Source organism: Alligator mississippiensis, chromosome 2 (assembly GCF_030867095.1).
Source record: "Alligator mississippiensis isolate rAllMis1 chromosome 2, rAllMis1, whole genome shotgun sequence".
Lineage (NCBI taxonomy): Eukaryota > Metazoa > Chordata > Crocodylia > Alligatoridae > Alligator > Alligator mississippiensis.
The window spans coordinates 89,731,525-89,803,613 of NC_081825.1; positions in this window are offsets into that span (position 1 = coordinate 89,731,525).

Consider the following 72,089-nt stretch of genomic DNA (forward strand, 5'->3'; position numbering starts at 1 on the left):
CAAATTGATTTGAAGCTCTCCAAATTCATTCAGAAGAGATTTGGAGAGCTTCAATGATTCAGGTAGTCCCTGCCTGCTGCAGCAGGGAGCTGGAGCTGGACTCGGAGCTGGTAAGTGGGGGGCGGGGAAGGGGAGGCTAGAAGAAGGGGGAGGGGAATATGGGGGGACCCCTGCCAGGCCCCATCCCCTGCCTGCTCCCACAGCCCCCCTGACCCCTGCCCAGTCCCTCAGCCCCTCCCCCCATGCCCACTGGTGCTATAAAAAAAGCCCCACTCACTGGGTGCTCCCGGGCAGAGGGGCAATCCCCACTGTCCTCCACTGTCCCCCACTGCCCCACACTGCAAAGGGAGCTCTGTCACAAGCCCCCCCAACCCCCCTGCTCCCCCAGCCCCTCCATGGCTGCCCCACCCGCCCCAGCTCCAGCCTGTTAAGAAAAAAACCCTGAAAAACCCTGGACTCACCAGCTCCTGAAGTGGCCTTGGGGCTTCAGGGGGCTTGTGGAAGAGACCCTCACGTCGTGTGGAGCAGTGGGGGGCAGCGGTGATCACTCCCTGCTAGCAGAAGTGCTGAGTCTGGGGGTTTGGGTTCTTTTTTTTCCCTAGAAGGGCCAGAGCTGGGGCCCAAATCACCAAATCAAATCACTGTCCCCCAAATCAGCCAAATCCAAATCCAAAGTGAATACGAGCTGCTTTGCACAGGCCTAGCTGGAAACTCACGAAGACTTCTAATCTAGCCCTTGCTCAAGACGGGACCGTCCCTGACTAAACCATCCCAGCCAAGTGTCTGTCTAACCTACTTTTTCCAGAAATGGAAGGTACTTGTACATATGCAGGAAGGCTGCTCTGATGCAGTGTAATTACATCATGTTGGAGGAGACTTAATTAATCACTGGCACGCCAGCCATCCTCTGACTATTGAATATCAGCATCCCCACACTTCAAAATGGTGTTGGGGATGCTTTAACTAAAGCTTGTTGATTAGCTTTAGTTCAAGTGACCCCACCAGCATTTTGAAATGTGGAGACACTGAAGCACAAAATTCTGTGGCTCTTGGAGCTGTTCTAATTAAAGTGCTGCCCCCTTACCCCCCATCCCTGCTGGAGCACATGTAAAAATACCCAAAGATTTAACAGCTTCTCTAGCTATCCTTTTCTAGTGCCTAACTGCCCTCATAGCAAAAATTCTTCCTAATCTCCAACCTACATTTCCTTTGCTGAGGTTTGAGGCCATTGCTTCTAGTCCTATCCTCTAGAGCAGAGGTTCTCAAACTGTGGTCCATGGACCACCACTGGTCCACGAGCTCCATTCAGGTGGTCTGCAGAAAGGCTTCAGAACAAGTGAGAATATCTGTACTTGTAAGGTAAGACTACTGAAATTAAAATATGAGTTGTGTGCTTTGATCTGTAGGAAAAAAAAAGTGTATTAAGTGTTCCACCGAGACCCTCAGCAATTTTCAAGTTGTCCACGAAAAAAAAAGTTTGAGAACCACTGCTCTAGAGCCACGGCATAAAGCCTATTTCCATCCACTTCATAATCACCCCTCAGGTTTTTTTAGACTTTTATCAAATCCCCACTCCGTCTTCTCTTCTCCACAATAAATAACCCTATTGCTTTCAGCCTAGTCTCATAAATCATGTTTCCCAGTCTTCTAATTATTTTTGGTTAGTCTCAAATAGACTTTTTTTCCAATGTGTCCACACATTTTTCTTGAAGTGCTGGGACCCATACTTGACACAGTACTCCATATAAGGCCTCACAAATGCTGAAAAGAACAGAAGAATCAGCTATCTTGATTTGCAAATGACACACCTATTGATACAACCCAGTATGCTGCTGGGGGTTTTTTTGGCAATTAGAGCACACTGTTGGATTATATTCATTTTATGGTTCCCCTAAACTCCAGGTCCTTCTGGGCAGTACTGCAGCCTAACCAGTCATTCCCCAGTCTTTATTTGCACATGCAGCTATTCTGCCCAAAGTGCACTTGTCCTTATTGAGTTTTATTTTGGGTCATTTATTTAGTCTATCCATGGCATTCAGGATAATAGCCTTACCCTTCAGAGTGTCAACAACTCGACCTACACTGGTGTCACCTACAAATTTCCTATGTATACACTCAATTTTCCTAATAATGTAGAAGATATTAAAAAATACTCACACCAAGACAGACTCCTGGGGCACCCCCCTTGATACGGTATATCCTCCCAACTAGACATTGAGCCATTAATGACAACTCTTTAAGCATGGTGATCCTCCCAGTTATGAATCTGCCTTAAAGTAGCTTTGTCTAACCCCATGGTACACGATCTTTTGGCCCCATAGGTCAGATGGGTGGTGTGGGAGCCGTCTGTGGGATAGATCAATCCTAGGGCCTGGCACCACCCCCATTTCTCTCCCTTCACACTGTAATTGGGTTCTGGGGCCTGTCACCACTCTTCAACTCCCGACCCCCCCTTCACATTGCCCCTGCCTGGCCCAACATTGTCCTTGCCTGGTCCTGCACATTAGGATTGGGCACTAAATCCAGTGTACAGGTCCTGGAGCTCCCTATGGGTGCAGAGATTAAGTAAAAGGGCACCACCAAATTTCCAGAAACATAGATAGCCACGTGGGCTGGATGACATGGTCACTTAGGCTGGAATTTAAGCACCTCTGGTCTAGTCTATCCAAATATCGTAGGCTTGGGTCAACATCAAGAGTCTTGCTAAAGTCAGAGTATATCATATCAACCCCACCTACAAAGCTTTCACCTTATCATAGAAGAAAATCAAGGTGGTCGGGCATGACTTGCTCTTGGTGAATCCATGCTGGGTGTTCCTGATCACCTTGTTCTCTTTTGGGTGCTTCACAACAAATTCCTTGAGGACTGTCATGGGATGGGGTCCCTAAGGATGGCCGTGTTCTCCTAAGGCCCCTTGACTGTGCCAGTTTGGGCCCGATGGGCACCCTCGGTTATCACCCACCACGTCTTTGATGAAAAATATAAAAATAGGGAGGCTGCCTTTAAGTTCTCTTGGACACAGTTTGTTGGACTTACTGGACCTTGTGGTTTCCCAGACCCCTTGTGGGTCTCATCTCACAATGGGTGTTTCAGGGGCACCCTAGCCTTATGGGCTATATGCATGGCTCCAACCACTCCTTTACCATGCCCCAAGCCTTGCAGATGGTACCGATGTTGTCCGGTCTAGGCCTTGTTGCAATTTGGCCCCCTTGTCCTCCCTGGGCTCTCTGTAGCCCTGGTCTTGCTCTGCGCCTCCCTGGCACCTGGGCTCTCTGCAGCCCTAGTCTCACTCTGCACCTCCCTGGTGCCTGGGCTCTCTGCAGCCCTGGTCTTGCTCTGTGCCTCCCTGGCACCTGGGCTCTCTGCAGCCGTGGTCTCACTCTGCGTCTCCCTGGCACCTAGGCTCTCTGCAGCCCTGGTCTCGCTCTGCACCTCCCTGGTGCCTAGGTTCTCTGCATCCCTGGTCTCGCTCTGCGCCTCCCTGGTGCCTGGGCTCTCCGCAGCCCTGATCTCACTCTGCGCTTCCCTGGTGCCTGGGCTCTCCACAGCCCTGGTCTCACTCTTTGCCTTCCTGGAGCCTGGGCTCTCTGCAGCCCCAAATGCCATGTCCTCTCTGGTGCCGGGGTCCCCATACTGTAGTGGGCCCCACAATGAGGCCTCCTCCTTCCCTAATAGCCTCTCCCAAACTGCCAGTCTTATAAAATGGCAAAGAAAACATAAGCCTTTGGGCTATAACATAACACAAGCCATCCGGCTATAACATAATTCGAGCCCCACAGGGTGTCCTCTGTCCCTTAACAGTCCCGGAAGCTGCACCTGCAGTCAGGCCTCTCCCCTTTGCTTCCTCTGGGAGAGCTCCTTCCCCCTTGGCTGCTGGCACAGAACTGCCTTTCTGGCCTCAGCCCTAGGGTTTATATATGAGCCAGGCCCTGCCCCTTCCAGTCAGCTGACCGCTGGCAGGTATGGGCCAACTAGCTCATTCTGGCTGCCCTGGTAACCAGCAGCTGGGGCTCCCCACTCATTGCTAGGGCTCTCTCCCTAGCAGTTTCAGCTCTTTGAAGGAGCAGGGCACCTAAGTGCTCTGCGACAAGGACATATTCCTAGATCTTTCCAGATATGAAGATCAAACTGGCCTGTCATTCCTCAGATATTTCTTCCCTTCCTTGAAGATGAACATGCCATTTTACTAGGACTAAACAACTTAGCAAAATTAACAGGAATGCTGTCTTCAAGTCACAGGGCATGTCTACATTTGCATTTATGTTAGTTTTAATTTACTGGGAATAGGCCGCCATCTATACTTGCAGGCACTAAGGTGCATTAACACTGTGTGTGGACTGACTTGGAACTAAAGTTAGACCCAAGTCAGTCCACACACACAGTGTTACTGCGCAGTAAGGTGTCTACATGTGTGTTACTGTCCAGTAACTAATCAGGCATAAATTTAATGCCTGTATGATCAAATTTATGCTCAAGTCAGTGTAAGTAGCCATATTTACTGCACAGTATGGGAGTGCAAATGTAAACATGCACTCATACTGCGCAATAATTTCACTTACTGCACAGTAAATGTGCATGTGTAATGTTGACCCTGGACTTAATTGGTGTCTAATTATTAGCACTCAATCAGTGGCTGTCTCCAAGCCCGGATCAATGTGGGGGTAGTTTTTGGCCTTAGGCCCAATTAACAGATTGACCAGGGTGTATCTATCACCATCCAATCAGCCCGGGCAATGTATTGGGAGGTGACTAATAAAAACCAATCACATATAGTGAAACAAATTAATGGTTTATTATAATATAACAACAAACAAGCAATTAGGTAAGTTAGTTGAATGGAGGAGTTCAGTCCAACAGAGAATAGGATTATAAAAAATAATCCTATTCCTATACTATCTAATTCATTCTTATCCTATATTCCTAAATAATCCTATGTCTCTATACCTGTACTTATCCTAATACTACAATATCAACAACCAAAAGGGGAAGGGTGTAACTATTAAAGGAGAGAGAGAGAGATTTTATTAGACCAGCTTCTACTCTGGACTTGGCCTGCACCTTAGGCAGCTGTTCCTGGCACAGTCTTCCAGTGACAGGAACCCTGGTCTGAGGAAGGGAGGAAGGCGAGGAAGGAGCCCACTTGGGACAGAGGGCTACTACTTGTATGCAAGCACACCCAGGGAGAATACCAGGAAGCCAACCCTTTCTTTCTGGGAGGGATGACACAGAAGATCCTCAGTGGTGGACATCCTTGGGAAACCTGTTGCGACTCCACTCCATGGTCCTCAGAACCACACACTCAGACTCCAAATCACCAATTCTGTCTCTCACCAACCAACCGATTCTCTCTCACTCTCAAACAACCTGAGTCACCCCACATGTACCAAGTACCAGACAAACACAGTCACATCAAACAAACCCAGTCATGCTCACCCACTTATGCATCCTCACTCACATACAAGTTCTGCCCATGCACACCCTTATATACAGGGTGTGCACACAGCACTCTTTCTGGCTCTGCATTCAGCTCACAATGGTGCACATGGTACTTTAATACAGGCAGGTGACATCATTCTTCATGGATAGTTCACCAAAAGGTCACGAGCTGACCTACTTACAGTTTTTCAGGTACAAGACATGACTGTAGGCTTGAACCTTCTCTTTCCCTGACAGTCCCCTCCCTGATACCTTTCATAGATAAACACAGAAGGTATCTTTACATTAACATGATGGGCTGAGTCATGGATTTTACATCTTTCATTGAAACTACCATGCCCAGACATTAGGCAATCTCACATTACGCTGTGAGTGGGAAAAAAACAAATGGGGAGGTGGATATTTGATACTTCTTACCTCCAGATTGATGAATGTAACACAAATATGAACAGCCAGAACCAAACATTTCAATAGTAATCAATACACATTCAAACGGTATCATATTCAGTTTTTACCTCCTCATTCACATCTTCATACAAATTCTCAAACTTCCTACCAACAAATTCACCATCCAGCAACTCTGCAAGTTATAACTTTGGTTGTGCTCACTTGATCACTTGATACACATACATGACCTTCTTTCACAAGCAACATATCCAGACAAGTCTTGCTATGCTAACTACACTCAAACAGATATGACCAATCAAAACAGCCACTACCAGGTGGAGGGTGAGGTTAAAGACCTCAGTTGCTACAGGACCCCAACCAAGAAGAGTTTCCCACCACTGGTGGTCTGCAGTTTTTGCAACAGTATCTAAAATCTTGACGATCTCTATATTATTATGTAGCACCATCACATACATCTTCTCAGCTCAATCTTCATTACCTTGTAACAATTCCCTAATTCCATCATGTAAAAGTAATTGTTTTATCATGGCTAAACTCATCCCAATATGGATTGGTTGAATTTGATCATATATATTAACTACCAGAACATAGTTTAACTTGTAGGTAGTCGATACACTTACATCAATATCACACCCTTTTACATCTGTCATTGAAAATGCACAGAATGTTCCATTATGTTCAGATATCCATGCTTCAAACCAGCTATTGAGAACCATTTGTTGCACCATGAGCTCATGCAAACACATTGATCGTTCACTACATACACTGTGGTTTTTGAGTCACTATCTGTATGTATGTTGAATTTACATTCCTTAGATCCACTGATTGGATGTAAACATGGATCTTTAGTGGGGATATGCTTTCCCTCACACACATATCCTATCCCTTTCCAGTTATTGCAGAGACTTGCATCTATGGGGTCCATTTCTATTTGACTAGAGTTATTACTGTTTATAGAGTTATGCGGTTTCTTACTCCACTTAATTTTTAAGTCAGGAACAAATAGTGATTGGTCTATTCTTTGCTTATATCAGGATAAAAATCCCCTATATTAGCCTCAATAATGGTATGTACTATAGCCAGTAATATTCCTCTTTTCTAATTATATTAAAAGTGTTTTAATTCCCCCAAATTCCTAAGCATCAACTCTTTTTCTGTCGCACTACTATCAATTAACTGGCATATCTCTATCGGTATGACCCCTGAATATCTGTGGTGCACCATCTCACTGATTAAGGTTTGTAGCCAGGATTGCACCTGTATACATGAAAGGGCTAGACCCGTATCATTTTGGGATTTCTCAGTTGCTAGTAGGATTAACAACTGTTCTAGTTGGTTAACCTGATGCCATGATGGCAAAACTTTGGAATTCTTTACAGTTTGATGAGCAATCTCAAATATAGTAGTGGTCAATGGTCTTTTCATCTCCCTTAATTTCTTAGTGGCATGGGATAATTTATTCATGACAGCTTCTGTATTTGCTGCATTTAGGATTCCCATACCTGTCCCTAGACCTCCTAAGACACTTCCGATATCTCTTTTTCTTCATTGAGGTCTCTAGGGAATGCCCAATGGAGCCATCCATCTAAAAGACTTGGTATGAAGGGCTTACAATCTTTCCTTATAGTCACAATATTGGCAAAGTCTAATCTTATCTCTCAATTTGTACTTGGATCTCTTTGATTGTTTTCAACATGGACTCTATCCATTGATGTTTACAAACTACAGGATTGAATTCTGTGGGCGAGTCATTGACTAAAAACCACACCTTGGGCATTCTCATCTCTCTGCTCTGACTACCCACCTGTCTGGGTCACTCCAGAAGCCATCTGGGTTGATTTAATCAACCTAGCACACCCTTCAGTGGTGGATGCCAGCTCTAAAGTAAAAGGTCTAGATACATCTTGTCAGATAGTCACCAGGTATGGACATGTACCCCGACGTCCAGTTGACATTCACTTGCCCTTCAGGATGACTGTGACCCTAATGGTCGATCTGGGTGGGGTCTGGTGCCCTTTCTTTTCCCGCCTGCCATGACTTTGATGATTAGAAGAGATTTCATGAAAAGGGAGGTGGTGATTACCTGTCCCACACCCAGATCGATCATCTGGGCTGCCCCAGTGTCCGGAGTCCCAAAAATTGATGCGTGGGAAAAACCCACATAAGCTAGTGTTTTTACTTTTGTTCACTTTATTTCTTTTGAGTTTACTGGATTTTGATGACCTTCATCCTGCTCATCTTCTGGGCCTCATCAGGGTCAGGTTCCTGCCCTTGGGGTCAGTTGCCCTCCTTCCAAGGGTCTTCAGTGACTCACTTTCCCTGCTCTGAACTGCTCTCAGATACTTTATATCAGAGCCAAGCCAGCTAAATTGATGACACGTCGGGATTAATTGACGGCATGCACCGCTTAACGAGGCAGGGAATCCCTGCTGGGCTGATCAGCTGTGCAGGGCACGGTGCTCACAGCTTGGGTTTTCTGCCTGCTCCTGATCCCACCATGGGGATCCTTTGGATGTCCGTTCCCCTTCTTTTCGTGAGGGAATGTCCAGCCCTGATTTGGACTCCTTAGCCAGCAGGGGAGGCAGCAAGGAGTATGGGAGAGAGAAAAGAGAGAGAAGAAAAAGAAGAAAAAAAAACCTCTGCAGGGGACGGTTCAGGTGGATCTGCCAACGGTGCCGCTCCTGAGGTCTTTCTGGGTCAGCCTTCTGCTGCCTTGCCTCTTCCCCCCTCCTTTTCACTCCTGCGGTGAGGGTGCCACTGCGTCTTCGGGGTCCAACCATGGGCTTACCCAGTCTTCCCTGTCTTTGCTCCGCTGGTCCTGCTCTTCAGCCTTTCCCTCCTGTTCTTCCGTCATCCTTCTGTGCCTCATCTGGGCTCCGCCCCCGGCCTCTGGATATTGCCCTCGCTGTGGATTGGCACCAATCCGCTTCACCTGGTGAGGGGGTAAAGCCAAGCAGGTGTGGATGGGGAGCTCCCGTTGCAGCATGGACATCATAACATGTCGTGGTCCACACACCTGGTTGGGGATCCACCTTAGGTGAGTGCCCTCCGGACTCTCACACATCTGGAAACAGTAACACTGGAGCTCTGGTCAAACTACCTTTCAAATAGGTAATGGCTTCCATTTTTGTGGAGGACCATTTCCACGGTACATCTTTCTTCAATAATTTATACAGTAAACTCTCTGGTAACTGGCACCTTACAAGCCAGCATGCTCTGTTAACTAGCATGACGGCTTGTAAGGAAAAGTGAAACCGGACTTTCTCCAAGCCCCCACAGCCCAGAGCAAAGCAGCCTGCTCTGCCAAGCCCCTATGGCCTGGGGGCATAACAGGCTGCACAGAGCTGTGTGGGGCCCACCTCCCTGTCCCACAGGGTCTGCAGGAGGGGCGGCAATGCCACAGGAGGGGTGGAGGGATGCCCCAGATGCAGCAGGAGAAGTGGCAGCTGGGGACACTAAATTACCCCACATATTTTGTTATCCAGCATCCCCCATTCCCAGGGGATGCCAGATAACAGAGCTTTTACTGTATAGAGGTGCAGCTTTTGTTGCCAAGTCCTCTATAAAATCATGGAGGAAACCTACTAAACTGAGGAAGGATCGCAGAGTAGTGACATCTCTCGGCATTGGTAACTTCTTGATCAGATTTACATGATTAGAATTGGGGCACCTGCCCTTCCAGCTCAATTCCAGACCGAGGTATTGTACGGTAGTTTTACATAATTGAGCCTTTACTGGATTAACTATAAAACCTATATCTTGAATTAGTTTAAACACCATTTCCGTCCGCTTCAAACATTGTTCCTTATCATTGGCCATAATCAGTACATCATCTACATAGGAAATCACAGGCACTTGATCTTTTTTCTCGTTGGGCTTCCCACATCTTTGAGACATATTTGTGACATAATGCCGGTGAGTTATGGAAGCCCTGGGGCAATCTTCTAAACATGTACTCTGTTGTTTTGATTATACTGAATGGAATTCTCACCCTTTTCATCTCAATTGTACACCCCTTTTAACTTCATCAGTCAGTTTTACCCAGTCTTTGTTATTATTATTTTCAAAATGAACTTCCTAACATCTAGAAATGATCATTCAAAAAAGTTACTTTTTTCCAGTTTAACCACTTTATCTAGCTGCAAACAGACCAAGACATTCTGAACTCTTTTAAAATTTCCACAGTGAATAATTTTTGTCTTCAGTTTCTTCAAACAACTGCAAGTATGAAATATGCATAACAAACTTGGTTAATTATGTATGTCAGTTGACTGTGTTTTTGCCCTCTGACCAAATGCTTTACAGCCTAGCCACCAGTGCAACATTTTTACAGTTAAATATACAATTCGATATTTGATAACTGATTTTTTTCAAGCACATAAAATTTAATTATGCTTTTCATGAATTTTAACACTTAAACCTTCAATACTCAAATGTGAATGGATCCAGATATTTTACTGGTAGTAGAATACCTGTTAGCCACTTTTATCTATGTATAATAGTGACCACTTTTGCTAACTGGAAGAGATCATTTAAGAGAGTGATATATTTTTTTAATGTATGCATGTGTGGTTGTGTCAACAATATTGAACTAGATTGCATTAGGTTAGGGTAAGCAGTAGGCCTGTGCAAAGTGGCTAGTATTCACTTCAAATTCAGATTCAACTGATTTGGGGCACAGTGATCTGATTCGGTGATTTGAATCACTCTCCTGAATCAATTTGGCCTAATCTGATTTGGAGATTCGGACACTGCCAAATTGGCCGAATCTCTGAATTGAACAGGCCCCATCCCCCGCCCACTCTCCCAGCCCCATCAATGGCTGCCCCACCTGGCCCCAGTGTCCCAGCACTTAAAAAAAACAAAAACAAAACCACACTCACTGGCTCCTGCCAGGTGGAGGGGCAATCCCCACTGCCCCATGCTGCGTGGGGGCGGGGCTCTGCCATGACACCCCAGAGGCCCTGACAGCTGCCGCACCAGCCAGTGAGTGCAGGGCTTTTTTTTAATTTTATTTTTTGCACCAGGATGCTGGGGCCAGGCGGGGCAGCCATTGACAGGGCTGGGAGAGTGGGCAGAGTGGGTGCCACTCAAGGGGGTTGTGGGAGCAGGCAGGGGATAGGGCCTGGCCCAGGTCCCCTCATGGTCCTCTCCCCCCTCATCCAGCTCCTTCCTCCCACCCCTTACTTACCAGCATGGAGTCCGTGTCCAACTTCCTGCAGTGGTAAGTGGGGACTACACAAATCTCCAAATCTTTTCTGAAACAAATCAGAGGCTTTGGATCAATTCAGATGTTTTTATTGGTCTCCCAATTCAATTCAGATTTGGAAATTTGGACACCGTATTGGGCCGAATCTCCTCTGAATCGAATCAGGGACTGAAGCTTCGCACAGCCCTAGTAAGCAGTATTTCCAGAAATCACCTTAACACGCCAAATTTCACAAGAAAATGAATGTGCTACCTAGAGATTACTGGATCTGTTCTGTTCACTGATATAAACTACAGCTGGATCAATAATCCATCTACTATGTCACAGATGATGCTAAGAAAGGCAAATAAATAAATAAATGAAAGACAGGGGCAGTGGTTAAGAATCCTCTTTGGAATCTCTTCTGGGAGATACTTTCTAGTAAATGATGCTAATATGTAAGATTTAAGCCAAAACATAAGAGTTTAATCTATTTTTCATAGCACAGTGCCATTTATCTGATCGCATATTGTACCCAGGCAATGTAAAGTAAATATATATTGTAATTGGATTATATTTTTTCTATGTAAGAAATATTAAAGAGCCAATATTGTTTTCAGTGTTAACTGAAGTTAAGATCTAACAACAATTTTTAGCTTTAATTTTCTGTTTCACTGAGAGAGACTGCATCTCTTAAGAGGAAAAATTCACTTCCAAATAAATGTATAGGAGTGAGGGAAGGAGAAGAACCAACATGTCATATGTATGTGGAGTTTCCAGCACTTTAATAATACCTTGGGGATTGTTTGTTCCAGCTGTACCAGAGAAGGTCTGCAAATTTAGAGGAGAGAAATCATTTTCAACATCTGTATCTGCTTAGAATTCTTAGTAGTTTAGAATGATGTGCCCTTTTCTAGTACTGAGGCTTGGCCTTGCTCCCATTGAAACCAGTGACAAAACTCCATTTCAGAAACACTTCCCTGTTTAGGAAATAACAACAGGCCATAATTTAATCTCCTTACATTGTTGCACATACAGGTAACACTTCTGAAGTCAACAGTGGATTTACACAAGTATAACTGAGTTCCGAGTCTGAGCCAATGTCTAGTATTAACCTAGTAGAAATGCACATGGCATATTTTGACTTGGGCAGCAAAGGGTGAAGTCTTGAAATCAGTAGACTGTACAAGTCTGCAAAGTCTTTCTAGGGAGTTGTTGAATAAAGGGAGAATGGATGATATGCAGTGTGAATTGCTATTAAAATTTTCATTCCCTATTGCACGCAGTGAGGAAAAGCTGTTACAAGTATACCAACTATGTACACAGATTGCTTAGGGATGGGGAAGTCGCTTTACTATCAAAGCATGATTAGGATTGTTTGATCAAGTTCTGCAATTTGCTGCAGACAAAGAACAACTAAAAATAACACACAATCCGTTTCTAATGCAAACAAATTTTCCAGATTAAAGAGAGACAGAAACGGACTGGTTTGAATGAATTAGATTTTCCTGAATCACTAGCACCTTACCTACTACAATTTGAATATCTGTGAATGAGACCAGAATTATAAGGCCAAAGGCCTTCATCCAAGGAGAACATTGAAGTACATGCTAAAATGTAATGAGAATTTAGATAAAAGTTAAAAATATGCTTTTATGCTTTGCTGAACTGGGACTTATATAAAGGATGTTCTTGCTGTTTTGAATGTGAGGGAATGGACTCAGTGGCCCACGAGGCTTGTTCCAGTCCTGTATTCCTAAAGGTGGCAAGCCTCAAAGAGAGAGTTGAAGAAGAAAACTTGGTTGGACATGATATGAGGAAATGAGAGAGATAGAATATAGCTTCAACAAAGGTACAATACTGAGAGAGGGAGAAGGAGAATGCAGAAACTATAAAGAAAGGGCAAGCAGACTAAATGGAATTTGAAAGGATGCGAGCTCTGAAGATGTGTAGGTACACATGGGGCTGTGTGAAGCTCTGACGGGCAGGTCATGGATTCAGAACCAAGTGCAAAAGCTCAGTGCCACAAAATTAATAAATGGAACTGGCGGTGATTATTGTGCTGAGGATGTAATAGAGCAGCAGAAGAAATGGAGTGCCATGGGGGCAGCCATGGTCCATATGGGGAGGCAGACCGCACTTGCACCTGCACTGTCGAGGCAAGCTCTGCTGCATATACATCCTGCCCCACACACATGAACACACCAATGCCTCCCATCCCCCCATCCCCCTAATCCTGTCCTTACACATATTCATACACACCCCAACACCAACCTGCTACACACCTGCTCACAGACACACCACCCTGCTACACCCCCATGCACACCTCCCACAGTCTCCCACAAACACACCCCACCCCAATACACCCCCATACACACAGATGCATATCTAACCCCCCAACACACAGTATACAAGAGTAAGACTTTATTTTGAGCAATCACCTCTATATATACTACTCAAAAACACGTAAATCAGGACAAAAATTATTTTTTATATAAAATATGTTATAATAGATGTTTGATTTTTAATATATGATTTGTTTTTTATCTACAATTTGTCAAAATGATATCTTCTAATAAATTTTATGTTTGGCCCTCCACAGCTCACCAAATGTTATTTTGAGCCAAAATAATTGCCTATCCCTGGTCTATAAGGGCATGTGTAGATGAAAAGGGGGCCCTAAATTGAAGCAGTGGGTTTTTAAAAACACCACTTTAATTTAGGGCCGATTAAACCCCAATGTTGTGCACACACCTGACTTACCTGCCTCTCTGACAGTGGGGAGGGGAGGATGAGCTGCCAGCAGGTGAAGAGGTCTCTGGGCTGTGAGGGGGTGGGGGGGCTGGTACTTCCCTCTGCAGCAATGGCAGTCCCTCCCCAGGCAGCATCTGCCTGCAGGCACCCGGCTCAGGAGGTCCTGGGGAGCACCACAGCTGCGGAGAGAAGCACCAGACGCCTACGCAGCTCAGGCAGGCAGACAGGTTCCATGGGGAGAGGTGGGGGAGAGGGGGGAGATCGGCCTCGCCACTTTTGTTGGGCGTAGTCTGCCTTTCCAGGCTGCCAGGCTGCCTGCAGAGCCCCTGAGCAGCACAGAGCCTGGTGCTTCATTCCATGGTTGTAGGGGCAGGAAAGTAAAACTTCTCCTTAGAGTTTTAGTTGGCTGCACCCCAAGTCATTTAAGGTGCATTACGCCACCGAATTTCCTACGATGGCTGTAATTAATGTGCAGTACGCCGCTGAGGCGTGCAAACACTGACACCATTGAAGTAGTGCAAAAACATTTATCCCACTTTAAAATGTTGTGCACTAGGGCTGTGTGAGGCTTTGGACAGAGCTTCAGAACTGGAGAAGCTTCGGACACTTCGGGGTCTGAAGCAGCACATTGGGGCCGAAGCGCTGGCCTCATTCGGCTTCCTGAAGAGATTCGGAGCCTCCTTGGGGATCTGGCCATAGGGTATAATGGGGAAACAATAAAATATCTATAATTTTGTTGTTTTTTGTCTGATTTGGATGAAATTTTCAGGGATGTAGGCTCTACAGAGAGCATAAAGCCTGCCAAGTTTCAAGATGATTGGTGCAGGGACTTGGGGGGAACGGCACCCCAAATTCTTGAAAGCAAAACTCATGTCATGTCTATGTGTTACAAAATATCAGGGTAAAAACTATAGAACTTGTAGCTCTTACTGAGACCAGAAGGCCTGCCAAGTTTCAAGAAGATCAGTGCAGGGGTTTGGGGGCAATTGTACCCCAAATTGTTGAAAGCAAAACTCCTGTCACATCTATGTATTACAACACAGGGAGGTCAAAACCACTAAGGTGGTAGCTCTTGCTAAGGCCACAAAGCCTGCCAAGTTTCAAGAAGATTGGTGCAGGGGTTTTGGGGGAACTGTCTCTCAAGCTGCGGACAAGCAAAACTCGTGCCATGGGTGCTGTGGGACTAACTGTGTCTGTCTTGGGGCGTGGAGGGGAGACACTGTTGCAGGCCTGGCTGCTAAGCTGCTGTGTTCCCAGTTACTAATCAATCAATTAATCATGATTCACTCAGGGACCAGGGACTCAGGGACCAGCTCAATACACAGGACCTGGCTACTACATAACGACTTAACGACCACCAATTAGCACCTACAAAACCAGGCTAAGGAGAGGAAAGAATCAATACAGACAATCAACTGTCCCAAGACAGACAGAGTCTAGGCACAAGTTTTGCCTGTCAGCAGCTAGGGGTGCAGGGACCCAGAAAGCCCCTGTATCTATCTTGTCGACAGCTGGCAGGCGTCTCAGCAGGGGCCACCATCCCTGCAGCTGTCACCTCGCTGCGCCTTAACACACGCAGTGTCACCCATGGCACGAGTTTTGCTTGTCCGCAGCTTGAGGTGCAGTTCCCCCCAAACCCTTACACCAATCTCCTTGAAACTTGGCAGGCTTTGTGGCCTCAGTAAGAGCTACCACCTCTGAAGTTTTGACCCCCCTGTGATATAACACACAACCGTGACATGAGTTTGGCTTTCAAGAATTTGGGGTACAGTTCCTCCCAAATCCCTGCACTGGTCTCCTTGAAACTTGGCAAGCTTTATGCTCTCAGCAGGGACTACCATCTCTACAAGTTTCACCCAAATTATACAAAAAACAACAAAGTTATAGATATTTAATTGATTCCCCATTATACCCTATGGATGGATCTCTGAGACAGCTCCGAAGCTTCAAAGCTGCTTCAGCCGGATTGAGGCGGAAACCCAGTCCGGAGCTCTGGATCAGATCATGGCCATCTGAAGCAACTGGATCTGAAGCCGGATCAGATCGCAGCTGACTCTCACAGGCCTATTGTGCACATACACCCCTTATTTCGTCTATGCACAGCCTAAGGTGCAAATCTATGCTGCCTTTCGCCTGACTTCAGACTAACATGGCTAACTACCTCTCTTTCCTATACCAGTAAAAGGTATATTTTACTCTTATTATGCCTTTTAGTTTTTGTTATATTTTACGTACCATCCAAATATCTGAGATCTTGCTATTTATATTCTCAAGTGCTGGATGTTTCCTATATTTGATAAATAAGCATTCTATACAGAAAGAGAATGTATGGTAGTTTAGGATCCTAAACAGTTGATTACCATTGGTCTGGAATGACTGTTTTTTTTTAAATAATGCAGTCAGTGTTGTGATAGTTCTATTTTGACCTGAATAGGTTTGCCCTTCTTTTCTTATTAGTGTTTCTGTAATGGCTTCTACTTACCACATAAGAATCTCAAGATAGAAAAACCAAGTCTGTCTTTTGAGTAGCCACTGCAAAGCTGAGAGACTTGGTAATATTTAATATATTATTAAATATTGATTCTTGTTTTAATCAACTGAGTCCACAACATTAAACAGAAACAGGAACTTCCAATCTATCACAAGGGTTCCCATAAGAACAAAAAAGTTCTAATTTTCTAAATATGCAATTTCTGGAATTGCAGCTAATGAAAGAGCAACCTCTTGTGGTGAAACAAAGCAGAAATAATGAGGAGGTAAACTCTCATGAGGATGGGGTAGAAAGTCTTGTTTGCGGAATAACGCCAAATGTCCTGCATCTTCTATAGTGCAATTGTAATCATTACTATTAGATGAATAAACACACAAGTTTTCTAATAGCTTGCAAAGGGAATAAGCTTTGTTTGTTCAATGATTGGAAAGACCTTTTAATTCCCTGGTGATAATGATAAATAGACTTCCTCGTTAAAAGAAAAAAGACAAATTCCCACTGAAAATTATTAAGTACAATGCACTAATGCTGCAGGGAAAAACACACACAGAAACACCAGGTATGTTTTGATTGCCTGTTAAATCCACTGAGATTAATTGCAGAATCTGTTTTCTCTACTCTACAATGATAGTAATAATAGGTTTGCTTTAATTCCATATTCATCCCACGACAAATGAAATAACTTTTCTAAAAGACTGATATGCCTGCTTTTCATGCCTGACTTTTTCAAGGATTCTTTTAGTTCTGATAAATTAGGTTCTATTTTGCTATAGATTTTCATGTCATCTACTGACAGTATTTTAGTTTGCATCAGCGGTTTTAGTTACTTTGTATATTACAAAGTTTACAGTGTTACAGGGAGTTTTAGGGACATATGCATTAATAAGAGTGAGGCACAGGATGGATAGTATGAGTTGCTGTATTTGAAAAGTAATAAAGATGAGCAGTGCTAAACCTGATTAAAGGTCAGATGACAGTTAATCTGATGTTTAACTTCACTGTGCTCTTTAATTTTCTTCTATGCTCTTTAATTTTCCCTTTAAAAGTGCTCTTCAGCAAAGCTTTTCTGGTTTGATTTTTCTTTTTACCTCATTTAGTCCTCCTCCTGTGCTCCCTTATCAGTTTCACACTCCAGAGGAAAATCGGGAAGCAACTGCGCCCTAGGAGACATAGTCTTCTGTGAACACGTCTACACAAGATGCTACATTGCCGTAGTGATGAGCTACAGCAATGTAGCATCCATGGGCACTAACTGTGATGCTGCTATTATGTTGCCATAGTGATGAGCTACATCACTATAGCTCATTGCTATGGTGACGTAGGGTCGGAAACAACCCGTGTGCCACTGGGACTGCACGGTAATGGTGGGTATTGTGCAATCATTTAGTACTTGCTTTATCATTTCGTATGTGCTTTAGCAAGTACTAAACGACTGCACAGAACCAACTACATAGTCAGGGACAGATGTAGATGGGCCCAGGGTGAGCAGGATTGTTATGGTTACATCCAGAAGGAGGAGGTAGTCTGCTCCTTCCAGTACAAACTATCTTTTCTACAGAATGGCATGAAATGGAGATAGAACAATGGTTTTCACATTTTCCTAACCACAGGCACTGTCTATTTGCACTGATATTAATTCTACCCCATACACAATCCCATTTCAGGGAGGTGAAATGCTGTTATATAAGGCAATGTAAGTATGTCTTAAGGAGACAAAATACCCCTCAACTGTTGGAGACTTATTGCACCACATACTGGCTGCTTACAGATGTGAAAAACAACCAAAACATTGCTTAACTTTAAGCTCGGTTTGCCCCGCATGCCCAGAAAAGGCATTGTGTTAGTTTGACACAGCTCACCCAGCATATGTATAGATTGGGCAGTTCAGTGGGGCTTTTTGGTGCTTTTATGTAATCAGCTATTACACAAAAGCACTAAAAACCCCACTGATGAGCCCACTCTATATAAATGCTGGGAAGCCAGATAAAACTAATGTGTTTCCTCTTCTTGTAAAGCTTGGGGTATTTTTGTTTCACGTCAGTCACTTCCCATAATGGCCACATGGTGCTAAACTGAATAAGCTCCACATTGGAACTGAAAGTACCTGTGAAGTAAGGGCAGCCTGTTTTGTTTTGGTTTTTTTCCCCTTCTAGTGACAGATTTCATATACTAAGGGGTGTGTGTGTGTGCGTGTGTGCCAGCTAGGCTACGGCCAGAAATTACACACAAAATGATGTGAGTGGAAACACCACAGAAGTTCATTGCATATAAACTGCTTTCAGAATGACTGAAACTAGTTTATGATAAACCTGAATGGATGTAGTATCAGACTTAACTGATTTAGGTTAAATTGGTTTATTGAACTTAACTCACAGTTAATTCAAAGTCCCCCAGCATCCCAGGATGCTTTGTACCTCCCCTGAAACACCCTCCCTGCCTTCCTTGCAGGCTGGGTGGGCTAGCCTTGACCCAGGCTGTCTTATCTATCCTAGCAGGGAGGCATGTTCTGGTCGCTCCACCTGGCATTTTAGACTAACCTGTGAAGATTGAATCAATTCAGCCTCAAGCTTTTTGACTGTCTGTACTTAACCCTGGGGTGTGCAATCCTACTTTGCATCCAGGAATACTACCTGTATAAATGGGGTTGCTGCCTGCCAGTGTGAACAAAGGGAAGGGGCTTCATGTTCTGCTTTTTCCTCATCCTCTTTAAAGCATCCATCAGTGATAACCGTGGTTTGGTCCTTTGTCATGGTAAGTAGCATAAATTGCATAAAATACCCTGCAGAATAAATAGGAATAAAAAACACTTGTGTGCTCTGAATAGGGTTCATTGCTTGGTTCAGGATTTTATGTGCATGCACATGCATAGAACTCATCACTGGTCTCTTCACAATGTTCTGTTTTGCTCTTTTTTTAGCTTTTGCTGTGGAGTATAAATTGTAGTGTGACCTAATCATGAGTGCTTGGAGGCCAGAATAGGAGCAGCCATCTTCTGTTTTGCACAAAAGATGCAGGGGATATATTTTGAATGGATTTTTCTGTCATGCATATACTATGACAACAGAATGCTTTTCCAGAATGTCAGCTGTAAGAAAAGATTTACAAATGTAACAAACACTTTATAATAGTCTTTCTTTTAGGAAGCTAAAAAGCCTGATTCTAATAATTGTTATGCTAGTGTATTTTCACTAACTACAGTGGAATTACTCCTCAGTTTAGTGGGGTCAGGTCAATGATATTATTCACAGGCAACTGGTGCCATCTTAGGTGGGGCATGTGCCTCCCCCCTGGCCAATCCTGTCGACCCGGCGGGGGGGGGGAGGGGGTTCCCCCATGGCTGATCTTGTCACTGACGGGGGTGGGGGGTCCTCCACAGCCAATCCCTCAATAGCTGATTGCTGCGGTCAATCGCTGCGATCCACTTCTGGGAGTGGCTGCAGCAATTGGCCAGTGCTTGCAGGGGAGGCACTGGTGCTCCTGCCTGCCCCCCTTGCCATCACCTAAGTAGTGAGCACGACCAGTCAGAGGGTACACTGGTGCTCTCAGCGGGTGCACGTGCACCCCTGTGCACCCCCTACATGTCGCCACTGATATTATTCACATACTTAGAATGATATGCATGATTAAGGACCTTGCTGGATAAGGGCCTAAGCAATATCAGACTGGGGGCAATAGATTTAATCACTCTTAGTTTAGAGTTTCACCAATAAATAAGTTGTTCGACTAATATAGAAGCACTTTCTCTCCATCACCCCATTCTTTATAATTTCCTTCTATAATAATTTCCCATGTTATTCATTCAACTGAGAACTTGGACCAGTTGCCTTGTAAAACACTATATCCTTCTAGTTCTAACCTTCCAGCTCTAAAATAATTAGGGGAGAAAAAGATAAAAACTTGCTGTGATGATGTTATATTTTTTGATCCCAATGGCAGCATTAGAAGTTGGCAACAGTAAGCTGTGCATTAGAAATTGTTTCCATACTGAGTCACCATGCTGCTAACTAAAATGGTTTAATCTTCTGCTACGGTGATTTTTTTCTAACATTCTTATTGTTGCCTAGTTCATAAATTAGATGCAGAGTTCTGTTATATTTTTGTGATTGATAATATGCTCCTCTCTGGAATATAATTGACATTACTGCAATTTCAGACCAACGAATGAAGGGCTTTTATTTGTTCTGTGTAGTTACTTCATGACCTTTTTTTCAAGCAACTGTTTAAAAAATATACAGATTATAGGCCAACAAGGAGACCTATTACACATTTAGCTTCCATTCATAATAAATATATATATAGGCATGCACTGCACATAATTTAAACCATTATTCCTTTAGATAGAGGTATTTCTCTAAAGGAATAATGGGTTCATGGACAGATAGATAATGAAAAAGTTGTTTATTTGGAAAGCAATCCTTCTCTAAACTCATTTAAATTTGTCAGAAGACTCAAAAATCTATTATTGCTCAAGCTGCAGATCATACATGTGCAGCCTGTTAACACAGATGAGAGAATGATTATAAATAAATGAATCTAAAGGAACTCAGGGAACTGATCTGTTAGTTGGTAGATCCACTTTAGACACAGACCGTTAGTCTGGTAGCTCTCTCAAGAACCGCTGTGTTTTGGATAAGAACTATGACTGTTCTTTTCTGAAGAGTTCTGATGATGGTTGTCTTCCATCTTTACCCTTTTAATATAAAGTTATCACAATGATAATATTAACCTGATAAATTCATAATGAAGGGAGTTCAACAAAACAAAGTGTTGCCATTTATATGACTGGAATGGAAAACAACTCAAATCCATTTTTTTTAATAAATAGCTTATTACAGGTACAACTTACTCCAGTTATTATGGTTTCTTAAAAACTGGGTTAATCAAGAAAGACCCTCAGCAATTCTTAGAAATCTATACAGAGTGCAGCTCTCTCCCTTACTGGGAAAAAGCATAAAGAGTACTTATTTACAGCTATCCCACTGGTTTCAATGGCATTGCACAAATGCAAGCAAAGAAAGAATTTGGCCTATAAAGTGAACTGTGACACAGCTGAGTGAATTTAATAGATTTCTAAGGCTTATACTGGGGTGATTGCTTGTCTTTATGTAATTTTAACTCTTCAAATCTAAAGATCAATTTAAACACATAATAATAGAAACCGGAGAGGGTGGACTCCTATTAGATCATCTAGTTAATCTCCGGGCAATGCACAACTGTTCCCTATTGTGTGTGTGTGAGTGATTTGTCTGGGCATGTTATAAAAAGCCTCAGACAAGAAGTTTCCCACTCTTTAGAGAGGATTAAACCTACCAAGCTAATCCATTTCACTGTTAGGATGTTTTCTAGGTATTATCTTTCCTTCCCTTTTGATAATTTCACCCCAGAAGGCCAAGTGCTATGAAAAGGAGAGAGACAGTAGAGCAATCATAGAATCATAGAGAAGTAAGGGTGAAGGGACCTCCAGAGGTCATCTAGTCTAACCCCCTGCCTGAAACCACATTCATCCCTATACAAACCATCCTTTACAAACCATAATCTAAACTCTACATAAGACTACTATCAACCCTGACACAAAAAAGACATAACACCCTAGCCTTCCACAGGTAAAGCAGGAGAACCCTGGCAGTCAATGTCTTGCTTCCAAACTTACTAAACACTTCAATCCATTGGTCTGTGTCCTCCTCTCTTCAACAGGAGAGAAAAGGTGGATTCCTTCTTCTTTCTGGAAGCCCTTCAAGTATTTGAAGACTGTTATCATACCCTCTTAAGTGCCTTTTTCTCAAGCTGTATATACCAGCTCCTTCAGCCTCTCCTCATGTGACTTGCTTTCAAAGTCCTTGATCATCTTTGTTGCTCATCTTTGTTGCTCGTTCCAAATGGGGCCTTACCAATGCCAAGTAGAGAGGCACTGTCACCTCCCATGTCTTGCACCTAACGTTTCTATTCATGAATCCCAAAACCACATTTGCCTTTTGTGCAGCTGCTTCACACTGCAGACTGATATTGAGTCTGTGATCTACTAAGACTCCCTAGTCCTTTTCCATAGTGTTGCCATCCAGCTAGGTGTCACCCATTTTGTGCTTCTGATTATTCCTCCTAAGGGGTAGCACATTGCATTTGTCCACATTGAACTTCATCCTGTTAGTTCTAGTCCAGCTTTCCAGTCTGTCAGGATCCTTGTAAATTGTTCTTGCATCCACTAACATGTTCTCAATACTTCCCAGTTTCCTGTCATCTGAAAACTTGCTCAAGTAGCTTCCTTTGCCAGCATCCAAATGATTAATAAACATGTTGAACAGCACTGGGGCCAGGGCAAACCCTTGTGGGACTCCACTCAAAACCTCCTGCCATTCTGACATGGATCTGTTAATAACTACCCTTTACTTATGGCTATTGAGCCAGTTATCTATCCACCTTGTAGAAGTTTTATCTATGCCACATTCCTTCTATTTGTTTATGAGAAGGTCACGTGGGACCTTGTCAAAAGCCTTGCTGAAGTCCAGATACACTATATCCACAGAATTCCCTTCATCCACCCAAGCATTTACTTTGTCAAAGAAGGAGATCAGGTTTGTTTGAGACAACTTATTTGTCATAAATCCATTATGGCTGCTTGCGATCAGCTTTTCCTCTTCCAGATGCTTGCAAATGGCCTTCCTATACTCCAGTAACTTCCTAGGTATTGAGGTGAGGCTAACCAGTGTGTAGTTCTCCAGGTTTCTTAAGAGGGGTACTGTGTTGTCCTTTTTCCAGTCCTCTGGTACCTGGCCTGTCTCACACAACTTCATGAAGTTGATTACTTAAGACTTGCAGACATCCTTTGGCGGTTCCGTCAGTACCCTAGGTTGAAGTTCATCTGGCCCTGTTGTCTTGAATTCGTTCATACCCAATAAAATCTCTCTGACCATCCATTTTCTTATCTTTTCCCTCAGCTTACCCCCTTCCTTATCCAGATAATCCTTATTGTTTAACCTCCTTTGCCAGGTATAACTCATTCTTTATCTTTGCCTTCCTGATTTTGTCCCTGCAGGCTCTTGCCATTTCCTGGTGATCTTCACTGTTTTCTCCCCATTAAAGAAGAGTTTGTCAGAAGGCCAAGAACAGTCATTAGGACTACACAAAGGTATGGCAAAGGCAGAAGAAGTGCTTATGGCTGGATCTATAATTTAGATGTAGTACCTACATCTACTTCCTGCACCTTTATGGTTAGAAACATAACCCACCTTTCCTTACTTTTGTGCTGCCCTAAAAATCTGTGGCTGCAACAGAATGTAGTAATAACTTATGCTGCTTTATTGCAGTGGATGTATTTGCTTTATGGCAGGACATTGCAAGAATCCCAGAGCTGCCTGAGGTCTCCAGCTACCTTGGGCATTGTCCTGGGGGCTTAAGGGGCCTAATCCTGGGAGTTGTCACCCTGTTGGGCCACTCAAGCCCTTGGAGACCCTGCCCAGCTTTCCCCACTTATGCAGATGTGTCCCCCAAGATCCCAGGGTTGTGTGTGCATGATCAGGGAAATCCTGATTCTCCCTGGTTACCTAGATATTCCCAGGAGATTCTAGGAGCAAGTCTTGGTAAGTGAGAAAAGCCAGGTATGCTCTCCCAGGGCCTGAGGGGTCAAATCCTGTGTAGGAATGGGTAGAGAGAATTACGTCCTTTAAGCCGCAGGAGATCATATTGCCCATTATTCCACTGCATCAATGCGTGAAAAAGGGTGATGTATGTTTCACCCACCAGAGCAGATCAACTATGCTGGGACACATCCCAGAACAGCTGATCCACCTCATTTGTCAATGTTTATTTAAAACCTATGTTCTTAAGTACAAAATTTAGACCCTCAAACCTCCATTCAGTTGCTACTTCACTCTATTGGTGGCTAAAATCCCTAGCTGTTTATGTTTCCATCTGTAAGTCTTCCTAGGTACCTCTGGCAAGGGTTTTTATTTATTTATTTTGGTGTTACATTTTATTGGACCGACTGTATAGTTCAGAATGCTATTAGAAAAGTTTTCAGGCAGAAAGTGCCCATCCTCAGGTTTGAGGAAAAAGCAGATAAAGGTTAAGCTAAATAACAGAACAATGATTTGTACATAAGTCCAGATGTAAAGGCAAGCATTCTACATAAAGGAATAGAGGATGGCTGTAAAGTAGGAGCAAAGTAGGAGAAAAGATGCAGTTAACAGGAGTAGTTTTAAAGCAAGAGAAATGCAGTAAAGTAAATAAGATACTTCCTGGAATAAGTTATGTACCTTGTTTCTGAATGACAGAATGAAGAAAATTTAGATCTTTCTTGGGAGCTACTGGCAGGGGGAAGCAGGAAGAAAAAGTATCCATTGCCATTAGCTACGGAGCCCTAAGGGCAGCACATAGAGCTTCACTTTGTTTTTTCCTAACAGACGGAGAACCTGCTGTTGCTATATTTCCTCCCTTCTAATGTATACCCTAAGGCCAGTTTTTTCTTCCAGCTCCCAATATTCACCCCTTACATACTTACAGATGGCCACCAAGTCCCCTCTCAGTGTTCTCTTCCCCAGGCTGAACAGTCCCAGATCTCTAAGTCTTTCCTCATCTGGTATGTCTTCCAGGCCCTTAATTATTTTTGTGGCCCTTCTCTGGACCCTTTCAAGATTCTCCATGCCTTTTTTTTTGAAGTGCAGTGCCCAGAACTAGACACAGTACTCCACAGGGGTCTCACCAGCACCAAGTAGAGAGGAAGAATCTTTTCCTTAGCCCTGCTTGCGATGCATCAGCCAATGCATCCCAGTATGCTATTACCTCTGTTGACTACAGCGTTGCACCAGCAGTTCATGTCCATCCTGTGATCAAGCATAACCCCGAGGTCCCTTTCAACCATTGTGCTGGCTGGGACATTCCCACCTAACCTGTATTCATGTTGCTGGTTACTTCTTCCCAGATGAAGCACTCTGCATTTATCCTTATTGAATTGCATCCAGTTCTACTCTACCCACCTTTCCAACTTATCCAGGCCTGCTTGGATCCTCATCCTATCCCCTAGCGTGACCACTTTTCCCCATAACTTAGTATCATCTGCAAACTTGGCCATCCTCATCTAAATCCTTGGTAAAGATGTTGAACATTACAGGGCCAAGAACTGAACCCTGTGGGACACCACTAGCCACCTCCTACCAAGATGATACAAACCAATCCACTAACACTCTCTGGGTTTGACCTCTTATCCAATTCCCAACCCACCTGACCATGGACTCCTCCAGACCACAATCCCCCAGTTTTTTTCATAAGACATCAGCTGCATCTCCCACATATATCCAGTTCATTACTTGATCATCATTACTTGATCATAGAAGGAGACGAGGTTGGTAAGACACGACCTGCCTGCAATTAAACCATGTTGGTTATCCTTCAGCATCATGCCTTCTGGCAGTCTCTCGCAAATGGACTTCTTGATAATTGTTTCCAAAATTTTACCTGGTATCGAGGTCAAACTGACTGGCCTAGTTTCCTAGATCCTCCCTCATCCTCTTCTTGAAGATTGGCACCACATTTGCCCTTTTCCAGTCTTCCACGCTTAATTTAATGCGAATTAAAACTTGGTCACAACCTGCTATAAAGTTAGTGCACATATTTAAGTACACATTTTGTATTTAAGCACACAGTCGGAGCTTTTTATTCTATGATAGCTAGTTTGTATATGTCGCTGCTCTTAAGATAATTACTCAGTTAACCAGTTAATTGAGCAAAACCTGTGACATGTAGCGGGAGCCTAATTTCTACCAGATAGTTATGAAAAAGAGGAATATTTGTATATAAGAATATATGGTAAACTGTTTCTCATCTCATAACAACTAGACATGGACAGAAGATAGCCTAATAGAGAATAAATTAGATTTGAACTGTTTGGGGAAACCACAGAATTGATGAATTAAGGAGGAAAGGTTTCTGAGGATTGACTAATTGCATAGGGGACAAAGAACTGAATTAGTTAAATGCCTTTGGAATTACATTACTGAAAAAGAGGTCTGAAAGTGAACCAAATAGAAGTGGGACAAAGACCTTAATTCAAAGAAATGAAGGTTCTCGGAGATGATGTATTTGGCAAGAGGGTTAAAACCTGACTTGAAAGCAGAGTGACTAATAAGTTAATTAAATAATTTGATCAGCCAATTTGAAATGTGAATACAGAGGAAGGAGTGAAAAACAGAAGCAGCATGTTGGAGAGGGAGTAAAAATTGATGAACTGCTAAAGCAGCAGTATCTTTTCAAAAGCATCTTCTCTGTCACAAGTAAAAAAGATTTTGGCTCATCAGGAATGTAGACTTTTAAACTCAGGGCATTGTGGAATCTTAATAGGCTAAGTCATTTAAAGTTTCATAGCTTTCATAGCTCAAGCCTCTGAAAAAGTTAGTCTATAAGGTGTCACACTGTCCTGCTTACTTTGACATGACAACTAAAAATGAACCTTTGACCAGTTCAGTTGTACATTTACCTGACATATCCAGAAAAGAACATAAGAACCTAAAATGTATCATACTGAACATGTCTGCATATGGTTTAATGTGCAGTAGCCTATTTTATTGTGCATTAAAGCATCAGGTAAAAAATGGTATTATTACTATAATGCGCAGTAAAGTAGGCTACTGTGCATTAAGCATCCCTTTTAAAATGTGCATATTGGTTACTGTGCATTAAGGCAGCCGAATGTGCATTTGTTTAGTACCTCACATTGGAGGTACTAGATATAATGTGCATTAAGTGCAGAATTTTATCTCCAACAATGCAGAAGTAGATGCTTTAGAGGGAAAACATGGACAGAGTATATCTAGTGTCATCTATCCCTGTTATACCTTTCCTGACCACCATTATTGTTTTAAAAGTGCTAAAGGATACTCCCCTGACTATTTTGTTTGATTGTTTATTGCTTTCTGATCTCTGATTCTTCCTCTACAGATTTCATTTGTCCAATATTTAACAAGGCATGAAATGCGTGGGCTTAAAGATTGCTATAAAGGTAGATAATTACCTTTCAAAATATCATGTCAGAGAGCCTCTTTCCCTCCCTATTTTCAACTCTTAGCCAGTGCTAACGGGCTTCCTGCCCTATTCCATGTTATGCGTTGTCAGGTAACAGCCAGTCCTGTTCCAGTTGACCAAAACACAGAGATGATTGATTTATAATCTTGTTACCTACCTGCTGCACACTGCACTTGCATACAATACAAAATAACATACACACAGGCTGCATTGGTGTGAACCTGAGAGCAGTGAGTATGGCAGAGAATCTGAATACCACAGAGAAACTAATCTGTTGTGGATGAAGTAGCGTAAGAAACTTTCAGCATGAGCTAGGAATACATATATGAACACTGTGTTATATACATTGGCCAAATTCTTCTGTTATGCCAGATTCAATCTTGATTGGGCCTATTATTTCACAGAACAAAATTTGGTTCAGCAGTTGTGTGTGTGTGTGTGTGTGTGTGTGTGTGTGTGTGTAAAGCTAGCTTTGTCTGCTGTGTGCAACTGAATCTTAACACTAAACTGAACTTAAAGAATACCACTGCAGCTTGATCAGTGTTTAGCTTAGTCAAACTCAGTATGTTCAGCTGAACCTCTTTTTGAGGTTTGTACATCCCTAATTATGAAGATTCTAGGATCTTGAAGTCCTGCAGCTTTTACGTTCCAACTTACTATGGTTTTCTCTCATTTTTTTGAACTCCCAGCTTTAAGCTTTCAAGGGGATTCCCTAGCAATCTCACCAATGACTTTTTTGTTCTCTTGACTCCTCTGGAGTTCTACGTTTCTGTTTTTTTGATCCTCACATCTTGGGCTTTCATCATCGCTCCTAGATATCTTTGAAATGTCATATTTTGTAGACACATGCAGCCACTTCATTCTTCCACCTTCAACTCACATATCCCTTTCATTCACGAGTTTAGCATTTTCATATCATAAGTGAAGTCTGATGAATGTAATGAACGGGGAAGGTATATCTGTTCTTTTTTGTTAGCTAAAATTAGTTGATTGTTTTAACTAATGGTGATTTAGGGGAAGGTCAAATTTAGTGGAAGAAAAGTACCTCATCAGGCTTATACTTAGATATCTCCCCTGAGGCTGAACTACTCAGTGTAAATTTATTGATAAAGATACTGATATATTTCTCTATTTCCCAGGATCATAGATTTTCCCAAAATCTATATGATCAAAAAAAAGACTTGTCTATGGCCACTTGTCATGTAAGCCTCCTCACCACTTTCTTTTACTGGTTTCTTTGACTTTCAAAACTAAATACATTTCATAGTTACACATCTCTTAGCTTTAAAGCAATATGATATTGAGCAGAGCTGGTTGAAAATGTTGATGGAACTTCTTCACATCCAGAAGCACATTTTAGCTAAAATGGAAATTTGTGGATTATCACAACTTTTCAACATGATACAGCTGCAGGAGTTTTCCCATTTTGTTCAGATAATGACAATGTTTTTGCTAATGAAACAGATCAATGTCATTAAAATATTTTGTTTTGACTTTCACATTTCAATTAATTTAGTTTTAACTCTTACATGATTTTAAGATATTAATTTAAAAGTTACACATACATGTGATATTTCCATGTTCTGACATTATCAAAACAAGATTTGTTTAGCATTTCAAAATGAAACAGTCGATATGATTAAAGCAAATTGTTTTAAAGATTCAGAATCAATTTTTGGAATTCCTGCTCAATGTAAAATTTCAAAAAAATGTTGTTTTTTTATTCCCACTTGGGTGAACACATTTTTTTCAAAATTTAAAATTCTATTTTCCAGCCATCTCTAATGTTAAGGTTCACTCAGCTTTAGTACATATAGGGTTTTCCTTAGTTACAGTGCTTCTCTTTCTAATAGGTGGGCAGAGCATGGAAACATGCTGGCAACCCAGAGGCTAGTTAATCATACCCTCTGCTACTGCTCTGGTTTTGTTGTGATTGGTTACTACATTTTATTTAACTCTATAACTGGGGGGGGGGGACTGGGGGGGGTTAATGGAAAAAAGAGGGGTTAAGCAAACCTGCTTCAGTATTCTTAGAACTACATCAATTTGTTTATAGCACAGCTTATTAGAAAAATAATACATGATGACAAAAACACTGCATCATAAGCTTTTCCCTATGTGTACTGTCTATATATACATGAATGTATAAGTGGAGCTAGTCAGAATTTTTTTATTGAACTTATTATTGAAAAAAAAATCATTTTGAGGAACTGGAACTTCCATTTTTTTGGAGAAATAAATGACAATATTACTCTGTTTTCAATGAAAACCTGAAAAATTCTGCAAATAAAATGGTTGCTTTCCTTTTTTAGAACATTTTTAGAGAAAGAAATAAAATACCACCTCTATCAGTTCTAATGATAACATAGCTACTACTTCCATTCTTATTTTGTTTCAGATTAGTGTAGGACAGTTGAGCTGGAGCTGACTCCTTAAAATATGAAATGGAGTTGTAGCATCACTTAAAACTGTAGGAAGAAAACATTAGGCTTATCTACACCCTGGGGGCAGTGTGTTGTGAGCATTCCTTACCAACTCATGCAGACTAATCCATCTACTGTTGCTTTAAACTAACACCTTTTTTCTAAGTTTAGTTTAACTCTTTCATCTTAAAATATGGCAAATTGCTCATGGTATGTGACTATAGCTAAGAATTTTTTTATGTACATTGACCACAATGTTATGATTGCTTGTATAAATATGTTTATCTTACTAATTTGCATTGGAAGATAGTTGCAAATTACTAATTTACACTGGAAGATAATTGCAAATTAGCCAGTTCTAAAAATGGTCCAGTCAAAAGTATGAACTATACTTTTTCTTTGGTGGAGGTGGGAATTTTTTTTTTTTTTTAGTAGGAACAGAGCAGCTTAAGAATATAACCAAACAAAGGCCACAATCCTCCCATAACAACCACTTTCTCTGAAGATCCTTCACAGTCTCAAATGGGTTCTCCAGTATCATGGATTCATAGATTCATAGATGCTAGGGTCAAATGGTGTCCCAGCCACCAGTGGGAAGGTTTGGGATTGAGACAGTGGTTGGAAGTAAAAAGGTAGGAAAGGTTTATTGTCTTAACAAACACACAACTATGCATAATATAACATGACAACAATGACAGACAATAAAATTCTGAGTCAACAACTTATCAGCAGTCCCCTCTGATGCCTGGTATATGACAAGCCTCAAAATTCAATGAAGTCAGGCGTCCCCGATCTGCGCTATCCAAGGGCTACCGGGAAGGACTCTGGTATTCAGTCCTCGGGCTCCTTGAGATCCACTAGCTCACTGAATCCAGGTCAGCAGCTTCTCTTTACAATGATAGCTTCCTTTACCATGCTGCATGTTCCTTCTGCCGATTCCCGGGTATGCTAGCAAATTTATAATTTCTGAGCTACACTGTTGGCTCACAGCCACTCACAATCTTACACCACGAACTTTCCTTATATGACTAACCAATAGCAGTACAAGCCTTCACATTTTCCTTATAAGATTAATTTCAGTTGCACCATCCCTGACAAGACCGTCCTTAACCAGTTTTTTAAAAAACTTTTAACTAAACTGTTAGCTATAGAATACATTTTGCAAACCACAAACAACAGGAAACACCTGGTCTAAACATCACAGAGCATTCAGCAAGCACCTTACCACACAGACACTACTTTTAGCTATTACAGAAAAGGACCTTAACAGATCATCGGGCCTGACCCCCTGCCTAGGCAGAAAAGAGTGCCAGCCTTCTGTTAAAGACCCCCAAGGTAGGGGAGAGCACCACCTCCCTTGGAAGCCCATTCCAAATTTTTGGCCACTCTTACCGTGAAGAAGTTTTTCCTGATATCTAGCCTAAATCTGCTCTCTGTCAGTCTGTGACCATTGTTCCTTGTTACCCCAAGAGATGCCCTCTCTGATCCCTTGCTGTGTCCCCCAATGAATTTGTAGGCAGCCACAAGATCACTTCTCAGCCTTCTCTTGCAGAGGCTGAAGAGGTCCAGGTCCCTCTGTCTCTCCTCATAGGGCTTGTCCTGTAAGCCCCTAACCATATAAGTGGCACTCCTCTGGACCCTCTCGAGTCTGTCAACATCGTTCTTGAACTAGGGCATCCAAAACTGGATGCAGTACTCCAACTATGGTCTGACCAATACTGCATAGAGGGGAAGTATCACCTCCTTGGATCTATTTATCATGCATCTGCTGATGCATGATAAAATGCGTTTAGCTTTGCTGATGATTTCATCAAACTGATGACTCATGTTCATCTTGGAGTCCACTATGACTCTGAGATCCCTTTCCACTTCTGTGCTGCTGAAAGGGTCACTTCTCAGCCAGTAGGTGTGCTGAATATTTTTGCACCCTAGTGCAGCATTCTGCATTTGTCCCTGTTGTACTACATCCTATTGTGTACTGCCCACTTTTCTAACCTGTCCAGGTCTGCCTGCAATCATTCCCTACCCTCCAGAGTGTGCACTTTACCCCACAATTTAGTATCATCCACAAACTTGGACAGAGTATGCTTCACACCCACATCCAAGTCACTGATGAAAATTTTTTTGCAAAATCTTAACTTGCTGCGAATATACCTGTTGAAAAATCTTAATTTTCATAAATAGGACTGTGGGTTTTATTAACAGTTAGCATGTTAAATCCAGCAGATGAAAAATGTTCTTATTCCTGCTTTTTTCTGTTTTATTGCTGGATCTAGAACATGATCATACTCCTATTTTACCTTGCTCTTGAAGTTCTTCTGTGCACTGAGAAGAAATCAGAATTATATAACAGGTGAAGACTATGCAGGAAGGAGAATGGTCATTTGAATATTCTCCTTAGGCAGAGTTGGCTATCTGATACCATAAGAAAACTTTTGCTAGGGGCGGACATCAAAAAGCCAGAACCTGAATTGATTCAATCTTTGCAGGTTAGTCTAACCTGCCTAGTTTAAACCAATTTGTAAGTGAATAGACATTCATTGTTAACTCCAGAAATACAAGTACATGCCTGTAGTCACTCATTCCAGGAGCCAATGGGGAGGGGGACTAGAGCAGCCCTTAGCTGTAGGGAAGCTGTTCCAGGAGAGAGGGCATGGCTAGCCCAGGAAGTAGCCCAGAATAAAATGGCCAGGGCCAGGGTTTAATTTTCCCCCTCCCTGTCCCAGTGGCATGGACCCAAGCCAGGGTCTGCCTAGTGTTCTCCCCTCACTGCTGCAGCAGAGGCATGGCCAGAAGCCAACTGGCATGGCCCACTGAGGCAGAAGGGGAGAGAGGGGATTTATTCCTCCCTCTACCCCCTCTGCCCCGGAGGACCACAGGTGTGCCCTCCCCAACCGCTACTGCTGCTCCAACTGCCACCACCGCCATTTGCTTCCTGTGTGGGGCAGATGGAGGGATAAGCTCCCTCCTTGCTCCCTTCACCAGACATGGGATCAAGTGGGGAATAACCCGCCTTCCTGTCTCTTCGCCTAAGGGGCCCTGCCAGCCAGCCTCTGGCCAAGCTCCCACCCTGGCTACTGGAACACTGAGGGGGAAGCACCCTCTGTCATGGTGTCTGGAGAGTGCAAACCTCTTCCTGGCAGAGGAAGTAGGGGGGGGGGGTTCAGAGCTGCCACACATTGCGCAGGATGAGTGGTGGCACTGGGGCTTGGAGCAGTGGCCATAGCCCTCCAAACCCTCCTTAGGTCTGCTGCTGCTCACCCCACACAGTCTTCAGCAGCTCTGACTACCCTGCAGCACACCCCCCACCCCTAGGAAGAGGCTCATGCTCCAGGATACCATGACAGGGGCTGCAACCCTCATCATGGTCGCCCCCCCCATCACCATTCTAGCAGTAGAGGTGGGGGTGCGGCCAGAGGCCAGCCAGAGTGGCCCTTTAGGTGAGGGGGCAGGGAGGGGGACTATTCCCCCCTCCCTTGTATGTCTGAAACAGGGGGCAGGAGGGGGCATATCCTGCCACTCGCCCTGTGCAGGAAGCATTGGTGGTGGCAGTCACAGCTGGCCAACCCTGACCGTGGTCTCCTGAAGACAGGGGAAATAAACCCTCTCCCAGCTTCCTCTGCCTCAGAGGGCCATGCCCCCACCCCTGCCACTACATCAGCAAGGTGGGAGGGCCCAAGAGACCCTGGCTCAGGTCCATGCTGATGGGAAAAGTAGTGGGGATTTAGATCGCCTTCCTGGTCAGTTCACTGCAGGCTACTGCCAGGGCTGGTCATGCCCCCAGTACTAGAGCAGCCAGTAGAGAAATGCCTGACAGGCCCATATTGGTGGGACAGTGGAGGGAGAGGGGAATAAATCTCTTCTGTGTTCCCTTCTGGGGCTAGCGTCTGGCCAGGTCCCTGCCCCTGCCTGCCCCTGCTCCAGCTAGGGAGCAGAGGGTTGGAGCCAGGCTTGCTTCACTGGAGCAGAAATCACAGCTCAGCCCAGAGAGAATGCTAGGATGCTGGGCAATTCTGGTTTAACTTATACCAAGAAGGTCTGGGACAGAAGTTGCATAATTCAGTTTAAGCTGAATAAGTTAAGTCTGAGACTACAGTCAACCAGGTTTATCTCAAACTGGTTTCAGCCATTTTGAAACTGGTTTATGTGCACTGAACTTGTGTTACAGATTTAAACCAGTTTCTGATCACTTAAATCAGTTTGTGTGTAACTTCTGTCCCTAGTCTTTGGGAATGAGAGGCAGATTCCAGATATAGATATTCTAAGGTAAGATGGGAATGGCTTGAAACTGAAGGATGGCAACTTGAAGTACTTAACTTTTTAAGTGAACCTAGAGTATTTAGTCAAATAAAAATGGCTTTTAATGAATTCTGCTAGCTTTGGTACATGGACATTGCAGGTGAATCTACACATGTACTTTACTGCAGAGTTGACTAGTTATCTCCATAGTAAAGTGTCACCATCTACACGTGCACCTGAATTAGGGCACAGTAAATGAATTAACTCCACTGTAAGATACTACTGTCCAGGACAAGTACTTTCCTACAGCAGAATAGTTAGATGCACCAAAATGCACGTGTAGATGGTGACTGGAGCTGGCTGAAGCACAAGGGTACTTATAGTGCAGAGGCTGCCTGCTGGCTAGGTCTGCATTGTAGCATCCTCCTGCCTCAGTTAGCTCCTCCACAGCACATTAAGCTGGAGCAGAGCAGCCGTGGACTGGCAGGCTGACTCCACAGGTCCCCTGCTAACTGGTGCTGCTCTGCTCCAGCTCAGCATGTTGTGGTCCTGGGCAAGCACATGTGTCAACACAGCACCCAGGAGCAATAAACTGCAGCATGGATTACACCAGAGTTTATTGCTACATGCTAACTGCATGTGTAGCTGCACCCTGCAAAGTTAAAATGGCTTTTACTTCTAATAGAGGAAGACTCAAGCCAAGACCTTGCATCTAAGCTCCACTCTCCTTTGGTGATATCTAAATCTGAAACCAAATCTTAATATTGTGGCTCAGGAAAAAAGTAGGTACTGTTATTTTTCCTAAGAACTAAATTTTTGAGAAGTTATTGTCAACTGTAGTCTCACAAACACATTATCATATAATAGAACTTCAGAAAGCTGACCAAATCTTATAGTTTTTTTCATTACCTAGCTGAGGCTATTGTGGGGTTTTTTGTTTGTTTGGGGGAACAAGAGAAAAAGAAATTCCTTTTGAATTAATACAGAAAGAATAGAGAAAATCTGGATTTGAATACCATTCAAATTGCTGTGTAATTGCTGTCAGTTTTCCTTTGTTTCCTGATTTTGCTTTACACTAAAAACTGTGCTGTACTCTGTGAAATTGAACACAGGGTGAAAAATGCATTCTAATGCAGTTTATCTCAATTATCTGTTTTTAAAAAAGTTTGGCCTTCAGAAACAAAGCTCTAGTTGTTGCATTATTACATTTCAGACTCTGGTTTGGTAAAAATTCTCCTTATTTTTGTAAATGCTTTTAATCAGAAGAAAGGAGTTTCAGGTTATTATGTAGAGGTCAGAGGGCAGGGTCTTTGGAAACAGAAGTACCGATTAAGAAAATCACAAACTAACTAAAAGAAATAATTTGTACGACTATTGAATTTTCAGTTATTCAATCAGAAACCATGGGCTATTGTTACTTTTGGAGCTATTCATCCAAGGGATTAATATATTTAAAGTAAATAATTTAAATTAAAAAATGAATGCGTTCTACACATTGAGTTTATCCTTGTAATGTTTAAATATCACTAGCAAATGTATAGAAAAAGCATGTGCCTTTGTTCATCTGTATTGACAGAAAAAATAGAAGAAATTCATTGCATTCAAATTACAAGGCAAAGTTGAAACTTCAGCTGCATGAAGCTTTAACTACATAATGTAATTCTACATTATTGAATTGGGTGTATCTATACATTCATTCAGCTGAGCGCATCTATACATTCATTAATGCACCTTAGATACAATGCATTTAGTTTAGTGCCTTTAATGAGGTGCTAACTGAATGCACAGTAACTAGAGTTACTGTGCAGTAGCACCAGCACATGTTTTTTTAATAATGCTTACTGTGCATTAGCTTAGTAACACTGTGCAGTAGGCTATTTGTATGGTTAATAAGCACTCTAGTACTGCACAGTGTTATTAGGCTAATGCGCAGTAAGCCCCCCATATGTCTCTCCTTAAGATACTGAACATCACCTTTTTCTTTTCACCTAATGTTCCCTATCTGAAAAATGGAGATAAACAGGGCTGTAGTCTGGATTAATTAATGAATATTTGTGCAGTGCCATGAACATGTTAAAAGCAAATGCTAAGCTTAAAAAAAAATGACACTAGTGAGTCTACTCAAGTGCTTAGAATTAGCATGTGTTTAAGTGCTTCGCTTGATAGGGTCAGATGGCTTGTTTGCTCATTTATTGATAAATGAGCAAACAAACCCTTGTTAAAGATCTCAGACTTCAGTTGACATAAATCCCTACTGTCATTAAACATCTTTACTGAGTCTGAGGACATGGACTCACCTAACATGTAGGGTATAAACAGAAGTTCTCAAATGAAGTGGATCAGCTGTGGTGGGCTGTGTCCTGCCCCAGTTTATCCACTTCACTGGGTGATGTGTTCCATGCTTACAGAGATATGCCTTGGATATTTCTTGGGGCACATCTCCACAAGAGTGGAAAACCAGGGTTTCCCACTTGCAGAGATGAAAACAAAAAACCCCATGTTTTACCAGAAGTTAAAACCTAGGCTTAACTAAAATATGCAGTGTCTTTTTTTTTTCTTTTGAAACTCTAAATGTTTTTGTCAAAATGAATAAACTACTTTTCACTGTAAAAAATAACAACACTTTAGAAAACAAATCTCTAGACCAGAGGTTGGCAACCCCCGGCACACATGCCAGAACCTTGACTTATTGACTTAATGGTTGTATTGTCCTGGGTTACAGGAATAGTCCATAGGGTGAGTGCTCAAGTTCCAGGAATCAGTTCTTTAGCTTGATTAGCTTAAAATGGAGCTCCTTTGGCTAGGCTTTTGTCTACTGATGATCATCATTTACTCGCATTCACTCAACAGATTTTATCACTTTACAATTATAGTTTCAATGCAGTTTTAACAATGGTCCAGGGTGTAACTTCATTCTACAGCCAGTACATTCCTTAAGAGTTTAAAATTATAACATATAAAATACAAAATGCCATGGTAAAGATGAGACGGATGAAATATGAAAATGCACTGTGCGAAATATATAAACATGCAATGTGAGGTAGTGAGGATCAAAGGCTACTGGGGACAGTGAGTGAGTTGGTTTACCACAGGATATATTTACAGTCTTTGCAGTGAATATTTTAGTTCTTTTGTTTTCTTTAGTGACACTGAGCTTAATTGATATGTAGATGTAGTTTCTAGGTTTCTCCTACAGAAAGCCATTTCAGCTTTCTGGCTTCCTCTGAGCCTTGCCACACCTATGCAATGAGTTTGTTAGGACTCTGCCAATACTGAGAAGGAAAAGAAATGCACAAAATGGGGAGGGGGGTGTAGGCAAGAAGGGGCTTCTATTATACCCTTGTCCAGAAGGGAAATGTACAAAGAGGGGTTTCTGCTACAGTGGGTGCATGTGTACCTTGGGGCAGATGGCAGGGGAGGTGTGAGGGGCCCAATCCTTGTTGTGCCAGCCTGCCACAACCACAGCCAACCCAGGCACCCACAGCAGGTGACAAGGAGGCTGAAAGCCATTTCACTGAGGTGTTCAGATCCCTGGCCTGGCTCACTGCTGCCTCTGGGCAGATGGCAGGGAAGGGTCCAGGGCTGTGCTGCCACAACAAGGATTAGGCCCGTTGTGGCTCCCCTACTGTCTGCCTGACCACCCCAACATTTTCCAAGTCAAGGATGGGGTGTTTTGGGCACTCTGCCTAAAAACATTGTCAATCCCTGCTCTATAACAGTGATTCTGAACCAGGGTGCCACAAGATACTTTTTAAGGTCAATGTACAATATTAGCACTGTTAGGTATGCAAACAGCTACACATGGCTTACAAAATAAACCCAGAGATTTCAAATAGTAATCCATAGTGTCCAAAACATTCTGACCTGTTGTGGTCTGAGTTCTTTGTAACAGAACAATTGTTCTATTATTTCTCCATAGTCAATAAATGAGTGAAAGCTAAGAGCTGGCACTTCCTGAGGTCTAACAAGCAGTGCCTTGCATCTAAAAAGATGGAGAACCACTACTCAAGATAGTTTATTAAATATACCCCAAAATATCTGTTAAAGATAAAACCATATGAAAACTACTCTAATCCCAATAAAATGTTGTATAGTACAATGTATAAAAATTGCCCCTAAAATCTGTTTCCCATACCAAAGAGATTCCTATAATTTCAGTGAAGGAAAAAAATCCTACTCATGTGTATATATTTCCTGTTAAGACTGACTTTCACTCCTGTATTGTTAACATCATTGTCTCATCAGGAACAGTTAATTGAACATAAATTTACTTGTTATGTAGTAATGCTTTGCTAGTTTAACAATTAGAAATTTGTGCTCCTGGTTACTGTAATGAATTTTTCTAAGATACTTTAGTACTAAAACAACAAGTTTTTGGGGCACTTCCAAGCATCTTTTACCTGTGTCATTTCCAAAGAACAAGTCATTAAATTAATCTGTAGATCTCACTGGTGAGGTTACTGTTGCAGTATACCCTAGATGGCAAAAGTGATGAAACATTCACAAATTATTAAATGGTTTAGCAGGTTACTGTTTAAGAAGCCTGAACCCTTAACAAGAAGGATTTGTCATATCTAAAACTCGATTCTGTCTTCATTCTGACAGGAACACTTTACTTCTATTGGTATACAACAGCATAATTACTGAACAAATTAATATAACATTCAATAGGATATATTCCTCCTAAGCCATCTTCAAATAAATATGCATATGCTGTTCTGCCTGGATGTTATAAAATATTCAGTACGTGACAAGAAGTATTTCCAAAGGTAGATATGTACTGCCATTCCAGTAATTGGGTTCATGAATTGGTTCCAATAGAAATGTGAAAGTTGCTTCGCCTTTTTCCATCTAATTTCACCTGTGGGTAGGAACAAAATGTCAATTTTTTTAAAGACACTTTTCTCTAGGTTAGCTGCTCACATAGAGATATAATACTGTATTCTGGAGTAAAAAGATTATTTTTAGTTAATGGAAAAAGCAGGTATTTTATAATTTTAACACTTTATTTGTTATTAATTCACTGTACATACAACTTTAGATTAATTGAGCCTATAACTAACCCAAAGAAGTAGTGTGCTAGTAAAAATAGTAGTGCATTTATAAAAGCAACTTCAACAACTATTTCCTTCTAAATCTGCAGTAGCCCCCACCTCCTCTCCTGCTTCCTCCCCCCGCCCTCTATAAGGGGTATGTACTTCTGTAGGTTGGAAGAATGAGAAACAAAGGAATATTCATTTGTTTCCTAAACAAGAAGGGAGGTAATACCACTTGATAAATAAATTGATATTAAGTGCACTTGCTTGAAATGTTTATATTTAGTTCCTGAAAAGTAAATTGAGTATTAGTTTCTCAGGTAATAAAGATGACGCAGCGTTAGTGACTGAGGTATCAAAAGCACAGGTACTGCAACAAAATGATAACTTAAACAGCAACAACTCCCCAAGATGCATCCAACTGTACAGAAGGAGCAGAGAATAAACTGCCTGAACTGCTAACAAAAATAACAAGCTCTTATTAAACTCAGCTGTTCTATCATTGGTCTAGAAGTCAGGAACTATTTTACCTACACCTAGAAGAAGTGATCTTAGGAAGTGCAAACCCTCTAGAAACCCAAAGATTGGTTGAAATAATTTAAAATCAAATGATAAAACAGATGTTTATGAAATCACACACATAGAGACTTTTGTTAAGAGAAAAAAGGTATGTCTCTTTAATCTATTAAAATTCCTTGTGGCTGTTAGTAAACTTGCAAAAAGGAATAAAGGATAAAAATGTATCTGGGCTTTCACTGAGTTTTTGGCAGACTGTTTCACAAGAGACCATTAAACTAAACAGTCATATGCACAGAGATAAAATTCAATTGTGGATCAGAAACTGGATAAAATACAAAAAAACAGAGTCAAGAAAAAGTGGTCAGCTCTGAACCTGGCAAATGTTATCAGTGGGGTGCTGTAAGAAATGGAAGCAGAACCCATGTGGTTTAATAAACTTAGTTCCTCGAAGAGCTGGAAAATGGATGAAATAGCAAATGAGATTATTTATGATAGGAGTAAATAAAAATATGAGGAGCTCCAGAGGGATATTAACAAACCTGGACAAATGAACAAAGGTAGGTGAAATGTAATGCTGACAAAGGTAAGGTAATTCTCAGTGCGAGGAATATAGTTTGAATTACTCCTACACATCTCTGGTTTCTAAAGTAAATCTACCTATTTCATTAAAACTAGCCAGGCCTCATGTGGACAGCAGAAAGCAAGCAACTGCTCATTGTGTAGTAGTGGTTCAAAAAGTCTACAAAATGTTAGGATATGTATAGAACAGAAAATACCGAAAATATAGTACTATCATATGAACTGATGCTTTGACTTCACTTTAACTACCAGATTTATGCCTAAACACCAGATCCACAAAAAAAAAAAAAAAAAAAAAGATTAAGATACCTACCGTGGGATGTGGTTGCCATGGCAAAAACACTGGCAACACAAGTTTGTTCCATTGCATTTTGCTGGTGCACATGCTCCTGCACGTGGGGTTAGTATGGTGTAAATTATCCCAAGTGAGACAGGGGAGGCTGGGGCCAACACCGGTGCTGGCCCCAGCAGCCTTCCATAGGATCCTGGGGGCCTACTGGGGGCAGCAGCGGCAGCAGTCTGGCCATTCAGAGCCTGGCTGGCAGTTGCCGCATGTGCTGTACTGCTTTTTTCAGTGGTGTTTTTTTTTTTTTTTCCATCAGGATCTCCCAGTATCAAAAAAACCTGCCACACTGCTAATTAGCAGCAAGGCGAATGGGTGCATTTGTGCCACATGCTGTTTGTAGTGCTTCAAAGTGCTTTGAGGTGCTGCAAACCAAGCATTCATGCTCATGGGGAGACACCCCTTATATCCAAGGCTGTAGTCTCTCTAATAGTTCCTTAAAAATGTGGACCTTGTGTTTTATCAGTAACATTTCTTGGGCAACTGAAATTCTGCTTTTGTTTTGTGCACAGAACTTCCTCATCTTTCAGAGATGAATAGATGAGTCTCTACAAAACACAGCAGCATCCACTGCTCTTGTTCAGAAGCACGGCTGGGAGGAGGAGGAAGTGATATTAGTTTTGCCTTTCACCTTGCTACACCTCAGTTAATTTCCCTCCTCTACTGGACAGCATTCAAACCCAATTCTCTTACCTCATTAGAGAGTCATGTAACATTAAGGAGAGAGCCTTATTAAGGTGAGATCACTCTGGAACTTTCTTCTTGAAGCTGTTCCACTTTGAAGAAAAAAAATGAAATTCATTGGGATGCAAAAAAGAAGACAAGAATAAGCATGAAATTATATTATAGTGGGTAGAGCACTCACATGCAGGAGGTAAATCTGCATTTTGGTTACTGCTTCTGAAGTTCTTAGGCATTTTACATTAAGCAGTCATTGGATAAAATGTAGAAATTTCAGATAACAAATGTAGATAATTTCAGGGTGACAAAAATGATTACAGAGGCATGGATGTTTGTGGGTGATAGTTTTTATTGGACCAACTGTATTTACGTCCTTGGGAGGGATGTAGATGAGCTTTTGGATACCACCCTTCATGGAAATATCATTATGAAAGAACAAGAGGATTGGATTTTTTTTAGGGTGGAGTGGAGATGAGTTGGTGGGAGAGAGAAGTTTAAAAATAAATGAATGCTTGGAATAAGTTAAGCCAGTCCATTCTATTTACCCTTTTACAGAATAATAGGACAAAGAAGCATCCAGTGGTATTGAAAGACAACATATTCAAAACAGATTATCAGCTGTAACATACAACTTACTAACATGTGAAACTCACTGGCATGCTTTATCATGGAGTCCAAGAGATTGACAGGATTCAAAGTTTAGACAGGTGTTCTTATACGGAATCTGTACGTGCAAATTTGCTATTATGCAATGACCCTTTTTATACCAAAAATGCGTTATATGAGAGGTAAATTCACTCTTATGTGATCGGTGTGGTGGAAACCCACAGTCAGCTGCTTTGTGCGGTGCATTGTGTGAGTGAAGTGCACCAAACTATAGTCTCATGTGTGGATCTGTGCTCCTCACTCATTGTCTGTGACATGTTTCTGTAGTTGCCATCCCCACTATGGTAACATTCACCACCACCCTGTGCTTGTGTGTATTGTCTGCTGTCGGTGAGTACCAAAATTGTCTTATAAAAGCGGTAGAAATGAGTCTCGGGGTGAGTACAGTCAAGGTTTTGGAATGTATCCCTATTTGTTAGATTGTAAAGTGTTCCCTTTATGTGAATTCGAGTTATGCACCGTTTTCCAAGAATGCATGTACAGCATAAAGCAAGGGAAACCTGTATAGGTAAGCCTAGAGGTACATCAAATAGGGGAAAAAAAGCATAAATATCCTGATTATTCAGAACCTAACCTAATCTCTGATTGACAGGGACTAGAATAAGGCTTACCTCATGAGCAGGTTATTCCAAATTTGTCCATTATGTGACTGTTGGGATTCCTGCTCTTTCCTCTAAACTGTCAGTGCAGGTTGTTATCAGACAGTATCTTGGACTAGACATTCTACTGGTTTGATCTGATACAGCAGTTTCAGTGTTCCTATACACTTTTTTCATATAGCAAACCTAGCTATCAAAATAAATAACTACAGCAAATCAGTAGGCTATGACTCTCAATGCTGTCACATTATTTAATTTTATGATTTTAATCAACAAAACTAGTCTCATTAATCAATAAAACTAGTCTTCAATAAAGTGGGAAAATCTAAATAGCTGCCATCAAGACACTGCATCTCCTGATGAACCAGAGAAGAAACTCTTCTCCTTACAGGATTCTTTCCTGACATTCTTTGTCAGGAGGACTAGGCCAACAAGTAGTTTATAATTTTGATACACTGCATATAGTACAAAATGAACAGCTTGATGTTATTAATATCATAATTATTATTACCACTGTTGACATTATTAAGTGTTAATAATAATTATAAACTGTTATATTTGGAAAGTCAACAAATGCAGACAGTTTGAATAGTTAGATAAATATCTAATGAACTAATATAACAATTGATTATTCAAAACTGAATGGATAATGAATTATGCTTTCTGAATACTTTCATTACAATAAGAAAAAATAAGTTAAAGGAAAGAGTACAAAAAGATAAGCATGACATTCTGTGGCATGATGTGATTATAAATTCTCTAGTTATCTGGTAAACTTGAAATAGCTGAATGTTATTATATGGGGACAGGTATGTGGGTAAAAGAGGATTGGGATTTACCACTCATTGGTTATTCCAGAGTAATTGCCTGCATGCTTGCTCTTATGCTGTGGTAAATGGAAGTTAAATGACAGCAGCTTAGTGAAAAGAAGCCCTTTATCTCCAACGTAGGAAAAACAAGCTTACTTTTTTCAGACAGGTCCAGGAATATAGAGAGAGCACACCTGTCTTCTCAGGAGAGTAACTTTATTAGAGTACTACACAAAAAGTTTAACTAGCTTTCTGATCAGGCAATGGGAATACAAAAAATATTCATGCCTTGGAGGAAGACTATAGGCAGGACCCAAAATCACTGTGTACTTGCTGGCTGCTGGATTCTTAATTTCCCAGTTCTTTGGTTTCTCAGATTCTTCCCATGTTCCCAATCACAGATATTACGGATACTACAGTCACTGTTGATATGTATCAATCTACACATTGATTAAGTGAATGTTAAAAAGGGGTTAGAGAACAAGTTAGAGATGCACCTTTATAGAGCAACTGACACCCGACAGCTAGGTGAAGAATTTATAATGAGGAATTTCATCCAGATGCTCAGAGGTGATACGGTTATTAGGCCTTGTCTCCACATTTTTTAACAAAAGTTTAACTACAATTGTCTTTTGTTGGGTTGCAACCCTTGACACTGGATGCCATTCCTTACAGTAAATGGTTGCAACCCTTGACACTGGGTGCCATTCCTTACAGTAAATGGTTTCAAATACTTTTTGTTTGCTGTTATGGTCAAGCAAAAAACCAGGGTTCTCTTGCTTAATTCAGAAAAAAAATGAAATGTAGTCTTGCAAGTCTATCTTTACTTTCAGTAGCAACATAAAGTTCCTTTTCAAACAAACACATACACGCCCACACACACACACACCCACTGGAGGTACTTATGTAAAGGCCTCTAATGTGTTTCTTACACTTAGCAGTCTATGAAACATGCACAAATTATGTGTAAATTAGCTTCTGTGAAACAGAGGATAAGAACTCCTCTTATCCTCTTGCAGTTGGGCTCTGGAAGCAGTGCGAGATGCATGGGTGTAAGCCCATTGCGCCCCTGCACCCTGAAGCCCCCAGCAGCCATGGAGCACCCCTGACTGACCCCCAGCACACTCGGTGGTAAGCGGGGCCCATGGTGGGAGGGGGCTAGCACAGCTGTGGGGAGGCAGCTGAGAGGAGTCAAGTAGGGTCTCACCCTGCCCTGGCTCCTACTCCGCCCAGCCCCCCAGGGAGCTGCACAAACAGGATGCATGAACAGAATACACAAACAGGAATGCTTGTCCTCCCAGCTCATGAGTTAGCATGGGAGTTGGTGCAGGAGGGAGAGCAGGAGGGCCCAAGGCTCCAGGCACTGAGCTGTAGCCAAGGGTCTACACATTAGTAGCCAAATTACTACAAGGACCATGGCAGGTGGGACACATCACACCCCAAGGCTCCCCCCTGCACCTGGACTCCCCTGCTCTGTTACCACTGGGGTCTCCACCCAAACAGAGTCCATGATTCTGGCCTATACCCAGACAGAGCCTGTGGTCCCTGCTCCCTCCCAGGTAGGACCCTTGGCCCAGGCCTCCACTCAGACAGAGTCCCCAGCTTCTTGTGGAGGCTGCCTAGCAAGACTGTGGGCAGTTGGGTTTGGGGGCACTGATACCCCTCCTTGTGGGGTGTGCTCAATGTTGGAGGCCCTGGAGTGCCAGATTAGGGAACTCCATTCAACAATTCAGCAGCTGCACTCCATTAGGGATGCAGAGCGGGAGCTGGACTCTTACTTTCAGGCTCTCCACCCAATGGCTCATGACAGTGGCAGAACCTAGGAACTGCCACAAAGTCCAGCCTAGGGGTGCATGGATGACAGTTGTCTCCAGCCCAAAGAGGTGCAGCACCAGGCTTACCACTCCCCTGGAGCTACGTAACTGCTTTTTACCTCTCACATCAATGGAGCCAGCCATTCCACCAGCTCCAACATGTGAGGACGCAAGGCCACCAGCACCTGTGCCTAAGAAGTCACAGAGTTATCATGGTGGGTGACTCCCTCCTTAGGGGGACTGAGGGAGCAATCTGTTGCTCTGACCCCCTGGCCCATGAAGTCTACTGCATGCCTGTAGCTTGTGTCCAGGATATGACAGAGAGGATCCCCAAACTCATCTGGCCCTCTGACCACCATCCGATGTTCCTCATCCATGTGGGCACCAATGACCTGGCATGGAGAAGTCTACAGGGGTCTGGGAGCTGGGCTCAAGGGTCTCTGGGGCACAGATAGTTTTATCTTCAACCCTCCTTGTCGCAGGACATAGGCTCCAGAGGGACAGGTGCATCAGTGAGGTGGATAGAAGACTCCGGCAATGGTGCCATCATGAGGGATTTGGCTTCCTCGACCACGGTCCCCACTTCAGAGACAGCAGATTGTTGGGAAGGATGGCTTCCATCTCACCTGGAAGGGGAAGAATCTCTTCACAGTCAGAATGGCTGACTTTCTTGACAGAGCTTTAAACTGAGACTGCTGGGGGACAAGCAGTCTACTAACAGTTCTAGCCCAGGTCATGTCAGCCACACTACCACTAACTTGGGCAATCTAAGGGATCTCACTCTGGTGACAGCCCAAGGAAAGGTCCCTCTTAACCCCTCAGGGAATCATTGGGCTTCACATGGAAGACTTAACTGCCTGTACACAAATGCCAGGAGCTTGGGAAACAAGGATAAGGAACTGGCCCTTCTCCTATGTGCTAATGACTATGACTTTGTAGGAATTATGGAGACCTGGTAGGACTCCACCTATGATTGGTTGGTGGCAGTAGAGGGTTACACCTTGTACAGACCGTGTGGAAAAGAGGGGAGGGGATGTTGCTGTCTATGTCAAAGATTGGCTCACCTCCCTGCAGATTGAGCTTCCAAACCAGGAAGGGTGTCTTGAGACCCTCTGGGTCAAGATACGAGGCAAACATGGGGAGGGTGATTTACTTGTAGGAGTCTACTATAGACCCCCCACCCCAAAAGGAAGACCTAGATCGGGAATTCATTAGAGAACTAGTTGAGGCCGCATGCTCCTGATGCTTGATCATCATGGGGGACTTCAACTTCCCTGACATCTCTTGGGATGAGCGCATGGCCAAATCTGACAGGTGGCATAGTTTTCTCACGTGCATCGATGACATCTATTTAACCCAGGAGATCTATGGACTGAGTAGGGGAAAGGCATTGATGGATCTGGTCCTGGCCAAAGGGGAGGACATGGTGAGTGATCTGTGGATTGAGGGGAAGCATGGTGACCATAAATTGGTCACCTTCTTGGTTCACCGAAGAGCAGGCAAACCCCTCAGTAAAATAGAAGTCCTTAACTTTGGGAAGGCCAGTTTTTGTAAATGGAGAGAATTGGTCAGTCAGCCAATCAGAGGCCATTCCCCCCCAGAAAAGGGACTACATGAGGAATGGTCATTGCTCAAAAACATAATCCTTGAAGCACAGGGCAAAGCCATCCCTTCTCACAAGCAATGCAGTCAACAAGCAAGGAAGCCCCTGTGGCTGAATAAGGAACTGTTGGACCTCATTAAGCTCAAAAGAGTAGCCTACACCATCTGGAAAACAGCAAGCATTACTAAAGAGGAGTACTGTGCACTTGCCCGCACCTGAAGAGAGCAGTCGAGAAAAGCCAAGGCACAAACCGAACTTAGGCTAGCTATGAGAATCAAGGACAACAAAAAGTCCTTCTTTAGATATGTGGGAAGTAGGAAAAAGAACAAGGATTGTATTGGGCCCCTGAGAGATCCAACAGGGCAACTGACATCAGATGCCCAAGAAAAGGCCAATCTCCTAACTGACTTTTTTGCATCAGTTTTCTACCCTCCCACAAGGATCACACTGCCAGGAACAGCACAAACCCATTTTGGCGTGGGTAACAGATCCATAATTGATGTGGATGAGGTAAGGGAACACCTTGAGAAACTGAACATTCACAAGTCCACGGGCCCAGACAGAATGCACCTGAGGGTCTTGAAAGAGCTGGCAGACATCATTGCATCCCCCTTGGCAGGGATATTTGAAAAATCGTGGCACTCAGGCAAGGTCCCAGATGACTGGAAAAGAATCAGTGTGGTCCCTATCTATAAGAAAGGGAGGAGGGATGACCCAGGGAATTATAGACCAATCAGTCTGATGTCCATCCCTGGAAAAATCCTGGAGAAAATTGTCAAGGTATCCATCAATGCCAGACTAATGGAAGGCAAGCTTCTGAATGACAGCCAACATGGCTTTGTGACTGGCAGGTCTTGCCTGACCAACATCATTTCCTTCTATGACCAGGTAACATTTGCCCTGAACAAGGGAGATATGCACATCATTTTTCTGGACTTCAAGAAGACTTTTGACTTTTGACTTAGTTCTCCTCATGGTTAAACTGGGGAACTGTGGCCTTGATCATCATACTGTCTGATGGGTAGGCAACTGGCTTTGGGGTCAGACCCAAAGAGTACTAGTTGAAGGGAGTAAATCAATGTGGTGCAGGGTTACCAGCAGAGTCCCTCAGGGCTTGGTACTCGGGCCGGTACTCTTTAACATTTTCATCAATGATCTAGATTTGGGAGTCAGGTGTGAACTGGCCAAGTTCATGGACAATACCAAATTATGGGGGAGGGCCGTCACACCATGGGACAGGCTGGGAATGCAGGCTGACTTGGACACACTCTCAAGTTGGGCCGACCAAAACCAGATGGCCTTAAATGTAGAGAAGGGCAAGGTACTGCACCTCTGTAGGAAGAACCCTCAGCATACTTACAGGCTTGGCAGTGCTACGCTTGCTAGCACCACAACCAAAAGGGAGTTGGGGTCTTGAACAACCACAAGATGAATATAAGCCACCAATGTGATGTGGTGGTGGGCAAAACTAACCAAACTCTGGCATGTATCCACCAATGCCTCTCAAGCAAAAGCAAGGAAGTCATCCTCCTACTTTACTCGGCCCTGGTGAGACTGCAGCTGGAGTACTGCCTCCAGGATTGGGCCCCCGACTTCAGGAAGGATGTGGAGAAGCTTGAGAGAGTCCAGAAGAGAGCCACTCATATGATCCATGGCCTGGAGGGAAGGCTGTATGAGGAGAGGCTGAGGGACTTGGGACTCTCAGTCTTGAGAAGAGAATGCTCAGGGGGGAGTTGGTGGCAGCCTACAACTTCATAAGAGGGGTACATCAGGACCTGGGAGAACATCTGTTCACCAGAGCTTCCCAAGGGATAACAAGATCTAATGGCCATAAATTTCAGAAAGGTCAATTTAAACTGGATATAAGAAAAAAGTTATTTATGATGCATGTGTCCCCCCAGAGGTGGTACAAGCACCTACTGTAGACTTCTTCAAAAACAGCTGGATTTATTTCTTGCTGGGGTCACTTGATCTCAGATGACTTCCTGCTTATGGCAGGGGGGAGAGGGGGCTGGACCCGATGATCTCATGAGATCCCTTCCAACTCCTAATGTCTATGAAATCTATACAATCTATGAACTCCATCAGTTCTTCATGGTTACCCTGGAGCAGCTGACACACATGTCCTTTTACCTTGTTGTACCTGTTCACACCCTAATAAGAAGAGTAAGTTGCTATGTTGAAAATGCCAGAGTAATAATTACTATCTACATAGATTTGGATTATACCATCCTTATAATGAATGATCATCTTACTTTTCAAATAATATTTTGACTTCAATGATACCATTCACAAAATAAATGCTTAAATAAGTGAATTTCCACTTAAAACAGTAGAAGGACACTCACTGACTTCAACAGGGGTTTGGTAAGGGCTTAAGTGATTACTCAGTTGTGAAAGAGGGTGGTAGAATCAGGCCCATCAAACAAGCTGTCTGTCTGTCTAAGCATATGGCCCTCAGCACCATAGTAGCTGAATGCCTCCCATGTGTTTGAAAATAGAAATAGCATCAATATGTCTTTTTCTTGACAGGCTGTAGGAGAAAGAGCTTGGTTAGTTTTTCAGGTCTTTTTTTTAAATTGTTTGTTTGTGTGTGATTTAGTGGGTGTGTTATGTTCCTCCTTTATGTGCTGTGTGAAAACCTTATTGAGGGAAAACTATGATTAAAAATGAGTTTTGCAGTTAGTTTATAAAATGGTAAAGTCCATAGTCAGTCACATCTCATGTGGGAGTAGGTTCTGTACTCTAAATCCATCTTCTGTGAAAATTCGGTTTTCTTCAGTAAATTCTGGCCTCTAGCTTTGTGGCCATTATCACTTGTGCACAAAAACGTTAGCAATGATATACATTTCTATATGGATATCAAGCACAGAAATTAATATCCTTGTGTTACTCCTGTGAATAAGTGAGAGCCTATACAATTATAGGAACAGTACATTGCACATGCATTAAGGGTGAAATTTCATCCCCAGTGCCTCCACTGAGTATCTTGGCTATACAGATCAGCGGGAAATATGCTTATCAAATCCTTCCATGAAAGTTCCATGAACTTACCTTTGCTTACACTTACCTCATTGTGGATCAAGAGGGACAGAAAAGGGTGTAAGGAAAAGATTTATCCCTAAATCAAGCCAAGCTAAGGCCCCTTTGAATATGCACCACCATTGACTTTTCAGTTGCAGTATCCTGAAGGAATACTGTCCCTTTTATGTCATACAGAGATTTAACTCTTTTCTGTATTTCAGTAGGTGCATCTACATATGCTATTAAGGTGATGAAATAAACTGCACTGGAATCAGCTACTATTGGGCACAGCATCTACATGTGCACCCAGGACTGCAGCACTTTGAGCCAGGGCAGAGCAGCCCCAGGCTGGCAGGCGCTCAGGGGGTCAGCTCCAGGTGGTGTTGTCGGGCTGCAGAGGAGCTGGCTGAGGCATGAAGGTGCTTCAGTGCAGGGTTAGGTGGCAGGCAGTCCCTACATTTTTGCACCTTTGTCCCCCAGCCAGACCCTGTCACCGTCTACACATGCATTTTGGCTCACATAATTACTCTGGTATCCGGAGCTATTTTAGTGCATACATACAAAACTATTTTATAAGACTTTGCTGAAGAAATCTAATCTGCAAAGTCCTCAAATTTCCCAGAATTTCACAGCTTTAGAGTTAGAATTTTGCAGTTATGTTTCCCTGAAAAGCACGTAGTTATAAATGATAAATAATCATCACTTTGGTTCCATGGATAAAAAAAATAAGATGGCATTTGCAGCCTGCATACAATTTTTTTTCTTTTTTTTCAGCAGCTGTTTACAGTGGCATTTGAGTAACGTTAGGTATATGAGCAATACCAAAAGGTATAGGCCAAGAAACACATGTCATTAGTTAGGCCAACGTTGCTACAAAATGAGAACTGAATAATAAATGAAAGGGACCCCAAATCAAACTAAATTGCTTATTTAACATTTCTCAAGCTGTTACTAAGCAGTTGAACTACTCAGATGACATTTCTCAAGTAGTCCCTAGCATTTCCTTCAAACAAGCATTAGGTTTTTCCAAAGTGGTTTAAGCAAGATGAGCTTTGTATATTTTTTTTTTAAATTGTTTAATTCTCCACTGCAGCCAAGCTTCACTTGGAGAGGAGAGTCACAGCAACATGTTTGCAGCGTCAGCATCTTCAGCCATTTAGCAGGTGAGCAGCTCCTTATGGAGAATCTGATTTGATAGCAATCTGCTCACCTGGTTTCCTTCCTTCCCTGTCATATCTCATCTTCTAGAACAGGGGTAGGCAACCCCTGGCACAGGTGCCAGAGCATGTCATGCAAAGCCATTTTGCATGGCATGTGTGCCTGAGGGTGGATGGCAGGGAAGGGGCCAGAGCTGCGCTGCCACAACAAAGATAACACCCTTTGCAGCTCCCTTACCATCTTCCCTGGCACACCAATGTCTTACAAATTGAGGTGAAAGGTGTCTTTGGCACCCTGCCCAAAAAGGTTGGCAATCCCTGGTCTAGAACATGTACCTGGAACAGGGCAAAAAAAATTGGATCAAATATTAAATACGAAGAAAAAATGAGTTTCAAGAAAATCAAAACTATTCATAAATTTGGGTCAAATTCAGTTACTATTTACAAATGAAATGTCAGGGAGACATTTAAAAAGGGTCTTAATATTGCACCTTTTCAGAAGTATAAAAATAGTATAGTTTAGTGTTTCAGAATGAAATTCTTCAGTATTTCCTTTAGAAACAGCATTTCTGTGTAAAAAAAAAAGACCAAATTATAAGTGAAAAGATAAAAAACAGAAAAAGAAAAGAGCTAAGTATCCTGAATGACACAAAACATTTTGTTTTAACCCAAAATGAATTATTTTTATGATTATTATTAATATTTATTTTACCAAAAAACTCAATAATGATCTGTTTTGATTTTTTCTGAAACTGATTGATGTATTTTCTAGTTTCCCAATGCAGGCACTGAGCTGAAAAGCCCATGTTTTCCTTGTACTGCTGCTGTCATATGCCCTCCCTTCCATTTCACTTGAATGGGGATGCTGAAGGTACTGACAGAGCTCTCACAACCAGTTCACAACACAGTAAAGATTCTCACATCATGTTTTGCTTCTTTAAGATGTTTTACAGACCAAAGAATTTTGCCAGTTTTTATATCTGTATATTTCTTTTAAATTGGTCTTTACACAAATACAGTCTTGTGCTTAAGAGAAACAGAATTTCCATGTATTAAACTACGTCTTAAAATACTGTCAGCCAACAACAAGGTGTAAGTCAGGACTCCCTGGCTAAGTACAAACTGTAAAAAGTCTGAGGTTGAATTGATTAAATCTTCACAGGTTAGTGTAAGCTGCATAGATTGAACCAATAAGTAAGTGAACAGACATTCACTTAAATGTCTGTAGTGGCCCAAGCCATAAATTGGGGGTGGGGGAGGTGCTAGAGCACAACCCCCTGCTTGACTGGAGCAGACAGCTTGGGCCAAGGCTAGCCCACCCACAGGGTGGGGTTACAGGGAAGATGCAAAGCATCCTGGGATGCTGAGGGACTTGAGTTAAGTTGAATCTGGAGGGGATCTGGGACAGAAGTTCAATAAACCAATTTAACCAAAATCAGTTAAGATTCATACTACATCTATCCAGATTTATCTTAAACCATTTCTGGCCATTTTTAAAGGAGTCTATGTGCACTGAGCTTCTGTTGTATTATAGATTTGAACATGTTTCCAATCACTTATACCAGTTTATGTGTAATTTCTGTCCCTAGCCCCTAAAAGCAGGAGTAGAAGAGATTTTTCTACACATTTTTTTTAGAAAGCAAAGCTATACTTTCTGCCTTTTGCCTTGTTTTCTGACCTGGAACCATTAAAAACTGAAAAAGCATTTTCTTCTGCAAAGCTTGATTTTTTGCTTGCTGAGCCTGAAAGTAAGGCATCACAACGTAAAAGATGAGATGAACATTAAAGTTTAGCTTTCTGTCTCTTCTTCTTAAGTCTGTCTCAACAGAAGACAAGATATCTGCAGTGAGCTCCTTATCTAAAAGTTGATGTTTTATTGACAGAAAGCTCTATGTGTGTAGATGCATGCCCTTAATGTGCATTAAATTAGGCTAATGCGCATTAATATGTCTTTCTCTCATTTGAACTAGTGCCATTTCTATTTTACCATGGTGTAAGCAAGACTTAGGCATCCCATGCACGTTCTCTCATTCTTTCTCTACATTCCTAATAGTTCTGCTGCATTTTAGGATTACAGCAGCTGCAGAGAATGAAATGTAATCTGCTCAGCAGATATATCCTCTGTACAACATATTTTAAGTAGCTGTAAAGGTTGATGCAGATCAAAACTTACTGTGAGTGAGTTTTCAGCTACTATGTGCTAAGAATCAGTCATGCAGTGCCCATTTACTCTAATGGTAACCACTGGGAGCTAATTTACCACACTGGCTGCTCAAAGCATAATCCTTAAAGTTCAATTCATTATGGAAAAATCCTAAAGGCTTTGTTAGCCATCCTATAAAATGTAATAGAGTATTATATTCCTTTCTAGGAGTTGGTTAAAAAAACCTACAGAAAGAATACCATTCTGTTAAATTCTTTAGGTTTTTATAGTAGTGTCTATAGAGGTCCATTTCATTTCTATAGAACCTTATTATCTCATCTCCAATACATTCTAAGAAACATCTCCAAAAAAGAACAGTTTCATTTCTAAGAGTTTGTCTATATGGGTAAATTAGTATGGAGTTAATTTATACTGCGTGAGTTGCCCCGTACTAACTCTCTCTGTGAACAATTTTGGTGGGATAAATGCATTGTTTCTGTGCACTAAGAATTCTAATATTATAAAAGCCATAGTCTGTCTCGGCCTGCCCATAATGATTTCTTCACACTCTGATTAACTGATGGAAACAACCAATCAGAGCGTGAATATAATGTTTAGACAGGAGGTGGTGGTGCAGCGCCACCATGATAGTGGGGATACAGGGGCTGGCCTCACCCCCCTGCCCTGTTCCATGGAGGGAGTGGCAATGGGGCGGATGGGACAACGGGGCACAGTCAGCAGAGCTGGCTTTGCCTCCCCCAACCCCTGCTCCTTGGAGGTGGTGGTGTGAGGGGGAGCTGTGTCAGGCTGTTGAAGTCCTAGATTGGCTAGTGAAGATTGGCTAGTGTCCACATAAAGAGCTAGTGTATTAGTGTGCTGAAAATTCACCCCTAGCTTACTGCTCCCTAAATTACCTCTGTACATAAACCCCAAGAGGGCCTTTTTGCACTGTGTTTTAATCCACACAGGGCAGAAACAGACATTTTCTTTGTGACACCATATTTTTTCTTATTTTTTCTTATGGTGGCACATCCATACCTTCTGTGGCACGACAAATGCTTACATTTGTGGCCATAACAAGGGAGAGTGATCATTTGGGCTGCTTTATTGGAACTGATGTCTGTTTATGCCAGGGTCTCCAGGGCACATCTGGATAAGGAGGGAAATTCAAGGCTTCATCCCAACACAGGGCATGTGTCTGCAAGCAGGAAGCAGGGGAACTCTCTGCGAGTTCCTCCCTCGGTGCTTGCAGGCATGCACTGGGGAAATCCCCTGGGGGGTGATTCCCCTGGTCCACAAATTAGGGATCATGTTTGCAAGTAGGAGCGGGGGTTTTTGCTTGAAGGCACACCCCAAATCAGGGCATAGCAACTGGTGACATCTGTAGATGTCTGTGGAGCATGATCTGATGTCTGTTTCTAGCTACAGGAACTAATGGGAATTAACTTGTGTTTCTGTGAATTCACACCCCATTTACTTCCAGGTGTGGACAAGCTCTGTTTATTGTGCTATAACATAATATTTCAAGTGAAGAAGTCCTTAAGTAGATGAACTGGGACAAGAAAAAAAAACCTTTCAATGTCTTTAAAACTCATCGTTCTTCTGTGAACTGTATAAAATATATTGTTTCTATTTTTACTTACACCAAAGTATAATATTAAAAATGATTACCAAACTTCTGCTTAGTAATAACAACTGTTTATATGATGTATATCTCTATGACTGATTCAGTTCAATTTATATCAGAGAGGATAAATAAACTATCTACATCAAAGTTGGCATACATTAAAAGCATTTGCTAGATGCTGCTTTATGAAAACTTATCCTATACCTGGAGTCTTCTGAAGTGGTCTGATTTACTGAAAGCAGCAGTTTGTCTGTTGCTGTGACAACATTGCCATATCTACATGTTCAGACTGAGATATTTTGTAAAGTAAGGGTAAGGGAGAGGAGTCGAGTGTCCGGGAAGAGTGGTCGTTCCTTAAGGAGACGATTCTCCAAGCCCAAAGAGAGGTAATCCCAACAAGGATCAAAGGGGACAAGAGGGTGCAAAAGCCCCCATGGCTCATCAAAAGCATACAGGAACGTATCCTAGCTAAAAGGGAGGCATACACCCAATGGAAGGGAGGGGCCATCACCAGGGAGGACTATACCTTGGTTGCTCGGGGCTGCAGGGGGGCAGTCAGGAAGGCCAAGGCAGAGATGGAACTGGGACTAGCTACCTGGATCAAGGACAAGAAGAAGTCCTTTTTTAAATATATAGGGGGCAAAAAGAAGGTACCAGGTGTTGTGGGACCTCTGCAAGACACACAAGGAAATCTGGTTGTCGCACCAGATGACAAAGCTAACCTATTTAACAATTTATTTGCCTACATTTTCCTGAACAGGGACCAGATCAGCCTGTCCACCAGGACCCCCTCAGGCCGCAGGTGAGGCACACCCAGGCCTAGGGTCAGTGAGGATCTGGTCAGGGAACTTCTAGAGGGACTGGACATATTTAAATCAGCTGGTCCTGACGATCTCCACCCCAGAGTGCTGAGGGAATTAGCAGAGGTCATTGCGGGACCCCTGGCATGGCTTTACGAGCACTCATGGTGCTCTGGTGTGGTGCCAGAGGACTGGAAAAGGGCCAATGTGGTTCCCATTTTCAAAAAAGGGAGGAAGGAGGACCCAGGAAACTATAGGCCATTTAGTTTTACCTCAGTCCTGGGTAAACTTTTTGAGAGAATTATCCTGGTGCATGTCCACAAGGGGCCAACAAGGGAGGTTATGCTTAGGGGAAACCAACATGGGTTCATTAGAGGCAGGTCCTGTCAGACCAACCTGGTGGCCTTCTATGATCAGGTCACAAAATCTTTAGATGCAGGGGTAGCAGTGGACATAGTCTTTCTGGACTTCAGGAAGGCCTTCGATGCTGTCTCTTACCCCATTCTCATTAAAAAAGTAGGGGACTGTGGCATCGACACCTACGAAGTCAAATGGGTCACTAACTGGCTGGAGGACTTCATGCAGAGAGTGGTGGTGGATGGGTCTTATTTGACCTGGAGGGACGTGGGCAGTGGGGTCCCCAGGGCTTGGTCCTCGGACCCGCGCTGTTCAACGTCTTCATCAGTGAATTGGACGAGGGGGTAAAAAGCACCCTGTTCAAATTTGCTGATGACACTAAGATGTGGGGGGATGTGGGCATTCTAGAAGGGAGGAATAGCCTGTAATCGGACCTAGACATGTTACAGGGGTGGGCAGATGAGAATAGTATGGGTTTCAACACTGACAAGTGCAAGGTACTGAACCTGGGGGGGAAGAACCAGCAGCCTACCTACAGGCTGGGGAACTCCCTTCTTGTCAGTGCAGAGGCAGAAAAGGATCTTAGAATCATTATTGATGCCAAAATGAACATGGGCCGACAGTGTGGGGACGCGGTCTGAAAGGCCAACCACACCTTGTCATGCATCCACAGGTGCATCTTGAGCAGGTCCAAGGAGGTGATCCTCCCCCTCTATGTGGCACTGGTCAGGCCGCAGTTGGAGTACTGCATCCAGTTCTGGGCGCTACACTTCAGGAGGGATGTGGCCAGCACTGAGAGGGTCCAGAGGAGGGCCACCTGCATGATCAGGGGGAAGCAGGGCAGGCCGTATGAGGAGAGGCTGAGGGACCTGAACCTGTTCAGCCTCCACAAGAGAAGGCTGAGGGGGGAACTAGTAGCCTTTTACAAACTAGTCAGAGGGGACCAGCAGGCATTGGGGGAGTCCCTGTTCCCTCAAGCACTACCAGGAGTGACTAGAAATAACGGCCACAAGCTGGCAGAGGGTAGATTCAGACTAGACATCAGGAGGCGCTACTTCACAGTCAGAGCGGCTAGGATCTGGAACCAACTTCCAAGCTAAGTGGTGCTGGCTCTTACCCTGGGGGTCTTTAAGAGGAGGTTAGTCAAACACCTTGCTGGGGTCGTTTGACCCCAGTACTCTCTCCTGCCATGGCAGGGGGGCGGACTTGATGATCTGCTCAGGTCCCTTCTGATCCTACCAACTATGAAACTATAAAACTATGAAAAGGGACTGTAATTTAGAGATCAACAGAAAGAACAACAAAATTAAAGTAAACCACACATTCCTTGTCTTGCACTAAAACCTGTGAAATTACAAAGCTTGCTTGAGGAACCAAATATCTGGTTTGCCTAACTACTCAAATGCTTCTTCAAATTTAGTTGGATCTATTCACCTATATCAATATAGAGGGAGTTCTGTGTTTCAATGATATTTCAGTCCATCTTCCTAGATAGATTTTTTACTGGAGTGGGGGAACAAAGTGGAGGCAGATTAAAAGACTAATATCTTCATCTTTGTCAAGTCTGGAAGATAGATATAGCATTTGTACCCTTCACACACATGATAAAAGATAAAAGCAAAAAGATGTAATCTCCTGAATAAACTATGTTTGTCCAAAGATTACAGTTTTAATATCTTGGCATCTCCAATCAATCATAAGGAAATAATTTAGGCAGTCCTCTATTTCTTACTGAGATAATCCCTGTAATTATGTATAGTATCTATTACCAATATTTGTTGAGTGTTCTAGTATATCTGGGGCATGTTTACAAACATATTTTGCCATTCTAAATGTTTTTATCTTTGCTTCTCATACCATGTATGTGTTTTCTAGATTATGAACATTTTTTTTTAATGTTGGCTGTCTGAGAAGAGAATAACTTTGCCATTTGATTCAAAGCTAAAGGTAAGTGGCAGCAATTGTGGTAGAATAAATAAGAGGACTTATATAATGATTCCTCTTTCCTCAATTTTTTAAGACCCTTGCATCATGTCCTAGGCACTAGGCAGCATAAGCTACTTGGCTGTTACTTTGTTTTTATATTTTCAACTTGAGCTAGCCTTTTCAGTTACCTTGATGATTTGAGAATGTAGAAAACATAGTTAGTCCCATAAAATCAATGTGCTCTACTGAAGGATTATTCCTTCCACATATATAAAGACACATGTAAATTGTCTGATTTTAAAAACATAAAATAAACGTGGTTTCAGATACTATGATTGTTCAAGGCATCCCTGCCAATTTAATAATTACGTTCTTAATTTTTTAAAATATTTTTAATACATTTATCAAATGTTTTATCATGGAAGAAACAGACAGATAACAGGAAAAAATATTAAATGATTTACCTTTTTGGAGAATCAAGCTTGGAAAACAGTTGTCAAAAATAAATATAAGTAGAATGAAGAAATGAAAGTAATTTTTTTGCACTGTAATCTCTTTCAGTTTTTATAACAGTTGTTAGTTTAAAAAACAACATTTAGAAAAGTGTGATTTTTAACTAGCTCCTTTACCCATATGCCATGTTTCTTTTTCTGTCTTGTTCTTGCTTGTCAGTTCTAGGTCTACAGTCCAAAATTAAAAATGACGCACCCAATACTTTTTTTAAATATATTTTTTATTGTATTTAAGATGAATATTGGCAAGCACTCAAGTAAAAACACCCCAGGGTGCTGAGGGAGCTAGCAGGGGTTATTGCAGAGCCCTTGGCACAGCTTTATGAGTGCTCGTGGTGCTCGGGCCAGGTGCCAGATGATTGGAAGATAGCCAATGTGGTCCCCATCTTTAAAAAAGGGAGGAGGGAAGGACCCGGGCAACTATAGGCCCATCAGTCTTATGTCAATCCTTTGGAAACTCTTTGAGAAGATCATCAAGGAACACATCTGTGATGGGCCAGCATCGGGGATGATGCTCAAGGGCAACCATCATGGTTTCATTAAGGGCAGGTCATGTCAGACCAACCTGATTGCCTTTTACGATCAGGTCACAAAAGCAATGGATGCAGGTATCACCGAAGATGTAGTCTTTCTAGACTTCAGCAAGGCCTTTGACACTGTCGACCACCCCATCATTAAAAAACTAGGTGACTGTGGTATTGATGCCTACACAGTCAGATGGATTGCAAACTGGCAGAAGGGTCATACTCAGAGGGTGGTGGTGGACGGGTCATATTCAACCTGGGGGGAAGTGGGCAGCGGAGTCCCCCAGGGCTCAGTCCTTGGGCCCACACTGTTCAATTTCTTTATCAACAATTTGGACGATGGGATGAAAAGCAACTTGTTTAAATTTGCTGATGATACCAAAATTTGGGGTGAGGTGGGCACACTAGGAGGGAGGGAAAGACTGCAGCAAGACCTGGATAGGATGCAGGGGTGGACTAACAAAAACAGGATGCGTTTCAATACTGACAAATGCAGGGTGCTGCACTTGGGCAGTAGTAACCAGCAGCACACTTATAAGATGGGAAACTCCCTTCTTGAGAGCACGGAGGCAGAACAGGATCTTGGAGTCATCATTGACTCCAAGATGAACATGGGCTGTCAATGTGAGGTCATGGTTGGCAGGGCTAACCAGACCCAATCGTGCATCCACAGGTGCATCTCAAGTAGGACCAAGGAGGTGATCCTCCCCCTCTACGCGACACTGGTCAGGCCACAGCTGGAATACTGTGTCCAGTTCTGGGCACCCCACTTAAAGAGGGATGTGGACAACATTGAGAGGGTCCAGAGGAGGGCCACCCACATGATCTGGGGACAGCAGGGCAGACCCTACAATGAGAGGCTACGGGACCTGAACCTGTTCAGCCTTCACAAGAGAAGGCTAAGGGGAGGCCTGGTGACTGTTTATAAACTTACTAGTGGGGACCAGAAGGGTTTGGGGGAGACCTTGTTTCCCCTAGCGCCCCCCAGGATAACAAGGAATAACAGCCACGAGTTGTTGGAGAGTAGGTTTAGATTAGAAGTCCATAAGAACTACTTCACAGTTAGGGCGGCTAGGATCTGGGCTAACTTCCAAGGGAAGTGGTGCTGGCTCCTACCCTGGGGGTCTTTAAGAAGAGGCTTGATGCCTACCTGGCTGGGGTCATTTGAGCCCAGTTTTCCTTCTGCCCAGGCAGGGGGTCGGACTTGAAGATCTACAAGGTCCCTTCCAACCCTACTTCTATGATTCTATGAAAATACAAAAGAAACTTAATAGGTCTGAGTTGTTTTACATGGAATTTTTATATGCAAGTAGGGCAAAAGTACAGAATTTCAAGCCACATTATGATGTGGTTTGAGTAAATCTACAATTTCTCATCTTGCTACCTATAATGCCTATCATTATAATATTTGATTACTAAATAGAAAAAAAAGATCAACGTCACGAGTTCAATAATGGTTCCTATGACATTTTTTTTCAGTTGTGGTGGGAAAATTGAAAAGGCAGTATTAACAGCATATTTCAAAAGCAGTCAGACCTGTGATAATAAAGGTCTATGGAAGGAATTTTTTTTGTTGTTGTTCACTTTTTGTTTGTTTGTTTTCCTTCTGGGGCTCTCGGGGCATTTCTACACATATGTTTGTCTGTTCTGACATGCTAGAGATCCGGTGCGTCAGAACAGACTCAATTAATTGAGTCTGCTCCATACATGAGCTGACGCGCCTGCGGCTGCATCGCATACATTTGTATAAACAGTGAAATGCACATCATAAAGAAATGCTTTTAAAAATGTGCGGCATGATCATGTGTACAAATGCTCTTGGGTTGTACCCTAGCTTTTCTAGGCTACATTGGTTTCAGAGGAAAGCAGTTGCATTGTTGTCTGTCATGGATAGAAATCAAGTTGATTTAGTTGGTTCAGACTTGTTTGTAGTTTTGAAAGTCAGGACTCGGCCCTCTTGCCTTCAATTGGCAAGAGAAGTGAATTGGAAAGCAAGAGAAAACATATACAGAATAAACAAGGATCTTCGCATTGTTTCCACATTTAACCAGGCAGAATTAAGTCCTTTAATTTAGTCTAGGAATTATCAACACAACATACGGATTTTTGTGGCCTGTTCAGGAGGAAAGTTCAACACTTACTGCAAGCTGTGAATATAAAAGGCCTTGACGTACACCCATTTCTTGAGTGACATAGTAAGGTAGACAATGAAATAATTTATCTTAAAATTGTAAGGAAAAGTGTTCCTTTCAAGTTTCAGGAAGGCATAACAACCCTTTTCTCCAAAGCTGTTCTGTAGTCCCAACTTTCCATCAGTTTGAATAAAAATAGATCCAACTTTTCCTCTTATATCTGTAAATACATGGGCTATGTGAGTTAATGAAACTACTTAAAATGGAAAAAGACTTTTCAAGGAGAAAGTATTTCAAATGCCCTCCACCCCTTTTTTCTGGATATTTAACTACTGCTTATGAAAATCATAATAATTACTTTTATGCCAGTAAGAAATATGGGCTTTGGTAACTTAACATTTCAAAAAAACAAGTCTGATAAATAGTTTTGTTGTTGTTGTTTTTTATTTTAAGGATCCTATTTTGAACAACTTTATATGTAAAAGTTTCAAGCAGATCTACTTCTTATTGTACTTTACTTCCTCTTTTTGATGCTGAGAGAAGAGAGATGGAAGATAATAGCATGGTTGTGAAACCCTTTTACTTTGCCAATTTCTGGCTTCAGTTTTAACTCCTTTCTGTTACTGACACCTGGCATACGTTACAGAAGCTCTGAAAACAGTAGCACCATGATCAAGACTGTATAAACATGAGCTTTAAGCCACTTTACTTTATGTACAAGTGTGCTTCCCTCTGCTCTGTGTAGTATGGCTGAAATGGAGGATATGGGACAAGACTACACTATATTTTTGCGACCAATTAATTCCACTGTAAGTTTCAAAGCAATGTAGAGCTTCAAAAACCTATTTACCTTAAATAACCAAATTAATTGCAAATTTATAACCTCAGTATTTACAATAGTCTGGATGAATTAGAACAAATTTAGAACTGCCTATGCTGTTGTCACTCATAACTGTAACAACTTAGGTAAAAATGGCCTTTTTAGGTCCACTGATATTCCAAAATATTATAGTGTCACACAGCAAATAATGAATTGTTTTTCAAAATTTATAAAGTCAGGAGTATCAATTATGATTGAGGTATTATGATCCCAGCACTCGTTCCTGCCCAGGGCAGGGAGTTGGACTTGATTATCTGTTCAGGTCCCTTCTGACCCTAGAAATTATGAAACTATGAAACTATGATACTTTTCAACTCTAACACCTGTGTATGCATGTCCAGTGATTTCAAAAACCAAACCAATGAGGCTCTGGAGTAGTACCATGATAAATCATGTTCTTACCATTAATAATAAAGTATTATCTATGTTACTATAACATTTCCATCTAGGAATCCAAAACAATTGTGGTAGGTCCAAAGCTGTTACAGGATTTGTTGCAAAGCTGGATATGTTTAGGTAAGATAACAGACATACTTTACCTAGATGTCAGGGTGTCTCTGGAGGCTGCAGACACGTTTCAGGTTGTCATGACCACAATCCCTTTCTTTTTGGCCACACTTGGAGGTGATCTGGAAACTTCTACCTGTTATAACAATACAAGAAAATGTCAAGAAAACTGAACAAATACACCACCTAATGTAACATAGGAATATAGTGTACTACGTGCTTAGTCTTTTAAACGTGAATACTGAACTTATTTGTATTTTTGTCACATCTGGTAAAATTAATTAACTGGTCCTTTTTGACAAGTTTCCTCCTTCCTGGCACTCATCACTGCCCAATTAAAACCTAATGTTCTACGTGCCCATAATGACAGTGCAAAAGATCATCAGCTAGCTCTGTGTTTTTCAAATATGATTAGTGGTTGTACTCAGCATTAAATATTCATAATTTTGACCTACACAACAAGTGTTTCTTAATTAATATAGATAATGGTACAAATCTTAATTTGAAAAGTACTTTTTCTCTTTTTGCCATGGTAATATGGGTGCGGCCATAAACTGCAGTGGCAAGCAAAAAACTGCAAATTATAGTAGTTTCATAGTGCTCTTACACCAGGAGTGGGCAATTATTTCAGTTGGAGGGCCACTTAACAAGTTTTGGTGAACTGTCAAGGGCTGCACACAAACTATTTTAGAAAATGTCATTTTAACAAATTATAGATAAAAAAACCAGAGCAGATATTTTAATTTTATTTCAAAAATTTATTTTTCTCTTGATTTATGGGGTTTTTTAGTAGTGTATGTACAGGTGATTGCATGATAGCTAAAATTAAAGTCCTGCCATTTGTATATTTTGTGTCATGGGGCTGGAGGGTGTGGGGAGTCAGAGTGTGTGTGTGGAGGAAGGTGGGGGGCAGGGTGTGGGGTGGAGGCACAGGAGGGGTGCATGCGGGCAGCGGGGGGAGGGCTGCCTGTGAACTAGACCCCGGGAGCCAGCCTGGAGTGATGGGAGAGAGGGAGGGGAGACAGGCCATTCCTGTATCAGGCAGCACAGTGCAGGTGCAGCCCAGCACCCTCCCTCCCCACCCATCCAGCCTACAGCTGCCCCCATGGTGCTACAAATATGACCAAGCCCTGTCCACTTCTGTTGAGAGCATCCCAAGCCTGTTCACACCCAGTCCTTATCCACCCCTGCCTCTGCCCCCACCCCTGGCCCCAGTCCCAGCCCTAGCCCTGGCCAGCATGCACAGCTTCCTGGCATGGCTGCTGCTTATGTGGCTGCCCAGGTACTGCTCAGTGGTTTTGCCTTCTGTCCCTGCTGCACTGCTCCAAGAAGCAAGTGGTGCTGGGAAGCAGTGGCAGCAGCCATGGGGATATGTGCTGGGTATTACATTCTGAATCAGGTTGGAGGGGAAGGGGCTGCAGTTTTCCCCATGCCTGACTGGGTGTGTGCCCAGCACAGTTCCCCACACCTGCTGCTGCTACTTCTCAGTACTATATGCTGCCCAGAGTGGCACAGCAGAGGCAGGAGGAGGAGCTGCTGGAGGTGCAGGGAGTCAAGCAGTACCCAGGCAGCTGCTGCAGCTGCATTGACAACAGCCCCACTGGGAATCTATGCATGCTGTCCAGGGCTGAGGCCGTTGGTTTGCAAGGGGGAGGGGGGAATGGCACAGGCTTTCACAGATCAGATTCAATCAATTGGCTGCCTTCTACCTACTGGCCAGATCCAATCAGTTGGTGGGCTGGATCTGGCCCATGGGCTGGACCTTACCTGCCCCTGCCTTCTAGTGATATAGGGACAATTGGGCCTATTGATATTAGGCTATATTATTGTGAATATTATTGCTATATGCTATATGAATTTAAAAAAAATGGTGTTATTAACATCATTTGGCTCATTTGTATGGAAAATATTTGCCAAACAAGCAAGACAAACACTTTGGTGGAAGAGCTAACTAACCAATGAACATTTGTTACCAGTGGCCCCTGGCAGACATTACACTTAAGATGTGATTAACCAATTATTCACATCTTAAGTAGTAACCTGGCCAAAGGTTCATGCAATTAATCATGCTATAAAACAGTGAATAGTACTTACACAAAATATGTGTAATATCTTTGTGGGTGGTTCCCATTATGCTCTAAGTTGAACATGTGGCTTAGCTGATCAGCTGACCAGGGCTCCCAACCTTGGGGGCACATCGGAGCCCTTGACTCCAATGTGCCTCCAAAGCTGGGAGCCCAAATAAACTGACTGCCAATCCCATCTTTGGAGGAGCATCAAAGCCAAGGGTGTGACCACTCCCAAGCTCAAGGGCACACCATAGCCCTTTGCAGTGTGGGGCTAGCTGGCAGGCAGCCAATGCATCCCGAAGGCTGGGAGTACAGATCAGTTCAGTGGTTTGATACTTGCCAGTGCAGGGGGATCCCCATTTCATGATCTCAGACTCCACCTGCACTGACAATATGGCATAACTGGGGATCTGATGCCCAATCCTACAATCATGCCTCCTGCCATACACGTGCAGCATGGTAGGAGGTGTGATTGTTGGGACTGCAGATCAGACCCCATCATGTTTTGAGGCTAATTCAAAAACTTCTGAAGTCATGAGCTTCAATGTTACTGTAAATCTGGTTGAATGAAAATATCGGGTGCATCTACATGTGCTGTTAATATGCCTGAATAAATTGCAATAAAGTGCATACCAGAGTTTATTGCTCCTGGCCAGAGCATTTACACGTGTGCCCAGGACTGCAGCAGGTTAAGTTGTAGTGGCACAGCCCCAGCTGGCAAGAGGTCCAGGGAGGTCAGCTTGCCAGCCCAGAGCTACTCCACCCTGGCTCAGTGTGCTGCAGAGGGGCTGACTGGCGCATGATGGTGCTACAGTGTGGGGCTAGCTGGCAGGCAGCCCCTGCACTGTAGCACCCTCGGGCCCCACCCAGCCCTGGTCACCATCTGCATGTGCGTTATGGTGCACTAAATAATGCTGGCATAGATAGTACTTGTCCTGTACAGCACTAACCTACAGCAGAGTTAATTAGTTCACTGCAGCCAAATTGTGCCACATACATAGATGGTGATGCTTTACCGTGGAGCTAATTAGTCAGCTGCAGTAAAGAACACATGTAGATGCACCCATTGGTTTTAAAAGGAAAAGAAAAGGGAAAAAAAAAGTGTTACTTATAATTATCCTGATTTTTAAGAATTGGGGTGGGGGGGAACATAGGTGTGTAGAAAAGCTTCTTGAGAGGCTGACAAAATATTAGCTATTTTATTCAAATTTTGCTTTAGTATATATTAGGCTTCAAAGCATTAGGGCTCAGAGAGCATATCCAAACAAGCTCGTACATGCCTCCTGCAGCATTTCAAGCTCATGATGATGGAGCTGAGCGGAGAACAGGCTCCCCAGCCTGTTCCCCACCCAGCTTCACATGCACAGAGCTGAGTAGGGAACAGGCTCTCCAGGCCCCACCTGGTGATCTCAGAGCAGGGGCTGGGAGCTGTTTCAGCTAGGGGCAGGTCCTAGCCCCATGCTGTGATCGGGTGATTGAGGCATGGGGCTTGGAAACAGCTGCTGGGGTGGGGTGGGGTGGGGTGGGTCCCAGCCCCCTGCCCCCTGCAGTTCTTTCTAAGTCCCCTGCCCCTGATCAGGACCTTGGGCAAGGAGTTCCCTACTGCTAGGGCTGGGGAACATTGTCCCCTCCCTGGCAGCAGGCAGGCCCCTGGGGACAGGGGGCAGTGTGCCAGCCCCAAGCAGGAGACAGTTGTCTCCTGGCCAGGTGCTCCCTGCCAGCTCCTGAGCTAGCACCCACAGGAAGCCTTGAGCTCCCCCCTACTAAATGGGCAGAAACAATTGGTGACAGACAGGGGGGGCAAGGCTGAACTCCTCAACAATTCTTTGCCTCAGTGTTACTAAGTAAGGGGCAGGACAAGTCTCTCACTGGGGTAGAAAGGCAGCAGCAAGGTGCCAGACTTCCATGCGTAGACCCTGAGATGGTGCAGAGTCACTTGGAAGAACTGGATGCCTTTAAGTCGGCAGGCTTAGATGAGCTCCATCCAAGGGTGCTGAAGGCACTGGCCGACATCATTGCAGAGCCACTGGTGGGAATATTTGAACGCTCGTGGCGCACAGGCCAAGTCCCGGAGGACTGGAAAAGGGCCAAAGTGGTCCCCATTTTCAAAAAGGGGAGGAAGGAGGACCCGGGCAACTATAGGCCAGTCAGTTTCACCTCCCTCCTTGGCAAAGTCTTTGAAAAAATTATCAAGGGTCACATTTGTGAGAGCCTGGCAGGACAAATTATACTGAGGGGAAATCAGCACGGGTTCGTGGCAGGCAGATCGTGCCTGACCAATCTAGTCTCTTTCTATGACCAGGTTACGAAACGCCTGGACACAGGAGGAGGGGTGGATGTCGTATACTTAGACTTCAGGAAGGCCTTCGATACGGTATCCCACCCCATACTGGTGAACAAGTTAAGAGGCTGTGACTTGGATGACTACACAGTCCGGTGGGTGGCGAATTGGCTGGAGGGTCGCACCCAGAGAGTCGTGGTGGATGGGTCGGTTTCGACCTGGAAGGGTGTGGGCAGTGGGGTCCCGCAGGGTTCGGTCCTTGGACCGATACTCTTTAATGTCTTCATCAGTGACTTGGACGAGGGAGTGAAATGTACTCTGTCCAAGTTTGCAGATGACACAAAGCTATGGGGCGATGTAGACACGCCGGAGGGCAGGGAACAGCTGCAAGCAGACCTGGACAGTTTGGACAAGTGGGCAGAAAACAACAGGATGCAGTTCAACAAGAAGAAATGCAAAGTGCTGCACCTAGGGAGGAAAAATGTCCAGCACACCTACAGCCTAGGAAATGACCTGCTGGGTGGCACAGAGGTGGAAAGGGATCTTGGAGTCCTAGTGGACTCCAAGATGAACATGAGTCGGCAGTGTGACGAAGCCATCAGAAAAGCCAATGGCACTTTATCGTGCATCAGCAGATGCATGACAAATAGGTCCAAGGAGGTGATACTTCCCCTCTATCGGGCGCTGGTCAGACTGCAGTTGGAGTACTGCGTGCAATTCTGGGTGCCGCAATTCAAGAGGGATGCGGATAACCTGGAGAGGGTCCAGAGAAGGGCCACTCATATGGTTAAGGGCCTGCAGTCCAAGCCCTACGAGGAGAGACTAGAGAAACTGGACCTTTTCAGCCTCCGCAAGAGAAGGTTGAGAGGCAACCTTGTGGCTGCCTATAAGTTCATCACGGGGGCACAGAAGGGAATTGGTGAGGATTTATTCACCAAGGCGCCCCCGGGGGTTACAAGAAACAATGGCCACAAGCTAGCAGAGAGCAGATTTAGATTAGACATTAGGAAGAACTTCTTCACAGTTCGAGTGGCCAGGGTCTGGAACGGGCTCCCAAGGGAGGTGGTACTCTCCCCTACCCTGGGGGTCTTCAAGAGGAGGTTAGATGAGCATCTAGCTGGGGTCATCTAGACCCAGCACTCTTTCCTGCTTATGCAGGGGGTCAGACTCGATGATCTATTGAGGTCCCTTCCAACCCTAACATCTATGAATCTATGAATCTATGGTGGTGGCATAGGCCCATTGCAGGGCCCCAGAAAACAGAAGCTCTTCGTTGCCATTAGCAGCAAATCTGTTCCCGCTTCCCTACACTTGTGCATGCCTGCCTGGTAGCATTTACTCATGAGTAATTTACTCATGAGTAAGCTGCTCCTGGATCTAATGCATGTGGAAAGCACATCCATGAGCTCCTAAATTAATCAAGTCCAAAAGAAATGAGCATCCTGTTAGTAATAGTTGTCAACAGCTGAGTGAGCTGTCATTTTGCAGAAAAGCCTCTACTCACCATAAGTGGGTCCTCTCAGTCAATAGTAGCATAACTTGTACTGGACAAATTAAACCCCTGCTACAATTCTTGATATGAGCAAGAGAAACAGAAAGGGTGGGTAGCTATGGTTACCTTGTCTGAGTTCAATACAGAAGGAAAAGTATTGAAGTGGGAAAGAGAAGTGCATGCTTACAAAGAAATGTTTATGCTTAGAAACAAGGGCTATGAACTGGAATTCCCAGGGAAGACCAGAGAGGAATGGGTGAGACCCTGCTCCCCCAAGCGCCTCCCAGAGTAACAAGGAATAAAGGCCATAAGTTGATTGAGAGTAAGTTCAAGCTAGACATCAGGAGGCACTACTTCACAGTCAGGTTGGCTAGGATCTGGAACCAGCTTCCAATGGAAGTGATGCTAGCTCCTACCTTAGGGGTCTTTAAAAGGAGGCTTGATAACTACCTAGCTAGGGTCATATGAACTTAAACTTACTAGGGGTCATATGAGCCCAGTATTAACTCCTGCCCATGGCAGGGGGTCAGAGTTGAAGATCTGCTCAGGTCCCCTCCGACCCTACATCTATGAACTTATGGATCTATGAATTACATTTGTGCAGGGGGAAAAGCCTTTCTTCTGGTACAAAAAGTGAGTTTACAGCCATTAAAGGGCTTTCTTATGGAAGGCAACTGGCTCTTGTGCAGGAACATTAGAACACTTCCAACTAGGAAGAACTCTCTGCTCCCACACTAACTCAAACAGTAGCATACTTCTCTCAGGTAGTAACTCTCACCAGTATCCCACAGTCCTTTCCTCTCCCTCTCTCCAAGGTAAAGGGAAGGACGGAGAACACTGGTTCCCTGATAGCCTGCCTAGGAGTAAGCTGCCAGCAGTCCCTAATTGGGGACCCTACTGTGGGTGCCAATACCCCCCAGCCAATGAAAAAACCCAGCTCATCCCAGGTCTGTGTGAAGGAGGGGCATTCCCCCCATGCTGGATGTCCTGGAGACCATTCTCCCATGACTGGAACCAATCCTCAGAAGGTTCAACCCATGATGCATCTGCTTCCCACCTCATGCACAGACTGGAGCAGTGGTCTGTGAAGGAAGTAAGGTGGGGAGTTTCTCCCTGCAGCTGGACCTATCATAGCAGCATTGATGGGTCCAGCTGTGTTGGTTAGCTTCCTGCTCCCATACACAGCTACAAGGCATAGCTCTGTTCCCACTGGGGAGCAAAGACATTGTTGCAGGGCTCAAGGCCTGGAGGAAAGGGAGAAACCTCACAGGGAACCCAGAGCTGTACAGAGGGAGGGAGGGATTGGGTCTTTGGTGAAGCAAAGGACTTTGTTTGGATCTCTCACAACTGGACCATCCTACAGTGGGAGCAGGTCTAGTTGCATTGCCTCCTGCCCCTATGCACAGGTCGGAGAAGATTCACTTTTGTGTCTCAGCGCTGTGCACTGGAAGAATATCTCTTCTGCTTAATTCCTATTCCTTCCTCTCTGCTCCCTTCTGTACACTGCTGGGAGACAGAGGCAGGAAGGAGACAGCCTGTCTGCCCTGAAGGTGGAAAGCTACCTTTCAGGTGACTTTGTTGCTCCCTGGGTAGAGGACAGGAACACTTGCCAGATTTTTCAGCATCACAAATTTTCTGGCCATTTGCTGCACTGGAATTGAACACCTGTCCATAGGTCTCTTCCATGGTTAATAGTTACTCAATTTTCTCTTTACTTTAGTTGCTACTAACTAGTTAGATCTTAGAATCATAGAAAATTTTATTAGGAAGGCACCTCAGTAGGTCATCTAGTCCAACTTCCTGCTCAAAACAGGACCATCCTCAACTATATCATCCCAGCCAAGGCTTTGTGTAGCTGGGTCTTAAAAACCTCCAAGGATGGAGATTCCACAACGTCTATGGGTAACACTTGTTCTAGTATTTTACTGCATTCTTAGAGTTTATTAAAGTAGCTTCTAGCCAGAGACCAGAGAATGCTATTTTTTTTTAAATGTCTTAAGAAAAGAACATATAAAAGTACTATCTAAGGTGTGCATAGGATTTGGATGCTATAGATCAATTAAGATACATCAGAAAGAATGCTCCATTTATATTAACATGATGATAAGCCAGCTCCCTAGTGATCAATGCTCAGCAAGGGAAAACAGATTATTGCCGAAGAAAAAATGTCTTTTATCATCATTACTATGCTATCAACAGGCTTTATTTTTATTAATAAAATACATTTTTATCTATGTCCTCTCTGCCTTCACTATCACTTCATTTAACCTCCTCTCCTTCAATACCTCACATCAAACTTCCCACCAGCCTGGCTACTGTTACACTTTGTACCTATGTGGGAAATTTGTGCAAAGCTTTCTACACTACATGAGAGCCATTGTCAAAGCAAAGGACTCTCAGTTTGAGTCTCTAGGCACCCACCAAATCACCCTTTAGCCAGTGTGAAAGGTACTTTGTATCAATCACTTGAGCTATAAAAGTGAGTTGGAGCTCACTTTGATCCATCACAAAGACACTTTGCTGTTGATTTTTTTTTTTTTTGTTAATATCACAGACTACTTTGACAGTTTTTTTCAAGAGACTTCTGTTTACACACTTCCTGTCTTTTTCTCTATCCCCTTTATTGCATTTAAAAACAAAAACAAAAAAACCTCCCTCACTTAGATACTTTTTAGAACTGTTATAGAAAGTAGTCTTCAATTTAAATATGACAAGTTGGCTGCTTACCTGGACTTTTAGTCTCTTAATATAGTTGTTAGTCTTTAACTGTGAATGCATTTCTCAATTTTCACAGGATATGTCTACACAAGATGCATACTGAGTGGTAGCCAAATAACACTGTGTAGTAGAATGCCAGTCAAAAATCCTGTTAATAACATACTGCATAGTGTTATTAGGCTACTGCGCAGTAAACGCCACAAAAAAAAAGTGTGCTGGCACTACTGCAGAGTAAATTAGTTTCTGCACATTTAGTTAGTACTTCATTAAGCAAGTACTAAACAAAATGCACAGTAAGTACTGTGCATTAATGAATGTGTATATGCACCCACTGTGACTGCAGTACTGTGCTACTGTGGTTGCCGGTAGCATGAGGCAACAAACACTGGGGAAGAGGGGGCAAGAAAAAAAGCCATGTCTTTCATCATTTGGTAGTACATAGAATTAAGACTGAAAACTCATCACAGGAATTAAACAAAGTACTCACAGCTGTATTTACTTTCTTACACAGCTGCATATAGGTAATATATTTCCTATTTTAGACTTCAGACAGAAGGCTGAAGGAATTCAGTGCATAGATTCAAGCTTAAACACAAGAGATACCATATGTTTAGACACCTTTTCACTCATGCAATGGCTACATGTCTTGGCATGGGTCCAAATCTGGAAATCATAGCAGAACAAAGTGTCATTTTTTACATAGTCACTTTTTAAATTTTGAACATATTGGATTATTTATTCATAGAGTATAAGTGCAATCTTTAGAAGATCAGACTCATCAACTCATTTTTCAAATCTGACACCTCTACTAACATGAAGCACAATACAGTGCAACTTGTCATTACAACCAATGAGTGAACCCAAAATATGTGTTTTGAAATGGGACTTCAGGTTATCTGGATGGAGTGAAGCTGCTTCTACTTGATATCTGTCAGAATTTCAAAGATGTTCAATGGATTTTTGTAAACTACACATTTAACTTGAGGAAACAGCAAGACTGTAAAGAATCTGGTTTGTCTTCTCTGCAATTTTATTTCCAGTCTGTTCTTTTAAATTTAGCTTTTAAATCCTGCAGTAGCCATGGAGGTTTCATCTACTAGTTACTCCTTAAAAAAAATTGCTTCTCAATTAAATTTACAGCTATTATTTCACTAGTATCATTGGCTCAATTGGATTATTATCGCTATGATCTTTTTAGAGTGATAAGTTATGTTGCTAATTCAGGACTCATATAGTTCTGCAGCTTATTCCATTTCACCATATATTATTAACAAAGCCACAGAGGTTTAAGCCTTGACTCCTGAGAGCATTAATGATCCTCTATGGATCAAAGTATTATAGT